This window comes from Macaca fascicularis, chromosome 18 (genome assembly GCF_037993035.2).
Source record: "Macaca fascicularis isolate 582-1 chromosome 18, T2T-MFA8v1.1".
Lineage (NCBI taxonomy): Eukaryota > Metazoa > Chordata > Mammalia > Primates > Cercopithecidae > Macaca > Macaca fascicularis.
Genome location: NC_088392.1, coordinates 35,469,542 through 35,541,630, shown reverse-complemented (window position 1 = coordinate 35,541,630; position 72,089 = coordinate 35,469,542). Strand labels below are relative to the sequence as shown.

At 40.4% G+C, this 72,089-nt stretch overlaps 1 long non-coding RNA gene across 2 annotated transcripts; it reads left to right on the top strand.

Moving 5' to 3' along the window:
- The first annotated feature begins 27,334 nt into the window (after positions 1-27,334).
- On the top strand, positions 27,335-71,816 carry LOC135968225 (uncharacterized). 2 transcript variants are annotated; one of them, XR_010582838.1, is made up of 5 exons: positions 27,335-27,457; positions 37,162-37,446; positions 69,743-69,788; positions 71,329-71,382; positions 71,696-71,816. It is a non-coding gene; the product is annotated as an uncharacterized lncRNA (long non-coding RNA). The 2 variants fall into 2 exon arrangements; XR_010582837.1 differs by lacking the exons at positions 71,329-71,382; positions 71,696-71,816 and having other exon boundaries at positions 69,743-69,982.
- The last annotated feature ends 273 nt before the right edge of the window (positions 71,817-72,089 follow it).

The window sequence follows — 72,089 nt, the reverse complement described above, 5'->3', positions numbered from 1 at the left end:
TAGCCCAGTGGCAATGGAATGTCTGGCACCTGTATCATGATTTTTAAAAATCATTCACTGCTGAAAGGAATGAAGGCTCCTTTAAGAAATGGCTGGTTCTGGAGCTGGAACAAGAAAAGCAAGAAATGAACCTGGAATGTCCTTTTGTGGAAAAAGTAAAGAAGCGCTCTAAGAATGATGGGACATTTCAAAAGGATACAAAAACCAGCTTGAAGGAGCTCCTGCTGGCCAAATCTGGGACAATTTGTAACTTGGTAATAACTTGGCCGGGTGCAGTGGCTCATGCCTGTAATCCCAGCATTTTGGGAGGCCAAGGCGGGCAGATCACCTGAAGTCAGGAGTTCAAGACCAGCCTGGCCAACATGGTGAAACCCTGTCTCCACTAAAAATACAAAAAAAAAAAAAAATAGCTGAGCATTGTGGTGTGCACCTATAGTCCCAGCTACTCAGGAGACTGAGGCAGGAGAATTGCTTGAACCAGGAGGTGGAGGTTGCAGTGAGCCAAGATCACACCACTGCACTCCAGCCTGGGTGATGGAGCAAGATTCCATCTCAAAATAAATAAATACATTAATTAATTAATTAAAATAAATAATGGAAGCAACTGATTATAACCTATTGAAAACATATTGAATAAAGTAGGAACCCATGAATATATACCGATATAGTGTAGCTTCTTAGTAGAATCCAAGGTAATATTGCTTATTTGTTAACAAATAATAAATATTAATTAACTTTATAATGAATAGACCTCAAAGATACCATCTTGTGTGTGTAAATGTGGGGGGTACAAATGCAGTTTTGTTACATGGATATATTTTATAGTGTGAAGTCTGGGCTTTTAGTGTAACCATCACTCAAATATTATATGTTTTGTACCCATTCCGTAATTTCTTATCCCTCACCCTCTCCCACCCTCCTACCATTCTAAGTCCCTGATGTCTATTATTCCACACTCTATGTCATTGTGTACACATTCTTTAGCTCTCACTTAAAAGTGAGAACATGTGTATTTGACTTTCTTTTCTGAGTTATTTCACTTAAGATAATTTCCTCCAGTTCCATCCATATTCCTGCAAAAGACATTATTTCATTCCTTTTTGTGGCTGGGTAGTATTGTATTGTATGTATATCTGTATATCACATTTTCTTTATCCAATCATCTGTTGATGAACACTTAGGTTGATTCCATACCTTTGCTATTGTGAATAGCACTGCTATAAACCTTCGGGTGTAGGTATGGAAACCATCTTAACCAAAAGATAAAAGTTAGTGTCACCAGAAATGTGATACTGTGTGTCTCCTGAAATGGTGCAGAATACAGCATTGTATTTGAAGTGTTCCTGACAAACATACATGATCTCATTCATGAGGAAATATCAGATAAAGCCAAATTGAAAAACATCATATAATGTAAAAGACCTATACTCTTCAGAAAAGTCAAAACCATGATAAGAGAAGACTGCAGGACTGTTCCAAATTGAAGAAGACCTTCTAAAGAGACATTATAACTAAATGAAATTTGTTATAACTAAATGAAACTAAACTATTTGTTATAAACTGTTAGTTATAACTAAATGAAATTTGTTATAAATGAAATTATAACTAAATGAAATTTGTAGATCCTGGACATCATTAGGACAATTGGAAAAACTTGAATGAATTCTGTGAATTAATAACAATGTATCAATGTAACTTCTGATTTTGACGTCTGCACTGTGGTTATATAGAACTGTCTTTGAATGATATATGTCCTAAAGTATTTAGAGGTAACAGGCAGCATGTCTGCAGTTGTATCAGTCAGGGTTCTCCAGAGAGACAGAACTAATAGGATTTATGTATATAGGAAAGGGAGATTATGAGGGAGAATTAACTCACATGATTACAAGGTAAAGTCCCACAATAGACCATCTGCAATCTCAGGAGGTAGTAAGCCAGTAGTGGTTCAGTCCAAGTCCAAAAGCCTGAAAAGTAGGGAAGTCAACAGTGCAGCCCTCAGTCTGTGGCCGAAGGCCCAAGAGCCCCCTGCAAACCACTGGTGTAAGTTCAAGAGTGCAAAGACCAAAGAATCTGGAGTCTGAGCATCCAGTGTGAGAGAAAGATGAAAGCCAGAAGACTCAGCAGGCCAGCTTATCTCACCTTCTTCCACCTGCTTTATTCTAGCCTCGCTGGCAGCTGATTGGATGCTGCCCACTCATATTGAAGGTGGGTCTTCCTCTCCCAGTCCACTGACTCAAATGTCAATCTCCTCTGGCAACACCCTCGCAGACACACCCAGAAACGATGCTTTACCAGCTATCCAGGAATTCTTCAATCCAATCAAGTTGACACCTAATATTAACCATCACAGCTGCTTACTCTCAAATGGTTCAAGGAAAAAAAATAGTAATAATATGTAGTGTATATGCATTTACAGAGAACCCGAATGATAAATCAAATGCAAAAATGGCAAGAGTCATGAATCTGAATGAGGGGCATAGCAGAGTTCTTTATGACCTTTCTGCAGGTTTAAAATTATTTTTAAAAATCAAAATTAGAACAGTCTACAAAATTGATATGAATAGAAATGTTAACTTCCAGTTCACTCCAAACGGACAGTTCTGTTCTTGACCAGATTGTATTGAAAAACACTTTAAGAGACAGATTAGGGTTGATGTGTGACCTTGACATTTCATAGGTGTGAGTTTTAAGCAGAATCCTAATGAAAACTTAATTTCTTTTAATCATGGGCTGATCTCTTCATACCTAGATTTATTTTCAGGCAAAACCGTAATGGTGTTATTGTCATTAACATTTAAAAGCCTACCCTTTTCAACTCTGAATCATAATTTGGAAGAACTTTTGGATTTTTTTTCCTTATTAACAGTTTAGTTTCATAGCAGAATGTGAAACATGTTGCATGCAGATGTCATTTCCACTATAAACAGAGAAAGCACCTAATTTTCTCTCATTTTTGGCAATGTTTTCATTTAGATTTGTCTTTCCCTTTTCCTTTTCTTTCCTTCTCTGAGGAGAAAATAAATATGTTGCTGAAAAACAACAAAAAAATGCACATGCTGCCAGCTCCTATGTATTCTGATGATTTGCTAGAGTTTTCTCCAAATCATGTAGACAAATTTGTTCATTCTGCTTGACAAAATACAGGTTTATTATGACTTGTAATGTAGTAACTTCCTCAAAAAAATTTTTTACAACCATACCCAACCATACATCTTTATGCACCAAGCAACAACATGAATCACTGTCTAGGGAGTCACTGCATAAATAGAGAGGCTAACATACTAGGTCACAGATAAAATTGACTCAAATGTTTCTTTGATCTGCCTTTTAAATCCTGCTCTCTTTCTTGTGCCCTTGTGTCTGTAGATCACATTTCTATAAATTTCATATCATAGCATATTTTCAGAAATAAAATGTGCAGATGTATAATTGTAATTTACTGGAATAGTATCTCAACTGGGAGTATTCTTTTGTGGTTGTTACTATTACTATCCTTAAGCTAATATCATTTAACACTTACATGGTATTTAATACATGCTGAACCATCTTTATCCCCAAGACATCCTCCTTCTCCTGTGTCCCCAGTCTCAGCAAGACTTTCTAGACAATTATCCATAAAGAAACTTCAGAGTCATATACATTTTCTTCCTCCCTCTCCATCCCTACATAATAAATGCTAACTTGGGTTGATCCTGATGATATGGTTTGGCTGTGTCCCCACCCATATCTCCTCTTGAATTGTAGTTCCTATAATCTCCACATGTCATTGTCATGGGAGGTACCAAATGGGAGGTAATTGAATCATGGGGATGGTTTCCCCCATGCTATTCTTGTGATAGTAAGTTCTCATGAGATCTGATGGTTTTATAAGGGGCTTCCCACTTTGCTTGGCTCTCATTTTTTTCTTGCATGCTGCCATATGAAGAAGGACCTGTTTGCTTCCCCTTCTGCCATAATTGTAAGTTTCCTGAGGACTCCCCAGCCCTGCGTAACTGTGAGTCAACTAAACCTCTTTACTTTATAAATTACCCAGTCAGGTACGTCCTTATAGCAGCATGAAAACAGACTAATATAGTAAATTTGTACCAGAGGATGGGTTGCTGCTCTAAACATACCAAAAAATGTGGAAGAAACTTTGGAACTGGGTAACAAGCAGAGGTTGAAACAGTTTTGATAGCTCAGAAGAAAACAGGAAAATGTAAGAAAGTCTGGAACTTCCTAGAGACTTGGAGGGCTCAGAAGGCAGGAAGACATGGGAAAGTTTGGAACTTCCTAGAGACTTGTTGAATGGCTTTGACCAAAATCCTGATAGTGATATGAACAATGAAGTCCAGGCTGAGATGGTCTCAGATGGAGATGAGGAACTTGTTGGGAACTGGAGTAAAAGTCATTCTTGCTATGCAAAGAAACCGGTGGCATTTTGCCCCCACCCTAGAGATCTGTGGAAATTTGAACTTGAGAGAGATGATTTAGAGTATCTGGTGGAAGAAATTTCTAATGAGAAAAGTGTTCAAGAAATTACTTGGGTGCTGTTAAAATTACTTGGGTGTTGTTCAGTTTTATGTATTCACAAAGATATAGTTTGGAATTGGAGCTTATGTTTAAGAGAAGCAGAGCATAAAAGTTCAGAAAATTTGCAGTCTGACGATGTGATAGAAAAGAAAAACCCATTTTCTGAGGAGAAATTCAAGCTGGCTGTAGAAATTTGCAAAAGAAATGAGGAGCCAAATGTTATTCATCAAGACAATGGGAAAAATGTCTCCTGGGCACATCAGAGGTCCTCACAGCAGCCCTTCCCATCACAGGTTCAGAGGCCTTGAAGAAAAAATGGTTTCGTGGACTGCCCAGCGCCTTGCTACTTTGTGCAGTCTTGGGATTTGGTGCCCTGTGTCCCAGCCATGGGTAAAAGGGGCCAACATAGAGCTAAGACTGTTGCTTCAAATAGTGTAAGCCCCAACCTTTGGTGGCTTACATATGGGGTTTGGCCTGCTGGTGCACAGAAGTCAAGAATTGAGGTTTGGGAATTTCCACCTAGATTTCAGAGGACATATTGGTATGCCTGGATATTCAGGCAGAAGTTTTCTGCAGCGGTGGAGCCCTCATTGAGAATCTCTACCAGTGCAGTGCAGAAGGGAAATGTGGGATTGGAGCCTCCACACTGAGTCCCCACTGGGGCACTGCCTAGTGGACTGTGAGAAGAGGGTCACCATCCTCCAGACCCCAGAATGGTAGATCCACCATTAGCTTGCACCATTTTTGTGCCCGGAAAAAGCCACACACACTCATTGCCAGCCCATGAAAGCAAACAGGAGGGGGTGGTGTACCCTGCAAAGTTACAGGGGTGGAGCTGCCCAAGGCCATGGGAGCCCACCTCTTGCATCTGCATGACTCCATGTGAGACATGGAGTCAAAGGAGAGCATTTTGGAACTTAAAGGTTTAGTGACTGCCCTATTGGGTTCCGGACTTGCATGAGGCCTGTAGCCCCTTTGTTTTGGCTAATTTTTCCCATTTGGAACAGGTGTGCCCCACGCCTACACCCCCATTGTATCTAAGAAGTAACTAACTTGCTTTTGATTCTACAGGCTCATAGGCAGAAAGAACTTGTGTCATGTAAGACTTTGGACTTGGACTCTTGAGTTAATGCTGGAATGACTTAAGACTTTGGGGGTCTCTTGGAAGGACATGATTGTGTTTTGAAACATGAGGACATGAGATTTGTGGGGGCAAGGGGTGGAATGATATGGGTGTCCTCACCCAAATCTCATCTTGAATTTCAGTTCTCATAATCCCCACACGTCATCGGAGACCTTATGGGAGGTAATTGAGTCATGGGTTGGTTTCCCCCAAACTATTCCCGTAATAGTAAGTTCTCATAAGATCTGTTGGTCATAAAAAGGGCTTCCCCCTACATTCAGCTCTCATTCTTCTGTCTCCTGCAGCCCTGTGAAAAGGTGCCTTCTACCACGATTGTAAGTTACCTGAGGCCTCCCTAGCCATGCAGAACTGTAAGTCAGGTAAACTTTTTTCTTTATAAATTACCCAGTCTTGGGCAGTTCTTTACAGCAGCATGAGAATGGACTAATACACTTACCTTCACAACAGCTCCCTTATCCACGCCTCTTTATTCCCATTGCCCTGACTTGGTTCAGACATGCAACCTCTCATTTCTGCCTTAGTCACAGGTCTCATCTCCCCTCCAGCTCTCTGCACAGCCACCCACACAGGATTCAGATTTACAATATTCTGACAATCACATCTCTCTCTTACTTAAACCTTTTAAGGAATCCCTTTCCCTACAAACTACATACACTCCTTACCTGATCTAATTTTATTTCCATCTTCCTCCCCAATCCTGGTTCTTGCTGTATGTAATCTTCGACCCTATACCCTAGACTTCAGTAATAATGAATATCTTACCTTTTCTTGAATATGTTCTAGTTCTATGCTTACATTAATCTCTTTGCAATATCTTTACCCCTTATCACCAACTCAGTCCATTTATGTAGTTCTCAGTATCTATTTTGTTTTATGGCACCTAGAAGGTAATATTGTCTTACCACCACTTTTAAGTCCCTAACACCCACAACAGTACCTGGCATATATTAGTCATTCAACACATAGATGCCAAATTACTAAATTCTGTATCTCAAAGTCCAAACTAGATGCTTTCTATATGACATGAATGCCAGTGGAAAATATAGAGAGGCCATGTCAGGATACTAGAGATGCCCAGTCAAGGAAATAACAAGAAACTTCAGCCAGGAGTCAGAACACCCAGGAAAAAAAGTTGAGAAATTTTAACTCAGGGACAGAAATTTGGAAATGATTTTACCAGGCAAGAAAAACAATGAGAAAGAAAATGAAACTAGAAAGTAAGATACATGCAAAAGACAAAGGCCAAAGGATCACACCAATCTGGAAGTATTGCCTGGACCAAGAAGAATTTGGAACATACAGGACACAGACCAAGCATGGAACAGAGCTGAGAACTGTGTGAAGTCAAGAACCAGGAAATTAATGGGAGGAGCTGGCCAGAGGCATCCAAAAGAACAGAAAGCTTAAGGAAAAAAGCTCCTTTTAGGGTGGTGGTGCAAAGCAGTCAATGCCGCCCAATACCTTGGCCAGGTGCCGTGGTATATGCCTGTAATCCCAGCACTTTGGGAGGCAAACACTGGAGGATCACTTGAGGCCAGGAGTTTCAGACTAGCCTAGGCAACCTAGGAAGACCCTTATCTCTACAAAAAAATCAAAACTTAGCCAGGCATGGCAATATGTGCCTATAGTCTCAGCTACACAGTAGGCTGAAGCAGGAGGATGGTTTGAGCCAGGGAGCTCAAGGTTACAGTGAGCTATGATTGTACCCCTACACTCCAGCTTGGCCATAGAGCAAGACACTGTCTCTAAAAAAATGAAAAATAAAAAAGCACTTCACCTTCATGCAACCAGGAAGCTAAATTACATTCAATATGAGCATCTTCACCTTCTTGGTTTTTGTAAGTATAAGGTTATTGAATGCCAATTCTAGTGAATAAGATGGGTGACCAAGTTCATAGAAATTCTTTTGGTCAGAAACAAGGTATGATCATAAAGTAGTAAGACTGATTTTCCTCTGTAGCTCTGGCTGTAAAAGAAATTCCAAAGGAATAGTTTTAAAAAACATTTAAACATCTTAAGATTTAGAACGGCATTACTGAGATGAATGAACAGCCTCTCCCACCTCCCCCAAGGTGACTTCTTCTAAAGAAGATAGAGTACACTTGGATACACGTTTCAATGTGTTTGCTTAAAAATCAATTGCATTAGGGGCTTTGCCAAGCATGCATACTACAGAGTACTAGCTCCATTGATAGGGGGCAAAAAACAATATTTCTGTGGGCATAGTCGTTTGGGAAATAATGAGTTAAGTAAATTCTCTTTCCTGGCATTCTTTTCCGGTCTTTCATATGCTGGTGCACCTGTGGCTCTTCCTATAGTACTAGAATGCTTAGTTGGTGATTTCACCATTTCACAGAGCATCTCACAGGGCCAACCATTCCATATAACACTCTTTGGTGAAGAGCTTCTAAGGAACAGACATGAACCATAATCAAATTCTGAATTTTTCCTAAGTTATTTTCCAAAATATAAGTCAAAATGTATAGCAAATTTTATAAAACTTATATAACACATTATTTCCTCATCCAGAAAAATTGGGATAATAATGCCTAATTCATATACATATTGATCTTTAAATGAGCTAATGCATTTGGAGACTCATTGAAAAAGTCAAGACTCAGGAACCAGAAAGATGAAACAGAGAGTGCACATCCATGCAAGAGGAAAAAAACACTAACACAAACATGCAAGATAAGTGGAAAGGGAAAAGGAACAGCAGCCCTTGTTGTCCCATGCCTAGACCCAAACCCACTTCCCCACAGCAAGGCCAGGAAGTTAGACTGCCTGCAATATGAGCATCTACACCCTTGGAAACTCCTTATTCAGATCAAAGGTTTTGGTACTGCTTTTTTTCAGATAGTTGTGGAGATTATAATTCTAGAATTCAACAACTTTTCTAAGCAAAGCCTGCTGAATATGAAGCTGTAGTCAGTGGCTATCTATCAAACATGAGTTGAGGAGTGTATTAGGCCATTCTTGCATTGCTACAAAGAAATGCCTGAGACCAGGTAATTTATAAGAAAAGAGGTTTAGTTGGCTCATAGTTCTACAGGCGGTACAGGAAGCATAACATCAGCAACTGCTTCTGGGGAAACCTCAGGAAGCTATAACGCTGGTGCAAGAGTAATTGCGGGTTTTGCTATTGAAAGTAAAACCACAGTTACTTTTACACCAACCTAATATACTCATGGTGGAAGGCAAAGGGGGACAAGTGAATCACGTGGTGGAAGCAGGACCAAGAGGGAGAGAGAAAGAGAGAGACAGTGGGGACAGGGGGAGGTGCCACACACTTTTAAATGACCAGATCTCTGGAGAACTCACCATCACAAAAACAGCACCAAGCCAAGCCATGAAGTTTTTACCCCCAAGATCCAAACACCTCCCACCAGGCCCCACTTCCAGAACTGGGGATTATAATTCAACATGAGATTTGGATGGGGACAAATATCCAAACTATATCAAGAGAGAATGAGGAAAGTCCCGCCCAACCAACCAGGAAGCCCCAGGAGCCTGCCACTCTACATTTAATGCCTGCCCAGCATTGCAAGTGTTCTTTAAAAGGTAATCCAGAAGAGAGGGGGAAGTGGGAGTTGTTCAATGGGTATAGAGTGTCAGTTTTGCAAGATGAAAAAGTTCCAAAGATATGTTGCCCAACAAGATGCATGTAGTTAACACTACTGTAATATATACTTCAAAAAGGTTAAAATAGTAACTTTTCTGTTACATGTGTTTTACCGCCATAAAAAAAGAAATTGACTCACAAGCATCTTCTGGCATGTTCCAGAATAAGCAGAATATGTAACCTGCATTTGAAAAGAAGGGGATTAGGTGGGGAAGAATAAGAGAGTAGAAACATGGGTAATTTTTCACCCAGAAAGAAATTTCCACGGAGGGACCTACGCAGCCAGCAAATGATAGCAGGGTACCAGGTGTGTTGGGGAAGAGAAAGTGGAGAAGATGGAAAGGAAATTGAAGAAGAGTGAGTAGGAAACCGTGGGGGTAAATAGATTGGGGCATCTGTCACCCTGTTGATCCAGCTGACCTATCTGAGTATGTCTTTACCAAGGAGGTAAAGACTAATTTTCTAATGTAGGAACATCAGTCTTTGATGAAAGATAAAGGAATAGCAATCCCCTGCTTGGACTTCCAAATAAGCTCTCAAGCCCATTTGTTGGAATCCATAGAAACCACTCACATTTTTGCTTTTATAAGTGCCTACTCTGGTTTTTTGTACACATTAGCTCGCTTAATTTAAAAAAACTATTATTATTATTATTATTATTATTTACATACGTAGGTAAGGAAACAATATCAGAGATATTAGAAAAATCTCTTCAATATCACTCAGCTAAACAACGGGCTGGGGATGGTGGCTAACACCTGTAATCCTAGCACTTTGGGAGGTCAAGGTGGGAAGATCGCTTGAACCCAGGAGTTTGAGACCAGCCTGGGCCACCTAGTGAAATCTTGTCTCTACAAAAAAAAAAAAAAAAAGTAATTAGCCAGGTGTGGTGGCACATGCCTGTAGTTCCAGCTACTGGGGGCGGGAGTGCAGGGCTGAAGTAGGAGGATCACTTGAACCCAGAAGGTTGAGGCTGTAGTGTGCCAAGATCATATCACTACACTCCAGCCTGGGCAACAGAGCAAGACTCTCTCAAAATAATTAATAATTATAATAATAGTAACAGAGCTGAAAAATAAGTCTAAATATGTTTGGCAGAAGGCCATAGTTTATCCCATTAATGGGCAAATATATTATCATTTGCTGAGAAACATTTGCTGAGTACCTACAATCACAAAGTACGATACAAAGAAGCTTGTCTTGTAGGAAAAAACAAAGAGATATAAATCTAGCTGGGAAGATAAACCATATACCCATAAGAAGATTGCTGCCACAAATTCAAACCAAGAATTGCTCATGGCTGTATCTATTATTTATTGACACAATAGGCTGCAGAACAAACCTCCACAAAATGTAGTGGCTTAAGACAGTCAGCATGTAATAGCTTCCAATTGTGCTGAGCAGTGATTTAGACCGGTCCCAGCTGGACTAAAAACTCATGCCTAGCAGTCAGCTGAAGTCCAGCTGTTCTAGGATGGCCTCTCCTGAGATGGCTGGGACAGCCTGGCCCTTCCTCATTTCATCCTCCAACCTTTCTCATGGAGGGTAGGGAAAGGAGAGAATCAACACAGAAAATGAAAACACATACACACTTTTTCAGGCCTCTGCAATGTCCCATTTGCTGATGCCAGTCACGTGACTGGACTAGGTTGGAAGAGAGGGCAATGAGCTCTAGCTCTGTAGTAAAAGCAAAAAAGAAAAGAAGGAAAGAAAGAAAGAAACTGCAAGTCACATGGCAAAGAGCAGAGACCCGGGGAGGATGAAGAATTGAGGTCAGCAGTGCCATCCATGTGCCACAACAGCCAGTGGTGGTTGTAATAGAAGACCTGAGTGCAGCGGGCAGGGCGCTCTTCTAAGCATCTCACATAGTCTTTAAATAATTCTCAAAGCTTTGCTACATGACAGTGATTACTATCCCCATTTTATAGATGAGGGAACCAAAGTATACAGAAGTTGACCATGTAGCCTCTGTCTGTAAATGGCAGAGCCTAATTTAAACACTGTCATGTCTGACTCCAATATATTTTTGTTTCCATTTGGACTTCAGAGAAAATTATTTTAAATAATGTTAAAGGGTGATTTAAAATTTAAAATCTAGTTTGAAAAACATGACATTTTATCAAAATTCCAATCATAAGCTCTATAGTTTCTAAAAAGATATTTTATAGAAATTCTTTAATATTTGACAAATGAATCAAGCCATTGAATATTTATATTAGATATAAATACATTACCTTATTTGCAAAACTCTTCAGTAGCATTCACGAAAATTATGGTAAACCTAAAATAACACCAATTCTCTTCTGGCCTAGACACCAGGGAATATTTGAGTGTTACATGCTAAACAAGTGACAAAAAACACCTGACAGAATGTGCTACCTAGTATGCTTTTACATGTACAAATTCAAGAAAGTATTATAATGTATCTTTTAAAATGAAATTAAAGCTTCTTCAGTGGTCAGAACACCATTGCGTTGAATTTAGAAAACCGTAAGCAGGACAGTCACAAGCTATGCCATTTGCCAACGCAGTCCATTACATTTTGTTCATTACTGAAGCGCGTTTACTATGAAGAGTAATAAATCATTGAGAGCTATGGAAAATCTGCCCTCTGAAACAGATGCAGTGGCAAGATTCAGCACAAGACTTGATCAAGATAATCCCCACACAACTAAGAAATTGTAGCTCACTTTTGGCAACAGTACACTTCAATTTTCTTTCCACCTTTTTGTTTCTCATAGCTCCTCATTATGATACTATCACTTAGTTTGTGTTATACTCCTCTGGTCTACCTAGCAACAGGCAAGGGAGGTGGGAAGAGAGGAAAATCCTAAGAGTCATGCATTACTTGTCTTGTAGGGAGGGCAAGAGCAAGGAAGGGGGTGGAAGGATTTTCAAGAAAGAGATTCTAACACTGGTTCCCTGCTTGGTCACTGGCTTAAGCAGCAGGCTTGTTACTATGCCCTACATTTTAAATAGCAAGATAGAGATAGGTCTGCAGCAGAGCAGCAAGCCCTCCCTAGATTTAGCCAAACAAGGATGGTGAGTGTGCCATGGGCAAAGTGGACCCTTAAGATGCTGATCAGTTTGAGCAATCTTGTCAGTACCCACCCTAGAGAGCTGTTCATCAGGACAAGACCTCACTGAAAGAGTCTTCCGCATAGACCACCAGCCTTGAGAACTAAACACGTGACTATGCATAGCAAGGGACAGTCTGCAGGTGGATCTCACAAAATCTCACAAAATCCTCCTAGGGACTCACACATATGCCCCAAAAGGGCCAGCATTTGGACACCTGCCACAGAGAGAGCATTGAACAACAACACCCAACATAGGATTGCAATTCCATTCCCAGTTAAGTTAAAAATACATATATATTTTCTCCTACCATACCCAACCCCAGAAAATCTAGAGGTGCAGTAGAGGGAAGAGAGAGAAAGCATGGAACATCGGACTATGTTCTTTCCCCATTCCAAGCCCTTCACAGCCAGGCTAGGAGGAGGGGAGACGATAACCTACATTAAGACTGACATTTTAAATTGGCCTAGGCTGAACTGGAGTTGCTAATAACTGAACGTGACTGGAAAGCCATGGGATAAACCTGAGATGTCACGGAAAAATAGAAAAAAGAGATTCAGCAGAGCATGGTAGAAGGCAATGATTGGAGAAAAATAACACAATTCCTAAATCAGACTCTACATAAGTCTGTGACTCTTTATCTAGGTCTCAATTTTCTCCTTTGAAAATTGGAATCCTTCCAGTTTTAACATTCCCTGAAAGCCAGGCTCTTTACCTACATAACTGAATATTTTATGTGACAACTGAATTCTAATTCTAATACACTTCTAATGCTGTACACAGCATGTAAAATTGCCACATTCCACCTTCAATTTCAGGTTCTGCTACAGTAAACAAAACCACCAAAATTAGTATTCAAAACCATCAGAATGAATAACGAACATTCACCAATGTTGACATCATCATCATGGACCTCACCCCCTTGGAGTGGGAGACATTAGTCCAGGTGTCAAAACATGATTAGCTTTAGTCCTGCTTCAGAATAAATTTTCTTAGTTTCTCTAGCTCTTCAACCCAATATATGCAGTCAGGCTACTGACAGTTATTTAACAGATGTAGTGAAAGTTCACAATGTTATGTTACACAGTAATAATGCTTCCTGAGTTTTTCTTTTGGGGGTGATTTCAGTTTTTCATAGAAGGCAGAAATGAACCATTGGTCTCCCATTAATAATTAACAAATCACTTGATCATTTCCCTTAGGACTATTTCTACTTTTATTAAACAGTGACAGCAGAAACTTTGTTCTGAGTTCTAATGGGATCCTTTAAGAGTGTACAGCTTTTTTGTAAGAGTGTACAGCTTTTTTGTAAAAGTCAAGCAAATTTACCAATGAATCAAGAACATATATTAATGTTTGTGATTAAAAGGAATTCTATATAAAATTATTTTATGAAGTAAGCCATCTCTGGTTTATTTCTTTCCTACAAATTATATTTCCTTTTTATTAGGCTGGCAAAAAAATTAAATTCAGCTGACATTTTAAATGTTTTGTTATTATAGGTGGAGCTAAAAATACCAGCACCTCCACTGCAGCAGGGATTGTTCTGGAAGCCGGCATCCCCCTCCCTGGGCTCTGGGGCAGATGGAACAGAGCACACTGAGAGGATGAGCCTGGATTGTATTTGTTTCCCCAAGCCTGCAACCTAAGGACTTATAAGGAGCTCATGGTAGTTTGGAAGGCAGAGGCCTTTTTTTAGCAGACCCACATGTGAACAAACGGTAACTAAAGAGGATGGCCTTATGGTGTAGGACCATTGAAGCGGATTGCCTTATGGCACAAGTGATCAGACTTATATACAGGGGAAGTATCAGAGCACTGGGAATCACGTCAAGGGGGAACCCCTAGAATATGGGGATAAATGGACCTCTGTTTTTACTCAGCTATTGGCAGGTTGTCTATTATATAGTGTAAAACAATCCAGCTTATAGGATGACCTAAGTTTTCCTTCTCTAAAATTCAAATCTAAATAATACTTGTTATATAAGTGGACCCTGGTTTAATTTCTACCATTTAAGCAAGTGATAACATATAGACCCTTGCTCTCATTCTGTCTGCCAGGCTGGAGTGCAGTGGCACAATCATGGCTCATGGCAGCCTCAACCTCCCAGACTCGCAATCCTCCCACCTCAGCCTCCCAAGTAGCTGGAACCACAGGTACACACCACCATATCCGGATAACCTTGTTATTTTTTTTTTTTTTTTTTTTTGAGAGTCTCACCCTGTTGCCCAGGCTGGACTCCAGTGGCATGATCTCGGCTCACTGCAAGCTCCACCTCCCGGGTTCATGTCATTCTCCTGCCTCAGCCTCCCAAGTAGCTGGGACTACAGGTACCCACCACCATGCCCAGCTAATTTTTTGTATTTTTAGTGGAGACGGGGTTTCATTGTGTTAGCCAGGATGGTCTGGATCTCCTGACCTCGTGATCCACCTGCCTTAGCCTCCCAAAGTGCTGGATGGATAACCTTATTATATTTTTACTGAATGAGCAGTTTGCCCAGCCCTAAACCCTGAACCCAAATGCTTATATAATAGTAACTGTGAAAGAAAATATCTGCTTCTCACCTACTGCAGCTGCTGAGAACTGAGCTCACAGGGGCTGGTGTGGCTTGAATGTGTCCTGCAAAAGTTCATGTGTTGGAAGTTTAACCTTCAACACAGCAGTGTTGGAAGGTGGGGCCTAATGTGGACAGAGTCCTTAAATATGGATTAATGTTGTTCATTATCATGGAAATGGGTTAGTAATTGAGAGAGTGGGTTGCTTTAAAGCATGTCTGTCTGTTCCAATTTTTCTAAAATATCAAAATTTTATATATTAGAAAAGCATGTCCAGCAACTGGTGTCTCTTTTCTTTGGCATGTGCTCACTTGTGGTCTCACCTTCCACCAATTGATGACACAGTCCAAAGGCCTTCATGAGACACCAGCCCCTTGATTTTCGACTTTCCTTCCTCCAGAACCATGAGCTAAATAAATTTCTGTTTCTTATAAAGTACCCAGCCTGTGATATTCTGTTATAGCAACAGAAAACAGGCTAAGACAGAGGTTTAACCCCAGCACTCTCAGGGAAGAATTCTCTTAACCATCAAAAGTCAACATAATTAAGAAATCTATAAGGGTCAATGAGTTACAAGCAAATCCCAAACATATAACTATGATAGATAAAATACTCAAAAAAATGACATAAGCATGATTCTATGTTCCTTACTGAAGAAGAGTTCAGGTGGAGTAGGGCTTTAAAAGGCATTCCAGGAGGTTCCCAGATGGCCAAATAGGAACAGCTCCAGTCTACAGCTCCCAGTGTGAGTGACACAGAAGACGGATGATTTCTGCATTTTCAACTGAGGTACCTGGTTCATCTCACTGGGGCAGGTCGGACAGTGGGTGCAGCCCATGAAGTGTGAGCCAAAGCAGGGTGGGGCAGCACCTCACCCAGGAAGGGCAAGAGGTTGGGGAACTCCCTTTCCTAGCCAAGGGAAGCCATGACAGATGGTACCGGGAAAATCAGGACACTCCTACTCTAATACTGAGTTTTTCCAGTGGTCTTAGCAAATGGCACACCAGGAGATTATATCCCGTGCCTGGCTTGGAGGGTCCCACACCCACGGAGCCTCACTCACTGCTAGCACAACAATCTGAGATCGAACTGGAAGGTGGCAGTGAGGCGTAGGGAGGGGCGTCCGCCATTGTGAGGCTTGAGTAGGTAAACAAAGCGGCCTGGAAGCTCAAACTGGGTGGAGCCCACCGCAGCTCAAGGAGGCCTGCTGCCTCTGTAGAATCCACCTCTGGGGGCAGGGCATAGCTGAACAAAAGACACCAGAAACTTCTGCAGACTTAAACATCCCTGTCTGACAACTTTGAAGAGAGTAGTTGTTCTCCCAGCACAGAGTTTGAGATCTGAGAAGGGACAGACTGCCTCCTCAAGTGGATCCCTGACCCCCGAGTAGCCTAACTGGGAGACATCTCCCAGTAGGGGCCGACTGACACCTCATATAGCTGGGTGCCCCTCTGAGACAAAGCTTCTAGAGGAAGGATGAGGCAGCAACATTTGCCATTCTGCAATATTTGCTGTTCTGCAGCCTCCGTTTGTGATACCCAGGAAAACAGGGTCTGCAGTGGACCTCCAGCAAACTCCAACAGACCTGCAGCTGAGGGTCCTGACTCATAGAAGGAAAACTAACAACCAGAAAGGACATCCACACCAAAACCCCATCTATACGTCACCATCATCAAAGACCAAAGGTCAATGAAACCACAAAGATGGGGAGAAACCAGAGCAGAAAAGCTGAAAATTCTAAAACTCAGAGTGCTTCTTCTCCTCCAAAGGAATGCAGCTCCTCGCCAGCAATGTAACAAAGCTGGATGGAGAAGGATTTTGATGAGTTGAGAGAAGAAGGCTTCAGATGATCGGTAATAACAAACTTCTCCGAGCTAAAGGAGAATATTCAAACCCATTGCAAAGAAGCTAAAAACCTTGAAAAAGATTAGATGAATGACTAACTAGAATAAACAGCATAGAGAAGATCTTAAATGACCTGATGGAGCTAAAACCATGACACGAGAACTACATAACATATGCACAAGCTTCAGTAGCCGATTCAATCAACTGGAAGAAAGGGTATCAGTGATTGAAGATCAAATGAATGAAATGAAGCGAGAAGAGAATTTAGAGAAAGAAGAGTAAAAAGAAACAAACAAAGTCTCCAAGAAATATGGGACTATATGAAAAGACCAAATCTACATTTGATTGGTGTACCTGAAAGTGACAGGAGAATGGAACCAAGCTGGAAAACACTCTGCAGGATATTAACCAGGAGAACTTCCCTAACCCAGCAATGCAGCCAACATTCAAATTCAGGAAATACAGAGAACACCACAAAGTACTCCTCAAGAAGAGCAACTCCAAGACAAATAATTGTCAGATTCACCAAAGTTGAAATGAAGGAAAAAACGTTAAAGGCAGCCAGAGAGAAAGATCAGGTTACCCATAAAGGGAAGGCCATCAGACTAACAGCAGATCTCTCGGCAGAAACTCCACAGGCCAGAAGAGAGTGGGTGCCAACATTCAACAGTCTTAAAGAAAAGAATTTTCGGCCGGGCGCGGTGGCTCAAGCCTGTAATCCCAGCACTTTGGGAGGCCGAGGCGGGCGGATCACAAGGTCAGGAGATCGAGACCACAGTGAAACCCCGTCTCTACTAAAAATACAAAAAATTAGCTGGGCGCGGTGGCGGGCGCCTGTAGTCCTAGCTACTCAGGAGGCTGAGGCAGGAGAATGGCGTGAACCCAGGAGGCGAAGCTTGCAGTGAGCCGAGATCGCGCCACTGCACTCCAGCCTGGGCAACAGCGTGAGACACCATCTCAAAAAAAAAAAAAAAAAGAAAAGAATTTTCAACCCAGAATTTGATATTGAGTCAAACTAAGCTCCATAAGTGAAGGAAAAATAAAATCCTTTACAGACAAACAAATGCTGAGAGATTTTGTCACCATGAGGCCTGCCTTACAAGAGCTCCTGAAGGATGCACTAAACATTGAAAGGAACAACCAGTACCAGCCGCTGCAAAACCATGCCAAATTGTAAAGATCATCAATGCTAGGAAGAAACTGCATCAACTAATGAGCAAAATAACCAGCTAACATCATAATGACAGGATCAAATTCACACATAATATTAACCTTAAATGTAAATGGGTTAAATGCTCCAATTAAAAGACACAGACTGGCAAACTGGATAAAGAGTCAAGACCCATCAGTGTGCTGTATTCAGGAGACCCATCTCACATGCAGAGACACACATAGGCTCAAAATAAAGGGATGGAGGAAGATCTACCAAGCAAATGGAAAACAAAAAAAAGGCAGGGGTTGCAATCCTAGTCTCTGATAAAACACACTTTAAACCAACAAAGATCAAAAGAGACAAAGAAGGCCATTATATAATGGTAAAGGGATCAATTCAACAAGAAAAGCTAACTATTCTAAATGTATATGCACCCAATACAGGACCACCCAGATTCATAAAGTGAGTCCTTAGAGACCTACAAAGAGATTTAGACCCCCACACAATAATAATGGGAGACTTTAACACCCCACTGTCAACATTAGACAGACCAATGAGACAGAAAGTTAAAAAGGATATCCAGGAATTGAACTCAGCTCTGCACCAAGCGGACATAATAGACATCTACAAAACTCTCCACCCCAAATCAACAGAATACACATTCTTCTCAGCACCACATCGCACTTATTCCAAAATTGACCACATAGTTGGAAGTAAAGCACTGCTCAGCAAATGTACAAGAACAGAAATTATAACAAACTGTCTCTCAGACCACAGTGCAATCAAACTAGAACTCAGGATTAGGAAACTCACTCAAAACCGCTCAGCTACATAGAAACTGAACAACCTGCTCCTGAATGACTACTGGGTACATAACAAAATGAAGGCAGAAATAAGGATTTCTTTGAAACCAATGAGAACAAAGATACAACATACCAGAATCTCTGGGACACATCTACAGCAGTGTGTAGAGGGAAATGTATAGCATTAAATGCCCACAAGAGAAAGCAGGAAAGATCTAAAATTGACACTCTAACATCACAACTAAAAGAACTAGAGAAGCAAGAGCAAACACATTCAAAAGCTAGCAGAAGGCAAGAGATAACTAAGATCAGAGCAGAACTGAAGAAGATAGAGACACAAAAAACCCTTCAAAAAAAAATCAATGAATCCAGGAGCTTTTTTTTTTGAAAAGATCAACAAAAATGATAGTCTGCTAGCAAGACTAATAAAGAAGAAAAGAGATAAGAATCAAATAGATGCAATAAAAAATGACACAGGGGATATCACCACCAATCCTACAGAAATACAAACTACCATCAGAGAATACTATGAACACCTCTGTGCAAATAAATTAGAAAATTTAGAAGAAACGGATAAATTCCTAGACACATACAACCTCCCAAGACTAAACCAGGAAGCGGTTGAATCCCTGAATAGATCAATAACAGACTCTGAAATTGAGGCAAAAATTGATAGCCTACTAACCAAAAAAAGTCCAGGATCAGACAAATTCACAGCCAAATTCTACCAAAGGTACAAAGAGAAGCTGATACCATTCCTTCTGAAACTATTCTAGTCAATAGAAAAAGAGGGAATCCTCCCTAACTCATTTTATGAGGCCAGCATCATCCTGATACCAAACCTGGTAGTGACACAACAGAAAAAAAAGAGAATTTTAGACCAATATCCGTGATGCATATCGATGCAAAAATCCTCAATAAAATACTGGCAAACCAAATCCAGCAGCACATCAAAAAGCTTACCCACCACAATCAAGTTGGCTTCATTCCTAGGATGCAAGGCTGGTTCAACATACACAAACCAATAAATGTAATCCATCATATAAACAGAACCAAACACAAAAACCACATGATTATCTCAATAGCTGCAGAAAAGGCCTTTGACAAGATTCAACAGCCCTTCACACTAAGAATTCTCAATAATCTAGGTATTGATGGGACATATCTCAAAATAATAAGAGCTATTTATGACAAACCCACAGCCAATATCATACTGAATGGGCAAAACCTGGAAGCATTCCCTTTGAAAACTGGCACAAGACAGGGATGCCCTCTCTCACCACTCCTATTCAACATAGTGTTGGAAGTTCTGGCCAGGGCAATCAGACAAGAGAAAGAAATAAAGGGTATTCAATTAGGAAAAGGGGAAGTTAAATTGTCCCTGTTTGCAGATGACATGATTGTATATTGAGAAAACCCCTTCATCTCAGCCCAAAGTCTCCTTAAGCTGATAAGCAACTTCAGCAAAGTCTCAGGATACAAAATCAATGTGCAAAAATCACAAGCATTCCTGTACACCAATAACAGACAAACAGCCAAATCAGGAGTGAACTCTCATTCACAAGTGCTTCAAAGAGAATAAAATACCTAGGAATCCAACTTACAAGCGATATGAAGGACCTCTTCAAGGAAAACTACAAACCACTGCTCAACAAAATAAAAGGCCACAAACAAATGGAAGAACATTCCATGCTCATGGATAGAAAGAATCAATATCGTGAAAATAGCCATACTGCCCAAGGCAATTTATAGATTCAATGCCATCCCCATCAAGCTACCAATGAGTTTCTTCACAGAATTGGAAAAAACTAAAGTTCAGATGGAACCAAAAAAGAGCCCGCATTGCCAATCCTAAGCCAAAAGAACAAAGCTGGAGGCATCATGCTACCTGACTTCAAACTATACTACAAAGCTACAATAACCAAAACAGCATGGAACTGGTACTGAAACAGAGATATAGACGAATGGAACAGAACAGAGCCCTCAGAAATAATACCACACATCTACAACCATCTGATCTTTGACAAACCATCTTTGACAGGATGGATTAAAGACTTAAATGTTAGACCTAAAACCATAAAAACCCTAGAAGAAAACCTAGGCAATACCATTCAGGACATAGGCATGAGCAAGGACTTCATGACTAAAACACCAAAAGCAATGGCAACAAAAGTCAAAATTGACAAATGAGATCTAATTATACTAAAGAGCTTCCACAAAGCAAAAGAAACTACCATCAGAGTGAACAGGCAACCTACAGAATGGGAGAAAATTTTTTCAATCTACCCATCTGACAAAGGGCTAATATCCAGAATCTACAAAGAACTTAAAGAAATTTACAAGAAAAAAATCAAACAACCCCATCAAAAAGTGGGCAAAGGATATTAACAGACACTTTTCAAAAGAAGACTTTTATGCAGCCAACAGACACATGAAAAAATGCTCATCATCACTGGCCATCAGAGAAATGCAAATCAAAACCACAATGAGATACCATTTCACACCAGTTAGAATGGCCATCATTAAAAAGTTAGGAAACAACAGGTGCTGGAGAGGATGTGGAGAAATAGGAGCACTTTTCACTGTTGGTGGGACTGTAAACTAGTTCATCCATTGTGGAAGACAGTGTGGTGATTCCTCTAGGATCTGGAACTAGAAATACCATTTGACCTAGCCATCCCATTACTGAGTATATTCCCAAAGGATTATAAGTCATGCTCCTATAAAGACACATGCACACGTACATTTATTGCGGTACTATTCACAATAGCAAAGACTTGGAACCAACCCAAACGTCCATCAATGACAGATTGGATTAAGAAAATGTGGCACATATACACCATGGAATACTATGCAGCCATAAGAAAGGATGAGTTCATGTCCTTTGTAGGGACATGGATGCAGCTGGAAACCATCATTCTCAGCAAACTATCGCAAGAACAGAAAATCAAACAGCGCATGTTCTCACTCATAGGTGGGAACTGAACAATGAGAACACTTGGCCACAGGGTGGGGAATTTCACACACCAGGTTCTGTTGTGGGGTGGGGGTAGGGGGGAGGGATAGCATTAGGAGATATACCTAATGTAAATGACGAGTTAATGGGTGCAGCACACCAACATGGCACGTGTATACATATGTAACAGACCTGCACGTTGTGCACATGTACCCTAGAACTTAAAGTTCAAAAAAAAAAAAAGAAAAAGCATTCCTATCCATATATGACTTGCTACTTAGTGCTATAAGCTCAAAGGATATATTTTCATTCAGTACCAGAGGATGTCAGCTCAAGGTTCTCTTCTGAATTTCTTTTTTTGAATGTCCCTGAGTCACACTCAAGAGACACCACACAAGTATTAGCACATCATTTAGACCATGATATTCAAGTGCTGCTTTTCAATTAGCACATGTATATTAGACTGTCCTCACATTGCTATAGAGAAATACCTAAGACTGGATAATTTATCAATAAAAGAGTTTTAATTGGCTCACAGTTCTGCAGGCTGTACAAGAAGCATGATGCTGGCATCTGCTCAGCTTATGGGGAGGTCTCAGGAAACACGATCATGGTGGAAGGCAAAGAGGAAGCAAACTCATCTTATATGGATGGAGTAGGAAGGACAGAGAGCAAGTGGGGAGGTGCTGCATACTTTTAAACAGCTTAACAACTCACTATCGTGACAGCAGCACCAAGGGGATGGTGTTGACTCATTCATGAGAACTCAACCCCTATGATCCAATCACTTCCTACCAGGTCTCACCTCCCTCACTGGGAATTACAATTCAACACGAGATTTGTTGGGGACACAGATCCAAACCATATCAGCAAGTCAGTCAGGGCAGTTGGGAATCAGGGAGACAGACAAGCAGAGAGAATGCGACATGATTCTGTGAAGCCAGAGAGGAACAAGGGGATATTGTCCTTGTAAAGGCTATCTTTTAAAAGAGCAAAGGAACCAGCAAAGGTTCTAAAAATCACTGTAGCTACCAATGTTCATTAACGGCAAATTATTGTTTCTGGGACTGTGCTAATAGATCACTAAGGCAGTAGCCATCACAGAGATTACTGTTTTGCTCTGGCCTCAAACTCCTGACCTCAGGTGATCCACCCACCTTTGCCTCCCAAAGTGCTAGGATTACAGGCATGAGCCACAGTGCCTGGCCTACCATTTTGCTCTGAATGAAGCAATAACCTCATCAGGTGGCCCTCCACCTACCCTGTTTGAGTGATGTGATTATTGCCTGTCTGGAGTGGTGACGGCTGGGCCTGCCCAAAGGCAGGGGACCAGCCAGCCTCCTGGGCTCTCTCACCACCTTAGACTGCTTCCATTGCTATGACCATCCATCTCTACCAAACCACGTGCTCGCTGTGTTATTTAAAACCAATTTTTCAAAGCTTTTCATTGATTTTTCAAAGTGAAACACAAAGAATAAGCAGTAAACCCATTGTTTATTATTGGCAAAGCATATTTAAACTGTCACATCTAATTTCAGTGAAAGCTGCACTTTAGTGGTGTTTGGTATGAGTGCAAACAAAATACAATGACATTTTAGAGGTGAGAGAACATCCTCATTTTACAGATGAGAAAGCCACTATCCACTGGGTAAAGAAGCTCAGGCAAGGAGTGTGGTACAGAACTAGAAATGAAACTTTGGTTTATGCTCCACTTACCCACAAGCCTGTGACACCATTACAGGCTGGCTCCACCTGTTCTCAGGTTAGGTCCACCACCTGCTAGGGGAGATGTTGCTCAGCCTCTTAAGCAACTCCATGTACCCTGAAGCACATGCTGAGAGCCACAGACTAGGGTCGCTCTCTCTCTCTCCATTTCCCTTACTCATGTTTCCTGAAGACTATAGATGAGTCTCTGAGCTGAGAGTTTCAAGAAGGGTCATGCTTGATCTCAGCCCTCACACCTCATCTGGCCTCACCAGATTTCTCACAACTTTGTGATTTAGTAATAGCCTCATGTATTGATCCTTTATTATATTTTCTCTTGACTCTGAAGCTCAATTAATATGAATACTCCTCCTATTAGGGCTCATATTCCATAATGGCAGTATTTCTGCAGGCTGCCTCAAGTAACACCCCTCCCAGACTGACCCTATTGCACTTTGTCTGCCTGATTTTTCCTGGTGTAATAGTTGCCATTGGCACTTGCCACCATCTAAATGTTTGTGTCCTCCCAAAATTCCTGGAGCTCTCATGAATGGGATTCATGTGCTTATAAAAGAGGCCCAAGAGAGCTCTCCTTTGCCAATTCCCTTTTTTGTGTGTGAGTCAGAGTCTTGCTCTGTTACCCAGGCTGGAGAGCAGTGGTGCAGTCATCTGACTGCAACCTCCACCTCCCAAATTCAAGTGATTCTTGTGCCTCAGCCTCCTGAGTAGCTGGGATTACAGGCATGCACCACAATGCCCAGTTAATTTTGTACTTTTAGTAGAGATGGGGTTTCTTCTAATCTATAGCACCATGTTGGCCAGGCTGCTCTGGAACTGGCCTAAAGCAATCTACCCACCTTGGCCTCTCAAAATGCTGGGATTATAGGCAGGAGCCACCGTGCCTGGCCTCCCTTGCCCTTTCTACCATGTGAGGACACAGCAAAAAGACAATGGTTCATGAACCAGAATGCAGGCCCTCACCAGACACAGAATCTTCTGGGTTCTTGATCTTGGACTTCCCAGACTCTGGAACCATGAAAAATAAATTTCTGTTGTTTATAAGCCACCCAATCTACAGCATTTTGTTATAGTAGACCAAATGGAGTCAGAGAGTACCCTACCCAGATATCTGGGCTGATATAGCCGTCCCAGCTGCTTGGAGAATTGGAAATTGCTTACTTCTCTGGATAATTGCCTCTGACTAGTAGCCACCTCACCCAGGAGGAGAAGGGGAAAGGAGAGGGAGGCAGCCCAAAGTCAATGACTGATTGAATGAGCACACAAGGCCAGTCATTTACCTGAAGGAGGGACAGCGGTGGTGTGTGTTTGATTTATTTTCTTGACTCTTTCTTCTCTCATGGACCATGGCAAGACTAAACTTTCCCTGAGACCACACCCTCACTCAGTTCCTTCCCCTTCCTCTCCTGCTCTCCTCACTCTCTTACAGGTTTTCCTGAAGGCTCTCCCTCACTTGCAGCCAAATCTTGCACTTTGCATCTAGAAAACTCTATGTAAGATATCTGGCCTTGGAGGTTAGGTGCAGCTACTCATTGAGGACACTAGCTGCTCTCAGGGTCAACACCTCAACCTAGTGATCCTTGGAGGGATTTTTTCAAATTCAAATTCGGGATTTATTAGCTGCTTGATATTGGTCACGTTATTTAACCTTTGTAAACTTCAATTTCTTCATCTCTAAAATTAGATATTAGTAGAAATTTAGGCCAGGTGAAGTGGCTCATGCCTGTAATCCCAGCACTTTGGGAGGTCAAAGCAGGCAGATCTCCTGAGGTCAGGAGTTCAAGACCAGCCTGGGCAACATAGCAAAACCCTGTCTCTACTAAAAATACAAAAATTAGCCAAGTGTGGTGGCATGTGGCTATAATCCCAGCTACTTGGCAGCCTGAGACAGGAGAATCACTTGAACCCGGGAGTCAGAGGTTGCAGTGAGCCGAGATCACACCATTACACTCCAGCCTAGGCGACAGAGCGAGACTCCATCTCAAAAAAAAAAAGAAAGAAAGAAAAAAGAAAACAAAATTATTGTGAGAATTAAAAGCTGTAACGCTGCTAAAACTTTCTAGGCTGGTGCTAAACACATTTCTTCTGATATGTCAACATTAGTAATAGCAGCAGCTAATGTTTCTTGGACGTTTACTATGTTCCAGGATCTGCGTTAAGCACGTTATACTCGTTATTGGATTTAATCCTCACATCAGCCCCTTGAAGTAGGTTCTACTATTACCCCCACTTTAAAGATAAAGAGACTGAGACTATAACTTGACTGAAGTCTCATTTTTACTAAGTGGTAGAGCTCAGATGTGAAGCCAGGCAGTTGGTGCTGCATTTTGTGTTCAGTAGCATTACATCTGCTTTCTCAGAGCCACATCTTCCCTCTTACCTTCATTCTAAGCCCCTAAACTCCTGCTTCCCTTAAGATGCCCACTTATTTGTAGCACTTCACAATTAAACGCCCACATGCTCTTGGTCTCTATCTCCCAACAAAACTTTCCCCTGTGTTCTAAACCCTGTGTCTCATTCTGCATTAGTTGACTCTGATGATCCCAAACTTGCACAGGTATTATACGACTGAAGACAATGATTGTATGTGGATCAAGCACAGATAACCTTTATGTTTTAAACTTGTCCTTCAATGATGTCTCTCCAAAATGTACTGTCATAATTTCAGGCATTTTGGTGGGAAAAATATATTTGTTGCCAGGGTGTTTATTCCCAATATTTCACAAATCCTTTCACATTGGTGATTACGACTTTCCCTCTGCAAAACATTCCTAGCCAAACCTCTGTCTCGGAGGGAACACACCTGATCACTGGAGGATCAATTTTCCATTAGCTCAGCTGGACATCTCCCATTCGGTTATCCCTGCCATCATAAACATTATGTATTCCTCTCTTTTAAGGCAGAAAACATGTTTTTATTTCTGAAAAGCACCAGGGTCAGTTTTAGCATCTTCCTTATAAATAGGAGAAAAGAGAGAGAAAGAAAAATGGAAAATAAAAATGAGCTAATATCCTCTCTTTTCTAATATGTCTCATTTTATTTTAGTTCACTTGCGCAAGTATCTAGATTATGCTTAAACAACAAAGCTTTCTTCTTTTGCAGCCCCTTGCAGACATTTGCATTAGGTAGAGAAAAAAAAAAAAAAGGTTAAAAAAAAGTTCCTCTGAACAAATGAGCCTTTAGATGGGGACTTTCATTAGGCACACAGCTCATTGAATCTAATCAGAAAGATTCAAAGAGGGTCACACTTGACCTCAGCCCTCTTCCGCTGGGGTAGATAGTAGGTGTTCAGCTTGGTCCTCGATCTCTGAATGTCAATTAGAGAGGAAATGTCCGTAAGACATGCTCAGATGGATTATGCATAATGAAATGGCGACTTTAAATCTGTTTTTTTTTTTTCTTTCTTATCCCCACAGGGAACCCAGCAAGTTCCTTAATAATCAGAAAATATGCTTCACAATTCAAAAAAGCACTACAGGTTCACATTTCAGATATAATGGCTAAAAATCACAGCAAATAAGCCAGAAAACAAGACTTAAAAAGTGAAACAAAAGAAATCAGATAACAAAAGTTAATCACCTTAGATTGCTAACTAAAGAAGAAAAAGCACAGTAGTCTTACACAACAGTATATATAGTTCATGTTGGTTAAAAAAATACACATATATATATACATATGCATTTTTTAAAAGATCTAGAAAAATATTCAATAAAGTGTTACCAGTGGTTATCTCTGAGTGGCAGGAACCTATCTATTATGGTTTGAACTGTGTCTCCCAAAAATCTATGTTGAAATTCTTATCCCTAGTACCTCGGAATGTCACCTTATTGAAAACAGGGTCAATGCACACGTGATTAGCTAAGATGAGGTCACACTGGAATCATCCTTTAAGCCAAGATGAATGCTGTCCTTATAAGAGGAGGAGAAAGCCATGCAGGGGAGGGGACCATATGATGACAAACACAGGATGAGAGGACCACATGCTGAGAAGCAGGGATTGGGATGATGCAGCTGCCAGCCAAGGAATTCCAAATCTTGACGGCCCCAGGAGAAGCGAGAAAGAGGTAAGGAAGGATTCTCCCTTGCGTGTTCCAGACAGCTACCCTGTCGAGGCCTCAATGTGGGATTCCTGGCCTCCAGGCTGCGAGAAAAGAAATGTCTGTGGTTTTAAGCCACCCAGTTTGTAGCTCTTTGTTATGGAAATCCTGATAAATGAATACCATAATTATTTTCAAAATTTTGCTTGTCTGTAAGTTTCTACTGTCAATGCACATATACTAATTTTGCATATATACTAATGCATATATACTAATTTTGAAAAGGTTGTTATAATAAAAGAAAGGAGAGAGGGAAAGGAAGGAAAGAAAAAAGAATGAAGCAAGGAAGAAAAGATGGTGAGAATAAATTCTCTTATTGTTAAGTGAACCATTTTGGATGATTCCACAGGAGGTATTTACTAGAAGAACAATAAAAATCTTGTCTGGCTAGGCATGGTGGCTCACGCCTGTAATACCAGCACTTTGGGAGGCTGAGGTGGGCGGATCATGAGGTCAAGATATGGAGACCATGCTGGCCAACATGGTGAAATCCCATCTCTACTAAAAATACAAGAATTAGCTGGGTGTGGTGGCATGCACCTGCAGTCCCAGCTGCTCGGGGGGATGAGGCAGAAGAATTGCTTGAACCCGGGAGGTGGAGGTTGAAGTGAACCAAGATTGCACCACTGCACTCCAGCCTGGCAACAGAGCGAGACTCCATCTCTAAAAAGAAAAAAAAATCACAGCTGACAGGAGCCCTGAGATACCAGCAGCACAGTTCCTAGGGGCCTCTCTGTATATCCCTTGGTCACTCCATTTGCTGATAAGTAACTATGTTGTACCCTCTGCTAAGTTCCTCCAAACACTAGCAAAGTGCCCCTGAGCTGCTGCTCCTAAGCCCTCTCCATTCCAATTCTCAGTCCTGTCGTCCCAGAGTCCTGCTCTCTGTATGACAGCCTTTTATTCATTCACTCATCAATCATTTGCTGAGCACTACTCTGGTCCAGGCAATGGGCTAGAGATATAAAAATAAACAAGAACAGTCCTTGTCTGCACGCAGCTCACAGTCTAGTGGAGCAGCAAGGCAAGAAACAGAAAGTTCATTAGAGCAGCAGTCCTCAACCTTTTCGGCACCAGGGACCAGTTTCATGGAAGACAATTTTTCCACTGACCAGCATGGGGGCTGATTTCAGGATGATTCAAGCACATTACACTTATTGTGCACTTTATTTCTATTATTATTACATTGTAATATACAATGGAATAATTATACAACTCTTCATAATGTAGAATCAGTGGGAGCCCTGAGCTTGTTTTACCGCAGCTAAATGGTCTTATCTGGCGGTGATGGGAGACAGTGACAGATCATTAGGCATTAGATTCTCATAAGGAGCGTGCAATCTAGATCCCTCACATGTACAGTTCACAACAGGGTTCATGCTCCTGTGAGAATCTAAAGCCACTGCTGATCTGACAGGAGACAGAGCTCAGATGGTAATGTTTGCTTGCCCACCACTTACTTCCTGCTGTGTGGCCTGGTACCTAACAGGTCACAGACTGATACTGGTCTGCCAGCCCTGGGGTTGGGGACCCTTGTATTAGAGGTTTGTAAGTGACTCAATATGGAAAGTCTTGCTGGAATCAGGGGAGAGGGTGCTAGGGGGCATGGAGTGAAGCCTTTCACCAGATTTGAAGGATGTGATGGTTACTATTAGGTATCAACTTGACTGGGCAGAGGGATGCCTGGATGGCAGGGGAAGCACTGTTCCTGGGTTTGTCTGTGAGGCTGTTGCCAGAGGAGATTGACATTTGAGTGGGTGGACTGGGAGAAGAACCCTACCCTCAGTGTGGGTGTGCACCATCTAACCAGCTGCCAGTGTGGTTGGGACAAAGCAGCGGATGAAGGGGGACAAGTAGCCTGCAGAGTCCGCTCCCACTTTTTCTTCCATGGCTGGATGCTTCGCTTCCTCTCCTCCTGCCTTGGACCTCAGAATCCGGGTTCTTCAGCCTTTGGACTTAGGGACTTGTACTGGCGGCTTCTCTGGGTTTCTTGGGCCCGTGGCCTCAGACTGAGGGTTGCCCTGTTAGTTTCCCTGGTTTTGAGGTTTTCACACTTGGACTGAGCCGCTACCAGCTTCTCTTTTTCCTCAGCTTGCAGATGGCCCATCGTGGAACTTCATCTTATAACCATAGGAGCCAGTTCTCTATGAAAATCTCCCTTTTATATTCACATACATTTTATTGGTCAGTCCCTCTGGAGAACCCTGGCTCATACAGAAGGGCCGTGGGCTAGGGATGGAACTAAATATTGAAGCTCATGTAAGCACCAGTCCAACAAAAAGAAGAAAGGGATTTGCAAATAAAGGAGGAGGCAACACTGTGCAGATCCAGAAATGCAAGAGACCCATGGTAAATGCAGAGAAACCTTGGGAAGCAACCAGGGAATGGTGAGCAATTCTGTCAGAGTGGGAGTCAGGGGGCTGTTTCCCACGGAGGGTCAGAGATGGTGAGATAAGATGGGAGATAACATGACTCTGCTGGCTGGAGAAAACATTGGCAAACATTAGGCAGGGAGGGGTGACATGATTAGAGTCGTATTTTGTAAACTACCAAACATTACCAGTGTGAGTGATTGCTTGGAAGTGGCAAGAACGGGGACAAATGGAATCACTGGGAGGCCAGGCAAGAGAGAATGAGCTGGAGGGGTTGTAGGCAGCAGAGTGGCTGAGAATGGTAATACTCTGACACATTCCAAATGTGAATCCTAGTTCTGCTATCTACTTTTTGCATAAAGTTGGGCAAAGTTACTCATATTTTTGTGCTTCAGTTTTCTCTCCTCTAAAGTGAAAACAATTATAGGACTTACCAGGTTGTGGTGAAGATTAAATGAGATAATATGCATCAAATGCTTTACAACTATCTGTCAAGTATTATGTATTCAACAAACATTACTGTTATTATTAATACTCACTGGCCAGGTGTGGTGGCTCACACCTGTGATCTCAGTACTTTGGGAGGCCGAGGCAGGAGGCTCGCTTAAGCCCAGGAGTTCAAGACCAGACTGGGCAGCATAGAGAGATCCCTGTCTGTACAAAATAACAAAAAGTTTGCTGGGTGTGGTGGTGGCACATGCCTCTGATCCTAGCTACTTGGGAGGCTGAGGTAGGAGGATGGCTTGAGCCCAGAATGTCAAGGCTGCAGTGAGCCATAATTGTGCCATTGCACTCCAGCCTGGGTGACCAAGCAAGACCCTCTCTCAAAAAAAAAAAAAATTCACCACTCATATATAAAGATGAGTCGAGAGGCCTTTGTGAATGTTGTGGAGAGTGAGAATAAGAAACAAATTCCAATGCAATTCTAAGTTTTAACCCGCACACTGGTGTCTACCTACCCTACTTCCTTTTTCCTGGCTAACTTCATTGAGATCTTTTCTTACACATGACTTTCTTCAGAAAGTCCTCCTGATTGCTTAAGTCTGAATTAACTAATTGGTGTATGAGCCCCATGCACTGTCCCATTGCAGCATTGACTATATGACCCTATGATTGTTCTTTCCATATCCAAACTAAGCCTCTCCCTGGACTGCAAGCTCCATAAGGAAAGGGCCAAGTCCACGGTATTCATCACTGTGTTCCCAGTACCTAGCTTGGCACTGGAGTTTCACACATTTATCATGAGTGCACAAATGAGTGAATAATTTCATTAATTAATCCAGATGAAGGGGAGAAGATAGTGAGTTCAGGTTTGAACATGATCAGATTAAGGTATCTGTAAAATATTCAAATGAAGTTACCTCACAGACAACTGGAAACAGGTTTATAGAGCTCAAGAGAGTATGTTTGGGCTAAAAATAGACAGTCAGCATTAGCAGCCTCTATAAGATAACAGAACCATGAAGAGACCTGGAAGGAAGCAGAAATATGAGAAGAGATTGAGTGAGTGAGTCACAGTAGGTTGGCTGACGTCTCTGTGCTCTGAGGTATTGCCCTGCTATTTAACAAAACCAATAATAAATCTCTTATGGATGATGACAGTTTTCAGAAATTCTTTTTATAGATGGAACTCTCTTGGAACTCCTCAGAAAACACCATGTGGGCAGCCATATGGTGAACTAGTCCATCTCTCTTAGTTTCAACTGCTGTAACAAAGTACAGATGATCCCCTACTTACGATGCTTGGACTTACAATTTTTTGACTTTGCATAACCCTACTGTAAGGCTACGAGCATCTGTACCATAGGCTGAATGGCTTACAAACAACAGAAATTTATTTTTCACAGTTCTGGAAGCTAGAAGTTCAAGATCAGGGTACCAACATGGTCAGGTTCTGGTGAGGCTGTGCTTCCAGATTGTAAACTGCCATCTTGTGTCCTCACATGATGAAAAGTGGGCGAGAGCTCCCTGGGGTTCTCTGTATAAGGATACTGATCCCGTTCATGAGGGGATCTACCTTCATCACCTAATTACCTTCCAAAAGTCCCACCTCCTAAAACCATCACATTGGAAGTTGGGATTTCAACATACATATTTTGTGAGGACACATTTAGTTCATTGCACTACCACCTGTACATTAGTGTATCTCTAGTAGATAATACTGACTGAGTGCTTATCATGTGACAGGTGCTATTCTAAATGCTTCGCATGGATTCTCTCATTTAATCCTCACAATACTGTCAGGCAGGTCTTATCATCCCATTTCACAGACATGGAAACTGAGGCCCTGAGATACAGCCTATTGTGACTCCCTCTTAAACCATAATGATAGCACTCTAGATATATTAGAAAATGAAATTGTTTGGTTGCTAAAACCAACTGTCCAGAGAATGAGGAGAGTCTCCAAGTCAATAAGCTCCATGTGATTCGCCTGTAAGATCTGGAGGTTTTATCCATTAAGAGCAAAGCAAAATCCTTCCTAAGTAGAAATGTTCCTTCTAGACTTTGTTCACTGGCAGTGCTTCCTGGGCACCCATTCCTGACAGCTGATTGAACACGTTAAATCAGCCCACAGGAATAAGTCAAACGCTATTAGTAACTCTGTAGAAATGCTAAGTCTATTTATTTATTATGAGCTATTCATAAACATCAAGACTAGACTTTATAATTTAACACCACCTGCAATGATTCCTGAAAGTGGCAGTATTTTACCACTACGATCTGATTAATTGACCTGTTCAAACAGAGCTCCAAGTCAAGCACAACTTCCCTTTGACAGAAGTGTATTCATCTTCATCTCAAAGCTAGCCTTCTTGACTCATCAGGGAAGAAAAAAACAGTCCTCTAAGGGAACCAATTAAAATCATCTGAAATAATATGGATATTCTACTAAAGAAATATTTATAAGCTCTTAATATTTTCTTTTCTAAAAATATACAAAGGAGTACACACTTTATTATTTCAATCATGTATGTTCAAAAACACACAAATGTAATGGTGCTGTCAGAAGGCAGGACAAGGGTTTTCCTTGGCAGCAGAGGCTGGGAAGGCCTAATCCCTGGGGTAGGGCATGAGAGGGGCCTCTGAAGGAATGGACAGGCTCTGAGTGCTGGTTTCATGAGTATGTTCACCTTGTGAAAATTCATCATATGCACACCTTTCTTTATATTTGTCATATTTCAATTAAATGTTTACCAAAAATTAAGGGGGAAAAAAAGCAATAATTCATACTCCAGCAGCAACACCAGTCAGAGGCTTAACTGAAGGCAATACTTCAGTTAAACTCCTCCAACTCCTAGATGTAATTGCTAGATGGGCAAATCACATTAAATAACCCTCAGTTTCCTCATTTGTAAAATAAGAATATTGTCACTTCATAAGTGGATGAAAAATGACTATAAAAATTTTTATATATGTTTATATGTATATTACTATCTGCCAGTTTGTAACTTGCTATGAAAATTCAGTATTATGCTACTATTATTGTTATAATTATTATATAATCCTTCATTTCTTTTCTTGGTTTTTGAGACACGGTCTCACTCTATCACCCAGGCTGGAGCGCAGTGGCACGATCTCGGCTCACTGCAACCTCCGCCTCCCAGGCTCAAGCAATTCTCATGCCGCAGCCTCCAGAGTAGCTGGGTCTGCAGGCGCGCAACACCACACCCGGCTTTTTGTAGTTTTAGTAGAGATGGGGTTTTGCCATGTTGCCCAAGCTGGTCTCGAACTCCTGAGCTCAGGCAATCCGCCTACCTCAGCCTCTCAAAGTGCTAGGATTACAGGCGTGAGCCATCACGCCCAACCTATAACCCTTAATTTCTTCTTTCTTTTTTTTTTTTTTTTTTTTTTTTTTTTTCTGAGATGGAGTCTCACTCTGTCGCACAGGCTGGAGTGCAGTGGTGCGATCTCTGCTCACTGCAAGCTCCGTCTCCTGGGTTCACGCCATTCTCCTGACTCAGCCTCCAGGTAGCTGGGACTACAGGCGCCCGCCATCACGCCCAGCTAATTTTGTGTGTGTGTGTGTGTGTGTATTTAGTAGAGACAGGGTTTCACTATGTTAGCTGGGATGGTCTCGATCTCCTGACCTCGTGATCTGCCCATCTCAGCCTCCCAAAGTGCTGGGATTACAGGCATGAGCCACCGTGCCCGGCCATAACCCTTAATTTCAACAGAGGTGCATACTACTCTTCCTGACTGCACCTAAGCAGAGAAGTTAATACGTTGACTCTAAAATCACGATCTGGATTGGCCCTGAAATAATGAAAGGATTAAACTAACTAAAGGTCAATATTTTGCCATGTCTATGAGTCTTGAAATCCCCTTGTTCATGACAGTCACAGGCAGGGCCAGCTTTTTACCAGGAAGAGTTAGCAGCCCCTTGCACAGGACTCTTCCAGACCTTTTCCTCAAACCCTAACCTAAAATTCAAACACCAGGGATTCCTTTGATTGACAATAGAGAATACACAATTTGGAAGAGAGAATACAGTAGACCATTCTCAACCTTTTTTTAAATTACTAAATTTTCCAGCCACTCGTTAGGGAAGCAGGACGCTGGGTGGAGGAATAAAGGAAAGGGAGATTTTCAGCACTAGAAGATCAGGTGCTCCACCACTATAGACTGGATGTGTGGGGGCCAATATCTTGTTCCTTTTTTTCTTAGGTCAATTGTCAGAGACAACTTCAGATGAACTCATTCTTTTAATGATGTCAATACAGGCAAATGGTCTACATTCAACATCATTCATTCCACAAATGATTATGAATATGTGTCAGGTGCTGAGGACGCTGTTGGGGAAAACTAATAAGCTCCTGCTCCCACTGGGCGTACAGTCTAGCAGAGGCTATAGAAGGCTTTCACAGTCAGGCAGGTATAGTCAATACTGCATTCGAGGTTCCCTCAGCAAGGAGTCACAGTATTCATTAGGAGTAAATGAACTGAACTCTCTTTTACCACCATGTTTCAATCTCAATTAATGCTTTCATCACAGAACACCCATTAATTCTAGAACTCTAAGAAACAGTGATGTAGATTAAAATCACTCCAAGAATTCAGGAAAATAAGAGAGCAATAAAAACTGGAGTAATTAGAAAGGCTTAAATAGAGGAAATGAGGCTGGCCGTGAATAGCTTGATTCTTGTTTTAAGACAGTTTGCCCTCAAGCATTAAGGATGAGTTTCAGCCTCTGTTCTACGAAAACATCCAATGTAAACAAGCTTAGCATTTAGCTGGTTCCCCAAGGACGCACTAGACGTGAGGCCACTTGCTTGGTAGCCTGGTCATGTCTATCACTTGACCTTTCTAGAATGCAACAGGAATCTTGAGGACTTGCAAAGGAGTTTTTCTACCTACAAGGGACCTTAAAACTATCTAGCCCAGTGTTTCTAAAGCTGTGATTGTAACCTATGAGTGAAATTCAATTCAGTGAGTCTCAACCAGCATTTTTCTTTCAGTAAGATTGAATGGAGGCCAGGCACAGTAGCTCATGCCTGTAATCCTACCACTTTGGGAGGCCAAAGTGGGAGGATCACTCGGGGTCAGGAATTTGAGAACAACCTGGCCAACATGGAGAAACCCCATCTCTACTGAAAATACAAAAATTAGCTGGTTGTGGTGGTACACATCTATAATACCAGCTACTCAGGATGGTGAGGCACAAGAATTGCTTGAATCTGAGAGGTGGAGGTTTCAGTGAGCTGAGATTGTGCCACTGCACTCCAGCCTGGGTGACACAGTGAGACTGTCTCAAAACAACAAAGAAAAAGATAGATAGATAGATAGATAGATAGATAGATAGATAGATAGATAGATAGATAGAATGGAATCAAATGTACTAGAAAATATCACAGCACCATACATAGAAAAAGTAACACTATTTTTTCATGAAACTTTATGTATCTATTCATATATGTGTGCATGTATACTAGGTTATAATATAAAATTTATTTCTTACTGCGAGTTGTAACCAAAATGTTTAAATGCCCTTGTTACAACTTAACACCCTCATTTTATATATGAAGATACTGAAGAGAAGTAGAGTCAGTTGCCTAAAGACACAGAGCTACAGGCCAGGCACGTTGGCTCATGCCTGTAATCCTGGCACTTTGGGAGGCCAAGGTGGGCGGATCACCTGAGGTCCAGAGTTCGAGATCATCCTGACCAACATGGAGAAACCCCATCTCTACTAAAAATACAAAATTAGCTGGGTGTGGTGGTGCGTGCCTGTAATCCCAGCTACTCGGGAGACTAAGGCAGGAGAATCACTTGAACCCAGGAGGCAGAGGTTGTGGTGAGCCAAGATTGAGCCATTGCACTCCAGCCTGGGCAACAAGAGCAAAACCCCATCTCAAAAAAAAGACACAGAGCTAGTTAGTGACAAAGCCATAATTAGAATCCAGCTCCTGGGACTCCCTGTTCAGTGCTCTTGCCACTACACCAGCTATTCAAAAACAAAATTACACCTCATTGCTGCCTTTTAATATAGCACTTTCCTGCCTATAAAACTTGTTTAAAGATGTATTTACAGTAACTCTCTGTTCATTGCCTTAAAACTCTAAACAAGATAATAATATTGACCTTTGTTGAGATCTATACCAGACAGACATGGTGCCTGAGGCAAACCTAAAGGTGTTTAATTTTTTGCCTTGTAAATTTTCTCACTAAATATGACAGAAGGGAACATAGCTGGAAGCACTATAAAACTCCTATTAAAGAAATTATCTCTTAAATAGGTACTGTTTACAAAATAAACCATAGAGTCCCATTTTCTCCTTTATGATCTAATTTTCTTGTCAGCAGAGCTTAGATTTTTTTTTCCTAAGAAGCAAAAAAAAACCAAAAACAAAAACAAAAACAAAAAAAAGAGAGCGATTTCAGCTGCAGTGGACACCACAGTGAATATCTCCCTATCAACCAGAGCTAGTTATAAACAATAATAATATGATCCTACCTTTACAGTAGATTTTAAATTGCAAAGAATTCTCTCAAGGGATTTGAGTCAAGGGGAAAACAAACCTAAAATATAGCATTTTCAATTAATCTGCTTACTGGCAAAAACTGCTAAAGAAGAGAATGAAAATGAATATTGTTTTTGTTTCTTCTTCTTTAAATCTTTTACAAATAATTACACAGGAACTTCAAGCTATTTAAGTTGAACTTCAAGCCTGCAAAAAAAAAATTTGTGCTCATGTTTCTGAAGAGAAATTCTCTAAAACAATAACTGGCACATGGGAAAATACATGCTGACAAGTGTTTCAAAGGCAAGAACTTTTATTTTTGTTTTGTTTTTTCCTCCAGGGCAACTTTGTGAGCCATCATTTTTCTTGCAAGATTTCCTTCCCCTGAGATGTTCCACATATTCGCTGTAATAATAAATGAAACAGGTGCAATTCAAAATGTATGGAAAGGGGACATGGACAGAATAGATTTGATTCAGATCCCATGGTACTAGCCTGAGTGGTAGGAATTTCATGGAAATGCCCCAGACTGCTGAGTTTATGTTAGACCCATTCACCTCACTCTCCATCCTGCACCTGGTTTGTGAGTCCACAGAGCAATTGCCCTGACACAGCTCCAATAAAGGTAAGTCCTAACTTAGCAACATTTGTCTTTCAAATATTTGCTTTTAATGTGGTTATTTGTAGCTAGACTCTCACATTAAAAAACAATGCCATGCTGTCTATAACAATGATAACAATAACAATAATAGTTCATATTTATGAAGTATATTCCTTGTGCTAATTTTTGTTCTAATTGCTTAACATGATTTAACTCTTGTCTATAATCCCAGCACTTTGGGAAGCCAAGGCAGGAGTATCACTTAAGCCCAAGAGGTTGAGGCTGTAGTGAGCTATGATGACTCCACTGTACTTAAGCCTCAGTAACAGAGTGAGACCCTGTCTCTAAAAGAAAAAGAAGAAGAAATTGGATGGCCAAATAACTGGATTCAAGTTGTCAGAAAATCAGGTCATTATCAAGATATGCACAGAAATAAAGAAAATGCATGAGGATGGCCTGAGACATAATTAGACCTGTGACCTCCAATTTCCTCCTATCTTTCACTAGTATCAGGAAAATATTTTTAAGTATACACTTCTAATATAGGTATTTTTCTTTTAACATAAAAACATGTGTCACTGTATTACTATATAATAAACATTATAAACCACATGCATGAAATAGATGTTTTTAATGAGATGAAAATAGTTAAATGTCACTGCTTGCCTATAACACATCATTTTTTCTCAGAAGTAGATTTGATTGTGGAAGGAAAAGGAGGGGATGAGCCCTTGATACACAAATGAAAGATGTTCTAAAAGCCCAGCGAAGGCTCCTCAAAGAGAGAATACTGTAAACAGTGAGAATGATGTCCTGTTGGTAAAGGTAACGTATTTCAAAAGATGGAAATTTCAAGAATGTCAAATTCCCCAAAGTAATCTTGTATCATGGTGCCGCCTTATTGGTCCACATCAAAGAGCTATGCTTGACTTGAGAGCATCATATTCATTTTGCTCTTGATAATTCTTCCACTATATTTGTATGTGTTTCCTACATATTACATATAAAAATATTGTGATCAAGTCCAGGTGTGGTGGCTCATGCCTATAATCCCAGTGCTTTGAAAGGCCAAGGTGAGAGGATCTCTTGAGACCAAGAGTTCAAAACAAGCCTGGACAACACAACAAGACCCTATTTCTACAACAAATTTGAAAAATAGCCAAGTGTGGTCATGCATATGCCTGTGGTCCCAGCTACTCAGGGGGCTGAGGCAAATAGATCCTTGACCCAGGAGTTTCAGGCTACAGTGAGCCATGATCACACTACTGCACTTCACCTCAGGCGACAGAGTAAGACTTTAGAGAGAGAGAGAGACACACACACACACAGAGAGAGAGAGAGAGAGAGAGAGAGAGAGATCTTGTGATTACAGTCATTTTACAGAAGAGGAAACTTATGGTTATATAATCAGTACATTATGGCTCTGAGATTCAAATGCTGAACAACTCATTCTGAGTTCATGGGTTTTCTTATTGTAATCAACTATCTTTTACTTACAGAGTTTAATTTGCCTTTAATTATCATTTAAAAAACAACTTTTAATAATTTTTCCACACACCAATGAATCATTGCACATTGTGGCATACATTCACTTTCCTATTTGGAAACCACTGACGAGCTGACTGAGGCTGTCTGTTTTTAACAACTGTGCTCGCTTTTCTTAAATTCATTTCATCTTTGTCTTAAGGTGGTCTTGCTCATGGCAGTAATAAAGTTAAATTTTTTTCTGATCACAATCTTGCCTAATCTAGATATTTTTCATACAAAAATCAATAAAAGACAAATAACAGCTAAAACACTGTACTGAATCCCACATCACATGCTCATTTTATGTCATTCCCCAAAGCCATGAGATATTAGGAGAAATTTCTCCTTTCACAAATCAAATCAATAAGTAATTTGCTGCAGGCGTAAATAGGCAATTCAAAAGATAAATAGAAATAGCCAAATCATGGAAAGAATAGCCAAAACAATCTTGAAAACTAACAAAGTTGGAAGACTCAGACTTCCCAATTTCAAAACTTATTTCAAAGCTACACTCATCAAGACAGTGTCATACTGGTATAAAATAGACATACAGTAGTCCCCACTTATGCCTGGGGGATGTGTTCCAAGATCCCCCAGTGGATGCCTGAAACCATGGATACTACCAAACCAGATTGTCATAATCACAACACACTTCTGTGCTCACGTCTTCTACCCACAAATTTAATGCCTTTTCTATCTTAACTAAATATGTATCATGCACTTTGACTGTAATTTTGCGGTATGAGGTATGACAGCAAAACCAGATTTCTTTTTCTGTCTTCACAATTTCATAGATATATTTGTTCTTTCCACAGATCTTAGCAACCTCAGCATACAGGGATTTTTTTCTTTCCTTATTAAGTAGAGAACTTTCACCTTTTCACCTAAAGGAAGCACTTGAAAGCTTCTCTTTGGCATATGCAAATTGCTACCATCACTACTCTTGTGCTTTGAGGCCATTATTAAGTAAAGTAAGAGTGACTTGAACTCAAGCACTGCATGAGAGTCTATCTGATAACCTAGATGGTTCCTAAGTGACTAACTTAGGGTGGGGAGCTTAGACAGCAGGGATCTGCTGGACAAATGGATGATTCATATCCCAGGCAGGACAGAGCAGGATGGCACAAGATTTCATTATGCAACTCAGAACAGCATGCAATTTAAAACTGAGGAATTATTTATTTGTGGAATTTTTCATTTAATATTTATGGATCATGGTTGACCACAGGTAACTGAAACCTCAGAAAGCAAAACCACGGATAAATGAGGAGGTATCAATGGGATAGGATTGAGTGTTCAATAAATAAATTCATACCTTTATGGTCAATTGATTTTTGCAAGGGTGCTAAGACAACTCAGTAGGGAAAGAACAGTCCTTTCAATAAAGACTGTTGTTACAACTGGATGTGCCCATCTCAAAAGATGAAGTTGGACCCATCCCTCGTGCCACATATGAAAATTAACTCAAAATGAACTAAAGACTTAAATGTAAGAGCTAAAATGATAGGACTCTTAGAAATCATGAAAAGATGTTTAAAATCACTAATAATCAAAAAAAATACAAATTGAAATAAGAAACTGTGCTTTATTTCTCCAACTGAGGAAAGAAATTCTAAAGACCAGTACAGGTTCAGTTTGGAAGAAACAGAACATGGATACACATTTTATGGTTATGTGTATTGGCCCCTTCTGGAAAGCAGCTTGGCAACCTGAATCAGTGTTAAACTGTTTAACTCAGTAATTTCATTGAAAAGGGATTATCCTAAAGACATATTGGGTAAGGATACAAAGTTGCACATGCAAGGATGCTCATCTAAGTATTTTAAAGAAGAGTAAGAAATTGAGAGTAAAGTAAATGCTCATTAGTTAGGGTTTGGTTTTAAACAGATATACAATAAAGTAATAAGCAATCATTAAAATCATTGATTAATAGGTATATTTTATTGACATAGAAAAAATGTTGAGAATTTATTAAGATAAAACAATTAGGCAACAAAATATAGTATATTTTTTCTTTTCTTTTCCTTTCTTTCCAACTTTTATTTTAGGTTCAGGGGTACATATGCACATGTGCAGGTTTTACATGGCTAAACTCTGTGTCATGGGGGCTCGGTATACGATTTATTTTGTCACCCAGGTAATAAGCATCATAGCTAATAGGTAACCTTTTGATCCTCACCCTCCTCCCACCCTTCACCCTCAAGTTAAGCCCTGGCCTATGTCATTCCCTTCTTTCCGTCCATGTGTACTGAATATCTGCCTCCCACTTATAAGGAAGAACATGCCATATTTGGTTTTCTTTCTGTGTTAATTTACTTAAGATAACAGCCTCTAGCTCCATCTATATTGCTGCAAAGGACATTTCCTTTTATGACTGTGTAGTATTCCATGGTATATATGTACCACATTTTCTTTTTCCAGTCCACTGTTGAGGGGCATTTAGGTTGGTTCCATGTCGTTGCTATTGTGAATAGCACTGCAGTGAACATACACGTGCATGTGTGTTTATGATAGAATGATTTATATTCTTTTGGGTATACACTAAGTAATAGGATTGCTTAGCTCAATGGTAGTTCTGCTGTAATTTATTTGAGAAAACTCCAAACTGCTTTCCACAGTGGCTGAACTAATTTACATTCCTACCAACAGTGTATAAATGTTTCCTTTTCTCTGAAACCTCACCATCATCTGTTATTTTTTGACTTTTTATAATAGCCATTCTGACTGGTATGAGCTGGTATCTCATTGTGGTTTTGATTTCATTTTTCTAATGATTAGTGATGTTGAGCATTTTTTCATATGCTTATTGGCTACGTGTATGTCTTCTTTTGAAAAGTGTCTGTTCATATCCTTTGCTTATTTTTTAATGGGGTTGTTTATTTTTGTTTATTAATTTAAGTTGCTTATAGAGTCTAGATATTAGACTTTTGTCAGATGCATACTTTGCAAATATTTTCTCCCATTCTGTAGGTTGTCTGTTTACTCTGTTGATAACTTCTTTTGCTGTGCAGAAGCTCTTTAGTTTAATTAGATCCCACTTGTGAATTTTTGCTTTTCTTGCAGTTGCTTTTGGAGTATGTCATGAATTCTTTGGCAGGTCCAAGTCCAGATTGGTATTTCCTAGGTATTCTTCTAAGGCTTTTATAGTTTTAAGTTTTACACTTAAGTCTTAATCCATCTTGAGTTGATTTTTGTATATGGTTAAAGGAGGGGGTCCAGTTTAAATCTTCTGCATATGGCTAGCCAGTTATCCTAGCACCATTTCTTGAATAGGGAGTCCTTTCCTCATTGTTTATTTTTGTCTACTTTGTCAAAGGTCAGATGGTTGCAAGTGTGTGGCCTTATTTCTGGGTTCTCTCTTCTGTTCCATTGGACTATGTGTCTGTTTTGTGCCAGCACCATGCTATTTTGGTTACTGTAGCCTTGTCATATAGTTTGAAGTCCAGTAGTGTGATGTCTTCAGCTTTGTTCTTCTTGCTTAGGATTACTTTAGCTATTCAGGCTCATTTTGATTCCATATGAATTTTATAATCTTTTTTTCTAATTCTGTGAAAAATGTCCTTAGTAGCTTTATAGGAATAGCATTGAATCTGTACATTGCTTTAGGCTGTATGGTCATTTTAATGATATTGAGTCTTCCTAACCACGAGCATGGAATGTTTCTCCATTTGTCTGTGTCAGTTCTGATTTCTTTGAGCAATGTTTTGTAATTCTCATTGAAGAGACCCTGGTTAGCTGTATTCCAAGGTAGCATGTGTGTGTGTGTGTGTGTGTGTGTGTGTGTGTGTGTGTGTGTGTGTCTATTGTGAGTGGCATTACATTCTTGATTTGGCACTTGATTTGACATTATTGGTGTATAGAAATTTTACTAATTTTTATACATTTATTTTGTATTCCGAAACTGTGCTAAAGTTACTTATCAGATCTAGGAACTTTTGGGCAGAGACTATAGGGTTTTCAAGGTATAAAATCATATCATTTGTGAAGAAAGATAGTTTGACTTCCTCTCTTCCTATTTGAATGCCTTTTCTTTCTTTCTTTTCTCTCTCTTTTTTTTTTTTTTTTTTTTTTTTTTTCCTGATTCCTCTGGCTAGGACTTTCAGTATCATGTTGTTAAATAGGAGTGATAAGGGCATCCTTATCTTGTTCTGGTTCTCAAGGTGAATGCTTCCAGCTTTTGCCCATTCAGTATGATATTGGCTATGAGTTTGTCATAGATGGTTCTTATTATTTTGAGGTATGTTCCTTCAATGCCTAGCTTATTGGAAGTTTTATCATGAAGGGATGTTTAATTTTGTACAAAGCTTTCTCTGCATCTATTGAGATGATCATGTGCTTTTTGTTTTTAGTTCTGTGTATGTGATGAATCACTCTTACTGATTTGCCTATGTTGAACCAACCTTGCATCCTAAGGATAAAGCCTATTTGAGTGTGGCGGGTTCACTTTTTGATGTGCTGCTGGATTAAGTTTGCTAAGATTTCCTTGAGGATGTTTGCAAATACGTTCATCAGAGATATTGGCCTGAAGTTTTCTTTTTTTGTTGTGTCTCCACCAAGTTTTGGCATCAGGATGAGGCTGGCCTCATAGAATGATTTACAGAGGAGTCTCTTCTCATTTTTTTTTTTTTTTCTGGTTGGTAGGCTATTTGTTACTGATTCCATTTTGAAACTTGTTATTGGTCTGTCCAAGGTTTCTATTTCTTTCTGGTTCAATCTTGGTGGGGTAGTATGTTTCCAGGAATTTATCCATTTCTTCTAGGTTTTCTAGTTTGTATGCATAGAGGTGTTTGTAATAGTCCCTGAGGGTTTTTTATATTCCTGTGGCTCGATGGTAATGCCCTCTTTGTCTTTTCTGAGTGTGTTTATTTGGATCATCCCTATTTTTTTATTAGTCTAGCTAGTGGTCTATCAATCTTATTTATTCTTTCAAACAACCAACTTTTGGTTTTGTTGATCTTTTGTATGGTTTTTCATGTCTCACTTTCATTCGACTCAGCTCTAATTTTGATTATTTCTTTTCTTCTGATAGCTTTGGAGTTGTTTTGTTCTTGTTTTCCTAGTTCCTCCAAGTTTTATGTCAGTTTGTTAATTTGAGGTATTTCTTTTTGATGTGGGCATTTAGCACTATAATCTTCTTTTAATACTGCTATTGCTGTGTCTCAGAGATTCTGCCTTTTTATAAAAATGAGAAGATCTATAATCTCATTTTGTAAAAAGGCATAATCAATTTCAAAACGTTAAAAATATGTATCTCTGGATGTCGCAATTAGAGCTGATCTTCATGCTCTTCTTTTATAGCTGTGTGTGGGTTTTTTTTAGTTTTCTGCAATGAGTTTCCATTCTATTTGTAATTTTTAAAATATATGGATGGCATTTGGGGGAAAAAAAGCCCCTTTCTTAACAAATAAGTATGCAGCTATGTATCTATTCTATTAACTCTCATGTAGTAGCCTCACTTGCAAAATAACATGTGATTGGAAAAGCCCCTCTACTCCCACAAGTCTACCCTTTCCCTATAACTGAGGCTGAAATTCATTTAAGAGAAAACAAGACCATGGAGCCATATTTGACAATTAAATTACATTTTTCTCAGAAAAGTAGCACACAACTCAAGCACTGAGGGTATCTTATCTTATTCCTATCCATTCCTCTTAATACCTTTTTCTTTTGCCTCTATTCCTTCCTCAACACCAGTATACTTTGCTCAACAATTGTCTGTTGAATGAATTAACAAGCTCTGATTACAAATTAATCAGAGAATTTTCTTAAAGCTGATTTTGATAGGAAGATATGGAGAACCCATGAACACTGCATACCTAAGACAAGGAAGAGAAAATGCACAATAGAATAATAGATATCCATTTAAATTGTTAATGAATATGTATATTGTATGGACCTGCCAAGTATCCAAATCTTATTGTTAAGGTTAAAAAGAAAACAACTATGCATTCCTGCCTCAGCCGGGGAGTACGGAAAAGGGAAATTAACATCCGGTGGGAATATTTGAGTTGCTGAAGTTGAACTTTGTCTCCCCCTCTGCTTTTTCTTGGGTCAAATCTGGCTGTATACTTCCTTTAGTATGCTATAGTTTGATTTTTTCTCTTATAAATGTGTCTGAGAAGTACATAATGTACTCCAGCTTCTGGGCTGAAAACAATCTGAACATTTAGACCAACAATTATATGCTAATCCAATAATTTTAGATTGGTTGGTAGATGTCAAGGAGCATTATTAGACAGTTTTCTCCTATTACTCTAGCCTATGGAAAGAGGTTCTAATCTTTGTATAATTGGGATTGATGACCCTGAGTTACTGGATAATCCCAAAGACTCTAAATCTTTTAATGTAAAACAAATCATAACAACCAGCATTCTCAGCTAACTGGTGGTAATCCTTTGTAGTATAAAACACAAGCCTGAGAAATCCTTCCATGCTCACTTTTAGTTGGAACCCTCTGGAGAATATGCCTGTCTGACCCAGGGAAGAGATAGATGTATTTTTTCCTCCTGACAAACTCCCTGAAGACATGCATCCGTCAATACAACTAAAGCCTACCCCGCCCCAAACGGAGCAAAAATCAATAGCTTTGCTTCCTATCTCCTTCAAGAGAGTGCTTAGAGCATTAAAACAGCACACAAAAGATAAGAGATCAACTGCTTTTATCACTTGTCAACTGCTTGAGCTACATTTCATAACAATTTTGGACACACTTCCGACAGCCACAGAAGAAGGTCCCTAGATGTACTACATCACGCAGGTTTCCAAGAAACAAGGCAGCTTGCAAAGCCCCAGAGAGAGAATGCCAAGGACTGAGGCACCTGTCTCAAAAGCTCCTCCTTCCCTTCCAGGTGTTAAACTAAAGCACACACATTTTCATACACTATCCGTGTGTCACCCAGGCACAAAGGAGATTGACATTGCAAGGAATCAGTCAAGCGTCTGTTTAGTTTCACTTCTGAAATGCTCAATTAAATGTGGCTGTAAGTTCATAATTTTTTTAAAAAAAGCTGGGCACACATCTGTAACCTCAGCTGCTTGGGAAGCTGAGGCAGGAGACTACATGAGCCCAAGAGTTTGAGACCAGCTTGGGCAATGTAGCAAAATCCCATCTCTAAAAAAAAAAAAAAAGGTCATTAAAAAAACTTTTTAAAAACTTGAGTAAAGTTAATGTTCCGTACAAGTTTCACATCTCCAAGTGTAAGCTATTTCCCAAGATGGAAGAAGAAGGAGGATTGCTTGTCATGTAATTCCAAGAATCACTAATGAGACAGCCTTAACTTTCTATTCTATCCCTTTCATGAGAAATCTGTGCCCCTGGACCATTGCCTATGCCAGCTCAATTATCCTCAAAGATTTAACCTCATGATATTTTATCTTGTTCTGAATGTGCCCTTTGAAATTATTCTTGCCACCAACTCTATTTTTGAAACCCCATGAGATATAGGGTATGGAATTTTTTAAAGAGAAGCACTACTTGACTGTTGGAATGGGAGAGAGATGTCTTTAATAGTGGCACATGTAAAGCACCTGGTACCCATATGTCTACCTAACAGGGGATCCATTTTTAGTTCAAACACTGGTCAGAAAGTGACTTTTCTGTCAATAGTAATGACAGTTAAGGGTAGATCATGGAAAATACAAAAGAAGATGGCCAAAGCCCTGAAAGCAATTGGATTGAGGATCAAAAAGCTATCAGAACAAACAGCTGGCATCCCATTCTTGGGATAATAATAACAACAGTTTTCAGAGCCTTCTGGAGGTAATAAGCTTCATTAGGCAAACAGTATAAATAAAAGAATATCTTGCTTCTTCTTAAAAACAAAATCTTTTGTTTTTCTGCCACTGGGTTTCATGATGGAAGCAAATGAAATCTCTGGATACATGAGTATGGGGGAAAAATGTATAAGAAATTCTTCAGAGAATAATCACATTTTATATAATGGAAAAAGAGATGCCCAGAGTAGACAAGAACAGGGCCTCTTCTCTTTACATTCACTCATCATTTTCTTACTGAGAAACTTTCTACCAGAATCCTACTTTTGATTTGTGTGTATATTTAGGTGCATAGAAAACTTGTGTGACTTTCATTCCGAAGTATGAGTTCCATCACTATGAACTAATATATCCTCACAAATTTCTGAAGTAACAGCTACCTCCAGATATCATGGGGGACAGATATCTGAACACAGGGGACCCAAATGACTACAGCATTTAGGATTCTAGCACCAGGAGGGAACTGTTCCAACTGCAAAAAGAATGTTACTCCAGAAAATCACCCACCTCCTAATACGTTACTTTGGCAGGATTTTTAATCTGTCTGGGAAGACTCATTGCATTTAGTTCAGTACTTAGGTGACAAAGATGTGATTCTTTCTAAGCAAAGCCTAGAAAAGAAGACCTGTTTTTAAAAACCTTATCTGCCTATGTGAACAAGCAAGGTTTCCAGCAGAGCTGAGTTCTTTGTATTGACCTGAGAAGTGACTCCATGCATAAGCATAGCCAGCCTCTGAGATAAACAACAGTTTGAGATGTAACTAGTTAGTCAAAGCTTTTCAGTGAAGCAGCCATCGTTTTCTTCTTCTTCTTTAGTGTTTCATAGTTATTAACATTCAAATATAGTCGCAATTTCCAAGCCAAATACTAATTTTTATTTTCTGATATTTTAGATGAACTGCATTATTCCTGCCTCTGTGGGAAGAGATAACAGATCAGTGTTTCACCAGGTTTTTGTAGCTGCTTTGCTCAGAGGTGAAATTGTTGCTCCTTTCTAAAAGTATCAGTAATTGTGCAATAGATTGCAAAGACTTTCATCCAACAAGCTTGTGTGAAGTACTATTACATGCTAGACACTAGATGCATAACAGTGAGAAAAACAATGTCCTTGACCTCCAAATACTCTAGAAGAAATGGTCAAAAACACAGATTGCACTATAGAAATATGCATACCATATTAGACATATGAACAAGACCCATGTGAATCTAGGAGAGCTGGTGATCAGAGTAGCTATTTCAATGTGGTTTAGCAGTTATAGATAATATTTTGGAGCCCAAGAAACATTTTTGTGCTGTTGCTCAGTGTTCTGCTGGAATCTATCTGCTTTCCCTAGGCAGGGTTTTACTGCCAGAGAGGACTTTACAAGCTCAAATCAAGTGTTAATACCACTATTACTATTCATTAGGCTGAAGGGTCATTTTTCTTGAATTCATCTTTAGGTGTCTCCTCTGATAATTCAATCTCAGTGAGGTCTTTGGCTTCATAAGGTTGTGAAGCAATAGAGTTATATAGGTTGGTAGATGAATAAAAAGAAATGAATCCAGATTGTAGACTTAGAGAAATTAGGATGAAATGGAAAAAAGAAATGAGAAGCTGGTTAAGAGCTCCTTCAGAAATTTATTAATAACGAATGTGCACAAAACTACTATCTGTACAATCATGTCTCAATTTATGTGTTATGCGCCATCTTAAAAACTGGACTGTGAAGTAATATTTGAGTCAAATTCTATTTCAAATGTACTTCAAGGCAATTTTAAAAAATAATTTGGAAAATGTCTCTGTAAAACAGAGACTCTCTCATAATGTGAATAATCACTTCCCTATCGTATGTCTTGTAAGTTGGAGTTTTGTTAGGTTTCCTTAATGAAAGACAAACTGCACCTTCTATTTATGTTAAAAAAAAAAAAGTAAGTAATATTGAAGAGTATGCTGGAAGACTTTCTCTTTCTGTGCAGTCTAGTCATTAGGTGCATGAGATCAGTTGCTCCAGTTCAGAATCACAAGCACCAAATAGACCAGTATCCCAGAAAACAGTCAGAATAGGAGGGGCAGTCTCTACTCCAGGAAACCTTAGGTCAAAAACAAAACAGAAAGTGTTATCTAAGCCAGCATTTTTCAAACTTTGACTCATACATAAAGCACCTGGATTCTGTTAAAATGCAGATTCTAATTCAGGCGGTCTGGGGTGAGGCACAAGGTTCTGCATTTCTAACAAGTTCCCGGGTGCTGATGCCAATGCAGCTGGTCCATGCACCATGCACGCTTTAAGCAGCAAGGATATAAGCTAAGCTGATGATATAAATGGCAAGAAACATGTGTTGTGCTGTGCAGTTTATCAGCAATTTGACCATCCAGGCAAAATATATTTGAGGTTTCCAAACCATATCAGTGATGAAACAGGCAGAGAAAAAGGGGGACTCATTGAGACAATGTTTTCTGTTTCCTCCTGTTTTCTCCTATTGCATTCCCAACCCCATCCTCAATTCTGTAGGAGGTGGCACTCTGTTTAGTGCAGGGAGTCGGCTACCATAACATTTCCAGCAGCATCTTCCTATTTCACAACAGCAGTGAAAAAGCAGGGTAACTGGGGAACGGTCAAAGGTTTAGCTTTGATCTCACGCAATATCATTCCTCTGAGCCTCCTATGCTCACTCTTTCAAAAAAAATTAACGCAATGCCTTTTACTCTGGCTTCTTCCTCTCTTGAGATATCTCTGGAACAATAGAGAGGTGCTGGATATGCTAAGTTTTTCCTTTGAACTAAGACAAAAGGAGTACCTAAGCCCCAGAATACCTTTGGGCTCTAAGCACTGTATCAACTTTGAAACTAACTATGAGATTACAGTTCTATATTTTTAGAAACACATCTTTAACTGAAAAATTGTGGATAAGACATTGCGCCAGTTTTTTAAAATCCATGGCCCCAAAACAGGCACATAAAGAACTTCACCCTCTCTGGGCCTCAGAATAATTTCTGTACCTTGGTTTTCTCAGTAGTCAAAGAGTAATCCATAAGAGGACATATCTTATATTGCCATTGTAAGGCTTCCATTTCTATGTGGTTTAGAGAACTCCTTAAAACCACAAATCAATCATGACACTCAGAAGGATTTAACTTCCAATCAGTAGAAGTAAATTGACAGAAAGAATAGTCAAAATCAAAATATTGCCACTTAGAAATTGAAGATAGCTATTCTACAAGCTGAAAAAAAAAATCAGCATATTAGAATTGTTTTTTCAAAGATACATCAGACAAAAGTAGGATATAAGAGCAAAAATTCTTGCAAATGGTATGCCATGCCAATTAATTCTACATTTATTTCTTCTTAAAATCTCTTTTTGGTATGGTGCCTATTTTATGCTTCAAAAGAAAACCAGGGTATACAAAACAATTTCTATTGCTAAATACCCTTTCTGTGTCCATAAAACGACTATAAGAATATACATTCACTTAGGATATCAATATTATATATATTAATATACTCTAGATGCTCGTAAATATTAAAGATATGCAGAGAAGGATACAGGAACATAATTTTTAGGTTACATTTTTCACTAATGTGGTTTTTATTGTAAAACATAACCTGTGTGTGTTTCGATAGCTATGCCGTATCTGCCCTCTAGTGGAAAGATGGGATTAGCACTTCAAGCTTGCTATTCTGGTTTCCACAACAGAAATTTGCCTGCAACTAGAGGAACATCGTTACTGAGCTACCAGAAGAGTACGGATTCCATCCTGACTGTCATGTTATGCTAGGAAAAAGACACATCTGGGTATGTCTTTTGGTTAGTTGGGTAGGCTCTGCAGAAGTATGAAATATGAGAGACCAGAGAAATGCAGAGCCCTTGGGTGAGAGCTCAAGCGGAAACCGTCATGCCCATCCACTTGGTCACATGACAATTTTCTAGATGCCAAGGGATAATTTTGGGCACAGTATGTATCCTTCACTCAGACTGTCCTCTGGCCCAAGAAGCTCTGGTCTTCTGCTAGAATTTTAGAAAGTTGAGAGCTGCTCATAAAAATCTATTTATTTTCAGGGTTATCATGGAAGCAGAAGGTAGCACTGCCCTGGAACAAAGAGGGTGTGACACAAAGCTAGGGGAATGATATCCCTTCACTTCCTCTGTCAGCACAGCATGGCACCATCACATCAAGGGCACTGGACATGAAATAGCCTCAGCAGTGTCAGTGTTTTAGCACAGGACAATAACTACAGGACCCTTTAAGGATGGCACAGCACAACTTCAGGGGCCAAGAGCAAATATTGGTAACCAAGAGCTGCTTAAGAAGCAGCAGCACCAGAACCAAAAACAACAAGGCATCATTCACTGCAGGGATCCACATCACCAATGACCTTGGCAGAACAGGTCAGGATATGTTGTCAAAGAGAAGGAAAATGGAAATGCCTTTTGGTGGCTGACAGGATTATATTCGTGAGCAGCATGAGATATTCTCTGAAGATGGTTAGAAATAACTGGCTGTTGGAGATCCTAAAATTGCAGGACAGGAAAGAGCCAGACAAGTAGTATTTACCCTACTATTGTGAGCAAGCTAATGTGGCTGATAAAGAAAGTCCCATCAGTCCTGTGCACCATCTGGAACATTGTCTTGACTTACCAATATGCAACATAAATTTTCTTGCTGATAAGGCAGCAACAGTTCTGATGAATGAACACACATCAAGAACAAAGGAAACAGAGGAAGGCTGGAAGAAACTAAATAGTTTGGTTAGGACTGGAACAACCCAGGCTCCACAGAGAATAAACCCCAGAGAATCTTCAATTGTCTAAACCTCAAACATACAAGGAACCTGTCAGCATCTTCACTGTGTTAATTATTCCCACCATGGGAGTTCATGTTTTCTAGGTTTCAACTGGGCTTTTCATTTGGGTATCTGAACTCCTTATCATCATTCATATCAAACTTGTCCCACAGGTTTTCACCTCTGGGTTTTTCCGTGCCACTTTTAAAATCTTTTTCCTCCGCAATGTCTGGTACAAAGTAAGGGACCAATACATTTTAAATAAACATATTTTATAAGTTAAATATCTTCCCCAACACAGAAGGAAACCCATTCTTAAAACTTACATGGAAATCAGGCTTCACTTCACTCCACCTACTTTTTATATCTATTCCTTCAGAATTAGTTAGACATTAGGAATATCCTAGGAATAAGGCATATCAAAATCATCAGATGCTAAAATTCTCATCCATAATTTCTGCACTATCCAAGTTTCCTAAAATCAGTGTGTATTACTTTTAATATCAAAGTTAAAAAACAAAATTTTAAAAATCCTTTCAGCTTCACTATCTTCTCATAAACCATTTTTACCTACATTTTTACTCCCTGTTAATGGTAGGGCCACACCTCCCAGTCACCCAGTATCAAACCTCAGGTGTTTCTGGATTCTTCCTTTCCCTGTTGCTCACCTCCCAGATGCAAACAGTCTCCAGATTACATTTGGGCTTTATTCCCACCCTCACAAAGTATCTTGCAAACATCTTTTTTTTTTTTCCATTTTCTCTGCCACAACCCCACTGAAGATTCTATGACCTTATGGCTAGATAGCTACAATCTCCTGCTGCACTTCTAGCTTTTCCCTGCTACATCCTGAAAATATTGCAAGGTTAACCTTAGCTAAAACTATATAGGCTGGGTGTGGTTGTTCATGCCTGTAATTCCAGCACTTTAGGAAACTGAAGTGGGAGGATCCCTTTAGCCCAGGAGTTCGAGACCAGCTGGGCAAAATAGCAAGACCCCATGTTTATAAAAAAATAATCTGACTTGCTGGCATGCACCTGTAGTCCCAGCTGCTTGGGAGGCTGAGGTGAGAGGATTGCTGAAGGTGAGGAGGTAGAGGCTGCAGTGAGCCATCACTGCATCACTGCATCTCACCCTGGGCAAGAGAGACCCTGTCTCAAAAAAATAAATAAATAAAAGATAAATAAATAAATACACACACACACATACACACACGTATAATTTCTTTGGTTTTGAACAAATCACTCCAGTCAAAACTGTCATTGGTCCCTGTATTAGTCTATTCTCACACTGCTAATAAAGACATAACTGAGACTGGGTAATTTATAGAGAAGAGGAGATTTGATGGACTCACAGTTCCATGTGACTGAGGAGGTCTCACAATCATGGTGAAAGGTGAAGAAGGAGCAAAGGCACGTCTTACTCTTACATGGCAGCAGGCAAGAGAGTATGTGCAGGCGAATTGCCCTTTAAAAAACCATCAGATCTCATGAGACTTATTCACTATCATGAGAACAGGATGGGGGAAACCACTGCCGCGATTCAGTTATCTCCACCTGGTCCCTCCCATGACACACAGGAATTATGGGAACTACAATTCAAGATGAGATTTGGGTGGGGACCAAAAGCCTAACCATATCAGTCCCTCATTGCCTTGAATAAAAAAATCCCAATGTTCTAGTTTGACAAAGTTCTTTCCTGCTCCCACTTGGCATTCGGCTACCCTCCTAACTTCTAGTTCCTCTTCTACCCCCCTCATCATCATCTTCTATGAATTCTCTGCTCCAAATAAATGGGCCTGCTCTCTGTTATTCATACAGACCATCTTATTTCCCCCAGTGAATTTATATCACTGACTTTTCCACACGTTAACATTTTCTCCCACTTTCTCTCACTAAAAAAATCTTCCTCTTTCTGACTGGGTGTGGTGGCTCTCGCCTGTAATCTCAGCACTTTTGGAGGCCTAGGTGGACAGATCACCTGAGGTTGGGAGTTCGAGACCAACTCGACCAACATGGAGAAACCCCATCTCTACTAAAAATACAAAATTAGCCGGGCTTGGTGGCACATGCCTGTAATCCCAGCTACTCGGGAGGCTGAGGCAGGAGAATCACTTGAACTCGGGAAGTGGAGGTTGTGGTGAGCCAAGATCGTGCCAGCCGAGATCGTGCCATTGCACTCCAGCCTGAGCAACAAGAGCAAAACTCCACCTCAAAAAAAGAAAAAAAAAGAAAAAGAAAAAGAGAGAAAAAGAAAGAAAGTCTTCCTCTTTCTTCAAGGCCTGGGTCAAGGCACCCCTCTTCAGAGATTCTGTGAACTCCCAGTCTTGTAGTGATTGCCTTTTCCTCTGAACCTAGAACATGTATGGTCCACATTACACATCTGACAGTCTTCCTTAATGGGACCAGTTATCCCCAGTTTGTGTGGAACAATCCTGGTTTGCACCTGTGTCGCTGGTGAAGTACTTAATAGCATTTAAAAATGCTCAAAAATGTCCCAGTCTGGATGATAAAATGCAACCATCTACCTTATCAAACCTATCTTTGCAAAAATCTAATCCCCCTGGCTGAGCTACAAAGGATTCAATGATGGAACTGTGTCCCATTCCTCTGTACCCCTCCGCACACACTACGCTGTGCTTTGCCTAAAGGAACAGCTCAAACAGTGCTTGAAAATCAAGTCTTATTATCCTTGACAGTGGGGGATTCTCGTTTTGCTTATAAACAGATAATTCCATGGGGAATTACCTATCCCTTCATCCTCCCCTACACACACACACATACACACACACAGAGAGAGAGAGAGAGAGAGAGAGAGAGAGAGAGAGAGAGAGAGGGAGAGACTGACCAGAGTACAAAAAGTCTAAACTTCCACCAATACCATATTATTCTCTTCCTCATCCCAGCTCAGGGTGGGGAAGGGATTCCTTTGTGCCTTGCAGAGCACAGAACTACACTTTCAGATTTTAAATGTCCTTGTCCTTACTAGGGATTGGCCTGAAGCAAAATTCTAACATTTTGTCATCAATAACACTCATTTTCTCTTTTAGCACACCCACTGCCTCCTTCATTCACAAAACAATGAATGAATATCTGCTTGTGCTAGACATGAAGCAAGATACTGTGGACTCAAAAACTCAGCAGCAGTCTTTCCCTCTAGGAGCTTAGAATCTGGCATCAGACAATCAGGACTCTACAGGATACACACTATTGAGAAATGGATCCTGTGCTGGGGGAGCATAGTGGAGAAAGCACCTAATTCTTATTGGTCTGCTTGGATGAGCTGAGGAAGATTTCCCAGAAATGACATTAAAGTTCAGTGACCAAATAGAGAATTAGTAGGAAAAGGCACATCAAATAGAATTGCAAGGAAATTGTCCTGGAAAATGTCAATTAATTAAGTATGTAAGAAACATGCCAGGCATGGGGGCTAGATGTGGGGAAAGGAATGGGCAGAAAACATGGTTGGACAGGGAGCGTGGAGCCAGATAGAGCCTTGGATAACATGCTAAGAGGTTTAGGATTTATGTTATAAGCAAAGATACACACATACACATACAGAGAGAGAGAGAGAGAGAGATTTGTTAAGTTGGGAAAATGACTAGATTTATGCTTTAGATAGCTCTCCCATGGAGAAAGCCCCAAAACTCACACACAAAAGTTTAAGGGCAGCTTTCCTCAAATGAGAGGTTGCATAAAGAAGCTGTGTTTGCAGAGAAACTACATCATTATACTTACAATGTATGTTTACATAGGATGGCTGGATGGGAAGGGTGGTTTAATGGAGATTGTGAAAAAGCATCTGGGTTCGTTGGCTCAGGCCTGTAATCCCACACTTTTGTAGGCCAAGGCAGGCAGGCCACTTGATGTCAGGAGTTTGAGACCAGCCTGGCCAACATGGTGAAACTCCATCTCTACCAAAAATAGAAAAATTAGCCAGGTGTGGCGGTACATGCTTGTAATCCCAGCTACTTGGGAGGCTGAGACAGGAGAATTGCTTGAACCTGGGAGGTGGAGGTTGCAGTGAGCAGAGATTGGGCCACTGCACTCTAGCTTGGGTGACACAGTGAGACTCTGTCTCAAAAAAAAAAACAAAAAACAAAAAACAAAAAAAAAAAACTACAGCCCTCTCCACAAAATAATTACCTATTTTACTCATTCGGCACTTCATATATACCCTTTATTATGGTTGGTTTTTGAGGGAAAGGAAGCAGCCATGATGGATCAGGAGTGTAAGGAATTGAAAGAGAAGAAGAGAAGCACCTTGCTTGGGCTACTGGATGGATAATGATGGCATTAATAAAGGTGGAGAATATAGGCTACTGAGATTTGGGGGTGTATGATGAGCTTGGTTTTGAACATACTAAATTGGAAATGTTTGTAGGAGTTCCAGATGGAGTAATTCAATTGGTTATAGAACTATGTTAGAAGGAAAACTTAAGACAAATTAAATTTAACAGAGTTTAATTGAACAAAGAACAATTTGTGAATCAGGCAGCCACACACACCAGAATAGATTCAGAGTGACTCTGGGCCTGCCGTATGGTAGGATAAGATTTATGAACAGAAAAAAGGAGTGAGGTCCAGAAAACAGAAACGAGGTGCAGAAACAGCTGGATTGATTACGGCTCAGCATTTCCCTTATTCGAACACTTCAATAGTCAGCCTCCTGTAATTGGCAGTTTCTCCATGATTGTCACAAGAGTAGATGACAGTCTGTTTACACATCCAGTTGGGTTACAGTTCACTATACAGGAAGAAACCTTTAGGCTGAACTTAAAATATGTAAGGAGGTAACTTTGACTTAACAATTGTCAGTGTTAGAGATCAGGGGAAAGAGTTGTTCTCAAGCTAGAAATCGGCATGTTTTTTGCACCTGAGTACTAATTGAAATAGCAAGAAGAGTTGATGTCATCCATGGAAAGGATGGAGATCAAAATGAAATGGAATCAAGGATTGTAGGAGAAGCACAATTAAGGGAGGCTGGAAAGGAGGTTTCGTTTACCATGTTGACATTGATCAATTGGTAGTGTCTGCAGGGAGTCCCCAAGGAAGACTCTAGGGCCACATTCAGGGTATGAGGATGGATTCACAGGGCTGTTAGCGGCAGGGAAGGTGGAAGTGGTGGCACCCCAGATTTAGGAGGCTGACAGAGGAAAAGGAGGCAGCAAGAGGTGACACTGCAAAAGAATGATAAGAAAACACATCAGAAAGACATGTTTAGTGGAGGCAGGTGCATCAGGAGATCATATAGAATTACAGGCTGAAGCAGGGAGGCTGGAAATTAGACAGTTGTGATTTCATGGGGAGCTGTCTCATTGATTTCGAGGGGGCAGAACTGAGGAGAGTTGAAGAGCAAAGGGGAAGAATTTAAATGACCTTGGTGAGGAAAGACGATGCCCTCAAGAAATTCCCAGGGTCTTACCCACACTGTGAAGTGGCCCAGTTCTACCTAAAGGAGACTTGCCCTTCTAAGACAGCATCTCTAGTTTTAAACTGGCTTTGTTTGCACCTGGTCTAGCTAGATCAGGACTCAGAGCCACCTGATCACCACTGAGTGGACGATGCTCCCCAACCGCCCTGGAGAGTTCACTGGGGTCAATGGGAGAAGCTGCATGGTGTCTGGGATCCTCATTGCCAGACTGTCTTTGAGCATGCAAGAGTTCCTGTGAGAGTCCTAATCGATTTTCCTCTGAGTAATTGCACTCCAGCTTGGGCGACGTAGTCTCCAATGTCTGCCCAGGAATCTCAGCAGAATTCTCCATCCCAGCCTACCACTTTGGTGTGTCCTGCGCTTTTAGGGGTTTGTTTTTGTTTTTGTTTTGAGACAGAGTCTCACTCTGTCACCCAGGCTGAAGTGTGGTGCTGTGGTCCTAGCTCACTGCAGCCTTCACCTCCCAGACTCAAGCAATCTCCCGCCTCAGCCTCCAAAGTAGCTGGGACCACAGTCAACCACCACCACACCCAGCAAAATTTTTAGTTATTTGTAGAGATGGAGTCTCACTCTGTTACCCATGTCCTGTGTTTTTTTTTTTAATCATCTCTCCCACCAAACCCCACACTACCCACAACATGCCCCAAACTTAACTATTCTTTGATAATACAACAAAAGAAGTTAGGAAGTTTCTAATTTAAAAGACAGGCTGGGTATGGTGGCTAATGCCTGTAATCCCAGCACTTTGGGAGGCCGAGGCAGGCAGATCATTTGAGGTCAGGAATTTGAGACCAGCCTGGCCAACATGGTGAAACCCTGTGTCTACTAAAAATACAAAAATTAGCCAGACGTGGTGGCACATGCCTGTAATCCCAGCTACTCGGGAAGCTGAGGCAGGAGAATCACTTGAACCCAGGAGGTGGAGGTTGCAGTGAGCAGAGATTGCGCCATTGCACTCCAGCCTGGGTGACAGACTGAGACTCTGTCTCATAAAAAAAATAAAAGACAAAGGCCAAAGGGGCACATACATACAAAAGGAAAAGGACACACACACACACACACACACACACACACACAAGCCAAGACTCTTTCACTAAAAGAAATAGAAGTTGGGGGCAGCTAAAGGGAAGTAAAAGAACAGCAGGCCCTGCCCACCCTGGCAAGAACCCATGAAAGGACAGTGGGAGGGGAGAACCTTCTAGGTTCAAACAGAAAAGGTGAATAGCATCATTTTTGAAAATAGCATTCCCAATCCTAAATTTCAAATTAGAACTGCCTTTGATTGCAAATGTTTAAACTTATATTAAAGGAAAATGACCATCAAGGGGATTGTTTCTGGAGTCAGGCTTAGCGTGATGTAATGGGACAGTTACCTCATTAGAATGAAATAGGAACAAAGCTATCCTTGAAACCTTAAAGACCCGGCTCCAGGGCCCGAGCTTTGGCCATTTTTTACGCTGCACTGACCCCTAGAGGTTCTTCCTTTTCATTCACAATGTGCTATGTACTTGGCCCAGGGGAAAAAAATAAAATAAGAGAAAATGTTGCTTTTCTTTCTTACAATCAAAAGGGGTATGAAAAGTCAGAAAAAGAAGGAAAGCATGGTCTCACTGCCAAGGGCTGTCAATTAAAACCACCTTAATAAGAGGAGCAAATCTCGTCAGTGAATTTCTCATGCCCCAAGCACCAGCAGTTAAGCTTGCTACAATATTAGTAAAACAGATTGGGAACAAGAGCTTGCATTTTAAATGTGCATCTTTGATTCCCTGCCCCACGTGGCAACTGAGACCCTAGACCAGCTGCCAACCCCATCCAGTCCCTTCCCAATACAAGGACGGTGGGAAGTTGTGGCCCTATCTGAAGACCCAGTTGCTTGGATTGCCTTATCACTGCCACCTTGCTTAATTTCTCACCCACAGGAGAAGGTTGAGTCCCCAGAGTGCCCACATGCATGTTAGGTTGAAACACACCTCTGTTTGGGGAAGCAAGCTGCATCATTGTTACAGGGTAGGGGGAAAAAGAGCGTGGCATGTCAAGTCCTCACAATCTTAATGACGCCTTATGGCAATAGAAAATTTGATTTTTAACCCACAGGCCATCCAGAGATCTGTCCTCTTATGGAGAAGAAAGGGAGGAAATCAGAAATATTGAGGGAGCTGGGATTCCCAGTCCACAAGTGTGACTTGTGGGAAATTTTAAGAGTGCATGTCCCTCAAATTAAGGAATTAATCCCTCTTCACGGCAGACAGTCCAGAGGAATAAGAGATCCAAGAGGGGCTGAGACATGTGCTCTAAAATTCAAATAATCCACAAGTGTGCATCCATCATTATAGTTATATAGATTATATTATATAGTCATATATAATTACATCATCCATAGTCTCACTGAAAGGGAAGAAGGAAAAATATAAGGCCCTTTGGAAACAACAGTTCGAAAACAATAGCTTGGTTACTCTCTAAACATCATGTACAGAATTTCTCACATGTGAAGCTGCCCAGTTCTACCTAAAAGAGCCTTGCCCTTCCAAGACAGCATCTCCGGTTTTAAAGTGGCTTCATTTGCACCCGACCTAGCATCAGGACTCAGGGCCACCTGATCGCCACTGAGTGGATGATGCTCCCCAGCTGCCCTGGAGAGTTCACTGAGGTCAGTGGGAGAAGCTGCATGGTGTCCGGGATCCTCATTACCAGACTGTCTGTCTGAGCATGCAAGAGTTCCTGGGAGAGTCCTAATCGATTTTCCTCTGGGTAATAATGGTCTTACCTGCACGACAGCTACCTGAAAACTCCTTTCCTCAGTGGTGGTGATCGTTACCACCTCAAACAAAGCTGGCCTCTCCAGAGCACGCACCTGGGAAGAGGCTGAATGTATTGAAAACTGGTGAGCCTGAAAAAGGTAATCTTAGGTAAATCTCTTTATCTCTACGAACTGTGGGGGAAGCATTTTTAAACCTGTATATATATGGGTGAATCTTATTTTTTTGAAAAATCAATCTGAGAAAAGAACTTTTATCTGAGGAAGGCAAGTCCTTTTAACTGATCAGGCCCAGAGAGACATGACAATGAAACAGCAATCATGCATGACTCCCCACTTTGAGCTATGTATTCATCTCTTGAAATTGCTTGCTAGTGCCACAAACAGCCATAGATTCATCTAAGAATGCTGCACCAGACACGATTACCCACACCCTGTAGCTTAACAATGTATAACCAATCACTAATCAGTGTCATTTCTATAAACCCACGAGGATTCCTGGGTTTATACAAAGGAATTTTGAACCAGCCCACTCCCTTTCCCTCTTTTTTGCCTTTAAGAACATGCTTATAATAAAGGCCAAAAGAAGCTCGTATCCAAGATTACTAGGGCTTGAGTCTTACGAGCAGCTGTCTTCACTTTGGCTCAGTTAAACTCTTTACATTGTATGTTGTGCTTCAGCCTCTTCCTTTTAGGTCTACAAAGCTTACGAGAGGAGGGAGTTATTTCTAGTCTAGACATTTGATTGGACACCAAAAATAAAAACATGGAAAGTAATTAAACAACTCATGTCCTATTGCTTAACCACTTGCCTTTTTCATGAAATTACAGTTGTGCCTTAGACACTGGCCCAAGCATTATGCATCTGGAATTTCAGGCTGTCTTTACCGCTGATCATCTAGGAATTGATTGGGCAGTGATCTGATTTAATGGGTGAGCTAGCTGAAATAATTGGATTGACAGTTTCCATAGATGAGGTGTTCACTCACCACACCATCTTTCACCCATTAGGATGTTATGCATTTACTCCAATAGATTCAAAGAGAATCATAATTATTCACAAAATTTTCCAATTTCCCACTGCAGTTGTCACTCAGAAAGTATGCCAAGAAGCTCAGCAGAAGAAATGCATAAATATGTAAGCCCTTATTAAATGATTCACCTCACTGTTGGCAACCTTCAGTCTAGGAGCTCCCATTTTCATTTACTTAAGGAACCTTGACACAGTCCTAAGGCGTATAGGACTACGAATGCCTTAAAAATGTATCCTGTTTCCTTACACATATATTGAGTTTCCAAAAAGTATCAGAACAAACACCAGTTGCAAAATAACAAGGTTTCATGGTTGCAGCTATAATTTCTGAAAAACTGGGAGCATACAAATATTTCCCAATTACAGAAAGATGTCACTAATATTTACTTTCCCTGTCAGTTGTGTTTTGTTAATTAAGCATCTTTTACCTGAGGGAATAAGGCACTTCTTGTTCTCCCTGGGGTTGGAAGGTAAAAGTAAGTAGAGATTAGGCAGCGACTGGAATCACAAAAGCAAGTGCTGCCTGGCTAACTCCCCGTCCCCACCCCAGCCCAAGGCAAATGATAGAACGTTCTATTTAAAGAAGTCCATTGACAATACTATTGTTCTTTCAAAGCCTAGGAGAAAGTAAAAATTGTATGAGAATCTCCTTTTTATCCTCCCTTCAAAATGCTGGGTATACATAAAGTGATTGAGAAAGGAAAAATAACTCAGAGAAGTCTGAGCTATGTGAGCTATGCAAAATGCATCAGTCCCAGAAAGGCATGAGTATGGGACTTCAGTCTTTTATCAGGCCCAGAAAGATATGAGCATGGGACTTCCACTCCCACCAACCACTGCCTGAGGGCAATTATTTAAAGGCATTTTGTTCCTGATTTGCTGTTTCACTCGTAGTCTTTATGTTTCTGGAATTTGTGATACGAAGAACAATGTAGAGCCAATCATAGCTTATTATTTTAATGTAGATTTTTGGTTAACAATTTAGGAACTCTCTCTTTTCCTTTAAAAGCCTACTTGTGGCTGGGCGCAGTGACTCACACCTGTAATCCCAGCATTTAGGGAGGCCAAGGTGGGTGGATCACCTGAGGTCAGGAGTTCAAGATCTGCCTGGCCAACACGGGGAAACCTCATCTCTACTAAAAATACAAAATTAGCTTGTAATCCCAGCTACTCGGGAGGCTGAGGCAGGAAAATCACTTGAACCCAGGAGGCAAAGGTTGTAGTTGGCTGAGATCACGCCATTGCACTCCAGCCTGGGCAACAAGAGTGAAACTCTGTCTCAAAAAAAAAAAAAAACCCTACTTGTAACACCTGCTAACAGGAGTATATATTCAGGGCAACTTGAGTCTATATTTGCAATCCTCAATAACGACCCAAATAAACTCTCTACTTTTATTAATTTTGCTTCTGCTTCTTCCTTGTAGGTCAACATACTATGACATTCTAGAAAGTTGGATAAAGTTTTAAAGATTGTTATTTGTATTATTAAAGTGATTTCTGATTATTTTTGAGTTTACATGCAGTTATCATTGTCCATACATCCCAGGCAAATAGAAGAGTTTAATGTAGGAGGTTTGGATGTTGCTTGAATGCATGATTGTAGAAACACAAAATAATTGACTAAGTGGAGGTAGAGAGCTCTAATACTAGCAGTTACCAAAGTTAGATGCATACACAGCAAGGGCTTTCACAGAACTTTCAAATTCCTTCTCATTGTAAGTTTTGGGGAAAAAAAAGTAAGTTATGCCAATAGTTATTGGTATAGTTTGGATATTTTTGCCCACCCAAATGTCATGTTGAAATGTAATCCCCAGTGTTGGAGGTGGGGCCTGGTGGGAGATGATTGGATCATGGAGGAAGATTTCTCATGAATGGTTTAGCACCATCCTCTTGGTGCTGTTCTCAGGATAGTGAGTGAGTTTTTGCAAGATCTAGTCGTTTAAAAGTGTGTGACACCTCCCCACTCTCTAGCTCCTGGTCTGGCCCCATGACCTGCCTACTCCCCCTTCATCTTCTACCATGATTATAAGTTTCCAAAGGCCTTCCAAGAAGCCAAGCAGATGCCAACACCATACTTCCTGTACAGCCTGCAGACCTGTGAGCCAATTAAACCTATTTTCTTTAAAATTACCCAATCTCAAGTATTTCTTTTCTTTTTTTTTTTTCAGTTTCTTTCTTTTATTATTATTATTATTATTATACTTTAAGTTCTAGGGTACATGTGCATAACGTGCAGGTTTGTTACATATGTACACTTGTGCCATGTTGCTGTACTGCACCCATCAACTCGTCATTTACATCAGGTATAAATCCTATGCAATCCCTTCCCCCTCCCCCCTCCCCATAATAGGCCCCGGTGTGTGATGTCCCCCTTCCCGAGTCCAGGTGATCTCATTGTTCAGTTCCCACCTATGAGTGAGAACATGCGGTGTTTGGTTTTCTGTTCTTGTGATAGTTTGCTAAGAATGATGGTTTCCAGCTGCATCCATGTCCCTACAAAGGACACAAACTCATCCTTTTTTATGGCTGCATAGTATTCCATGGTGTATATGTGCCACATTTTCTTAATCCAGTCTGTCACTGATGGACATTTGGGTTGATTCCAAGTCTTTGCTATTGTGAATAGTGCCGCAATGAACATACGTGTGCATGTGTCTTTATAGCAGCATGATTTATAATCCTTTGGGTATATCCCCAGTAATGGGATGGCTGGGTCATATGGTACATCTAGTTCTAGATCCTTGAGGAATCGCCATACTGTTTTCCATAATAGTTGAACTAGTTTACAATCCCACCAATAGTATAAAAGTGTTCCTATTTCTCCACATCCTCTCCAGCACCTGTTGTTTCCTGACCTTTTAATGATTGCCATTCTAACTGGTGTGAGATGGTATCTCATTGTGGTTTTGATTTGCATTTCTCTGATGGCCAGTGATGATGAGCATTTTTTCATGTGTCTGTTGGCTGTATGAATGTCTTCTTTTGAGAAATGTCTGTTCATATCCTTTGCCCACTTTTTGATGGGGTTGTTTGTTTTTTTCTTGTAAATTTGTTTGAGTTCTTTGTAGGTTCTGGATATTAGCCCTTTGTCAGATGAGTAGATTGCAAAAATTTTCTCCCATTCTGTAGGTTGCCTGTTCACTCTGATGGTAGTTTCTTTTGCCGTGCAGAAGCTTTTTAGTTTAATTAGATCCCATTTGTCAATTTTGGCTTTTGCTGCCGTTGCTTTTGGTGTTTTAGACATGAAGTCTTTGCCCATGCCTATGTCCTGAATGGTACTACCTAGGTTTTCCTCTAGGGTTTTTATGGTATTAGGTCTAACATTTAAGTCTCTAATCCATCTTGAATTAATTTTCGTATAAGGAGTAAGGAAAGGATCCAGTTTCAGCTTTCTACTTATGGCTAGCCAATTTTCCCAGCACCATTTATTAAATAGGGAATCCTTTCCCCATTTCTTGTTTCTCTCAGGTTTGTCAAAGATCAGATGGCTGTACATGTGTGGTATTTCTTTATATTAATAGCAATGCAAGAACAGACTAACACAGTAATGAAGATCATTGATTCTGTGGATGCAAATAACATGGCTTGGAATTCTCATGCACATTATGATGAGAAAGGAGAAGTAGTCCAAAGTCGTGGTTAACACTCTTGACCCAGGTACCTAGTTTTGAATCCTGGCTCTGCCATTTGCTAATTCTGTGACCTAAGTTACTTAACCTTTGTGTACCTCAGTTCCCCATCTGTAAATATTACCTCCCTCAAGTGTCTCTGTGAGGATTAAATGAGATCCTATTTGGGAAGCACTTAAAACAGAGTCTGGCACATTGTCAGAGCTATACAATGCTATATATGTGTTTGTTGAATACAGAAACAAAATGTGGAGTGTTTGTTATTGATTGAAAAGATATTGTGAGATGAACAAGACAAAATCCGTTTATGTCAGTCATTAGATCATTTTTTTGCATGACAAACATTTTAAGAGTCTGACAGAAAAGTGTTCATAATGTATAACATAATAAATTTTGGCATATGATTTCAGCATGCTTATGGACCCCTACCCCAAGTAACCCATGGGCTGTCTAGATCAGAAGCCTTGCATTAAACCAAAATCATATTTATAGTGAGAATATGCTGGTACAATGAACATTAATCTAAATTTAACAACTATAAACATCTGAGATGTTGTATGAGGTATTTAGGATGTTAAGTGCAGAGCTGTGTCCCCACACCCCCAACCCCTGCCAAATTCATACGTTGAGTTTCTAACCCCCAGTAGCTTAGAATGGGACCATATTTAGAGATAGGTTCTTTAAAGAGGTGGTTAAGTTCAAATGAGACCATTAGGCTGGGCCCTAACCTAATACAACGGGTGTACTTATAGAAGCAGAAATTTGGATACAGACAGGCACAGAGTGAAAATTCAGGGAAGAGAAGATGGTCACCCACCAGCCAAGGAGAGAGGCCTCAGAAGAAACCAACCCTGCTGACATCTTTATCTTGAACTTCTAGCCTTCGGAACTATAAGAAAGTACATTTCTGTTGCTTAAACAACTCCGTCTGTCATACTTTCTTATGGAAGCACTAGCAAACCAATAGCCAGGGTAATAGAAACAGTGGGAGCAATGAAGTACCCTACACCAAAAAGTGGAAAGGGTGGCAAAAAAGAGGAAGGACATTTATTTCTTTATACTTTGATGTGTTGATATTGAAAAAAGATGAAGAAAAATAGTAAATTCTACTGGAATTGCTATTATGAATTTTATTGGGACCTTGTTTTGAAATACTACTACATGCTTTGAAATTCCTAGAATATTACAAGATGATACTATATAAGATACAATTTATTACTCCCAATGAGTCAGCAATAAATACAAAGCTTTTCATATCCACATAAATTCAATTACATGGTAAGAGGAAAAGAATTCATAGGCAAGTACTCACAAGCATGAAAGATGTAGATGTAGGTATTTATGTTTGGGGGAAAACTGTGGCTATCCCTTGTTAAAAGCACTCATTGGGTTTGTCCAGAAGGCAAAGATTGTATCTCCCTGTATAGTACCTAGACTATCACCACACATAATTGAGGGTAATGGTAGGGCTGTGTTTCATGTACATGGGAAGTGAATGTTAACACCAAATGTAGGTTCAAGGGAAACAATTGCTCAATTCTGTGAGCCAACCCCAATTGCTTTTCCTCTCCTAAAACAGATTCTGAAATGAAGCTATGCATACTGTGGTGCTAATGAGAGAAAAGAAAGAAGAGGAGAGGAGGATGGGTGGGGTGGCTCATGCCTTTCATCTCAGCACCTTTGGAGGCCAAGATAGGAGGGTCACTTGAGGCCAAGAGTTTGAGATCGGCCTGGGCAATATAACAAGACTCTTTCTCTAAAAAAAAAAAAAAAAAAAAAAAAAAAATTAGCTAGGGGATGGTGGTACATGTAAGCCTGTAGTCCCAGCTACTCAGGAGGCTAAGGCAGGGGGATTCCTTGAGCCCAGAATTCAAGGCTGCAGTGAGCTATGATCAGGCCACTGCACTCCAGCCTGGGTGACAGAGTGAGACCCTGTTTCAAAAAGAAAGAAAGAAAGGAGAGGAAAGAAAGGAAAGCCTCTCCATCCTAGAAATGGTTCTCTTTGATGTAGCCTGGGCAATCATTACATACCAGCTCTGTAAAGGAATCACGACAAAATGTCTGAGTATGGTAAACTTGAATAGGACCTCAGTAGAGTTATTTTAGAAATTTAGCAGCAGTGACTTTTTAACGCCTGCTTCATGGAACACATTTCATTTTAAGTATTTCACTGACATTGATGAATGAGCTTGCAATGTTCATCTTAAATTTTATTGAATAAAAACTATTCAGAAACTGGTTTGCACACATTTTTTATATTATTTTTAGAAAGAATGTAGCATTCGGGAAAGACATTAAATTGATGACCTATTCCCAAGAGTACAGAAAGTTTCCCATTTACCCTGCCTGGCTCATTAACTCTGCCTGGCCCATCTGAACCTGAGTTATCTGGACAGCTAGGAAAAAAATGAAGGTAATGAAGCTGCCTCCCCAACCAAAGGCTAGAAAAAGTGAAGCATTAAAGAAGCACAGTAAAGATGCAAAATGCTAAAGAAGCAATATTTTCTAAACTATCTAAATGTGGCTTCTTCCACCATGGGACTAGCAAAGATGCAAAATGCTAAAGAAGCAATATTTTCTAACATATCTAAATGTGGCTTGTCTCACCATGGGACTATTGCCTTTATTTTCTTTCAATCTTTGACACAAGGTTTTGTTTTTGTTTGTTTGTTTTAAATAATCATTTTTCCTTATCATTTCCTGTATATATGAGTATGGTCCCAAATATACATTTTAAAATAGGGAATGATAAGGAATATATATGTATGTATTTCTATCATAAGCCACATTTTCTCACCTTTCTCATTCTTTCCTCATTCCCAATTCTCCTACTGCTCTCAAACTCTCCATTCACCACTTGACAGAAGTTATTTTACTTCTCTCAATTCTGGAGTTTTTACAATAATTGTTGCCAAAAAGGTTGCTCTCTCCCTTTAACACAGTCCATCTTGCTCTAGGATCATGGTGGCTCCCCAATGCCATTATTTCTCCAAATATACTAACCTGACCCACACAGAGAGAATCGAGAGGTGAAGATGGTGTCCTGTGTGGAGCCTGGCACCACGCTGCTGGGGTTCAAGCTCTGTCTGCGGCCCACCAGCTGAGTGGCCCTGCTGAAGGTCCTCCAGGACTCTGTTCTTTCATCTGCAAAATGGGGATAGTAGTATCTCTCTTGTAGGGTTACTGTGAGTTTAAATTGAGGTCATTTATATCTAGTGTTATTGTTATTATAGTTGACCCTTGAACAACATGGGTTTGAACAGTGCTGGTCCACTTACGTGCAGGTTTTCTTCTGCCTCTACCACCCCTGAGATGGCAAGACCAACCCTTCCTCTTCCCCCTCCTCCTCAGCCTACCCAATGTGAAAACAATGAAGAAGAAGACCTTTATAATGATGCACTTCCACTTAATGAATAGTAAATGTTTTCTCTTCCTTATGATTTTAATAACATTTTATTTTCTCTATTAATCACAAGAATACAGTATATAATACATATAACATACATCATATGCATTAACTGATGGTTTATGTTATTCACAAGGGTTCCAGTCAACAGCAGGATATTAGTAGTTGAGTTTTGGGGAAGCTGAGAGTGATGTGCAGATTTTTGGCTGTGCACATTATTCCAGGGTCAACTATATTTCATGAGCTAGGCTCTGGAAGTTCACCATATCAGTAAGGACTGATTAACGTTTTCTATGGAAGCAAAAATGGATTGTGGTAAGAAACAACAAAGTAATATTTATCCTGGATGTGTTTGACCTGTGTAATTTCCCAGGCAGGAGGGGCAGTCATTGCAGGACGTTCTCTCCCTTTTCCAGTGTGGCCCCCTAATTGATCACAAGAGTGACTCTGGGTTCTTGCCTCCTATATCTCTTCCCCTTCTCGTCTGTTTCTTCACATAGGGTTCTGAAAGTAGTTGCATCTTTTGATAGCACATCACTGAATCAAACAGAGTTATTTCCTATGCTCACTAGTTCAACCTACCAATGTTTCATTATTTAGGATTACTACAGATAACGAAATCAGATTTCACCTTTTCTTCTTCAGGAATTAACCAAAAATTGTCCCCCAACTATCCAAGAAAACAAAGAAACTAGTCTGCCATCAAGAAAGGAAAGAAAGAAATTAAAACTGAAATGTATGTAGTAAGGAAGATGCTATTATGATTTATAAGTTCCATGTTTGGACTACCATGGCCAAGATCTACCCGGAAAGTCTGCCTTTTCTCAGAGCTTGAGGAGGGTCATATTACCATATTACTTTTATAATATGGTAAAATATACATAACATAGAATTAAGTGCATTCACATCGTTATACAACCATCACCACCATTCATCTCGAGAATGTTTTCATCTTCCCCAACTGAAACTTAGCACTCATTAAACACTAACTTTTTTAATATCCCTTTCCCTAAGCCCCTGGCAATCACCATTCTATTTTCTCTGATAAATGATAAATGAGAAAGGCAACACACCCTTTTCTGGCCAGATATGCTGAATCTATCCTGCAGATTTGTGGTATGGCAGATGTTGCACCCAGATATGTAGTCTCCTATCCACATTTGTTTAATAGTATGATAGCCAAAGAAATTCTGATCTCTAAGGATGAAAGTCACTAATATAAGAAAAAGGTCACTCAAAAATACTTACTGGAGAAATGTGGAAATAAATATCAGAATTAAGTTATAGTTCCTTAAGAATATCATTAGCATTATACTATATTGTTTCCTTTTCTCTTTAGCCCCACAAAGTTTGTGATTACCAGGCAAATCATATCCCCATATTATCTTCGGTTAGGCCAGAGGATAAAAATGATGTCTAACTCCTTATCTAACACAACTATTTTATTTTTATTTTTATAATATGGTAAAATATACATAATATAGAATTCACAGTTTTAACAATTTTTAAGTGTACAGTTCAGTGGCATTAAATACACTCACATTGTTGTACAACCATCTCCACCATTCATCTCGAGAATGTTTTCATCTTCCCCAACTGAAACTTAGTACTCAGTAAACACTTTCTTAATATCCCTTTTCCTAAGCCCCTGGAAATCACCATTCTATTTTCTCTCTCTATGAATGTAACTATTCTTGTTATCTCAAGCAAGTAGAATTATACATTATTTGTCTTATAGTGACTGACAGATATGGTTTGTCTCTGTGTCCCCACCCAAATCTCATGTTGAATTGTAATCCCCAATATTGGGGGAGGGACCTGGTGGAAGGTGATTGGACCACAAGGGTGGATTTCCCCCTTGCTATTCTCATGATAGTGAGTTCTCATGAGATCTGGTTGTTTAAAAGTGTGTACCACTTCCTTATTTACTCACTGTCTTTCCTGCTGCCATGTGAAAATGTGCTTACTCTCCCTTTGCCCTTCTGCTGCCATGATCGTAAGTTTCCTGAGACTTCCCAGCCATGCCTTCTATACAGCCTGCAGAACAGTGAGTCTATTAAATCTCTTTTCTTTATAAATTACCCAGTCTCAGATAGTTCTTTACAGAAGTGTGAGAACGGACTAATACAAAAAAAAAAAAAATGGTACCAGAAAAGTAGGGTATTGCTATAAAAATACCTGAAAATGTGGAAACAACTTTGGAACTGGGTAGTGGGCAGAGATTGGAACAGTTTGTAGGGCTTATAAGAAGAGAGAAAGATAAGAGAAAGTTTGGAACTCTCTAGAGACTTGTTGAATGGTTGTGACCAAAATGCTCATAGTGATAGGGACAATGAAGTTCAGGTTGAGGTCTCAGATGAAGATGAGAAACTTATTGAGAGCTGAAGTAAAAGTCACTCTTGGTATGCCTTAGCAAAGAGACTGGTGACATTGTGCCCCTGCTCTAGAGATCTGTGGAACTTTGAACTTGAGAGAGGTGATTTAGGATTTCTGGCAGAAGAATATTCTAAGCAGCAAAGCATTCAAGGTGTTACGGGGCTGCTTCTGATAGTCTATGCTCATATGTGTGAACAAAGAGATTATCTGAAACTGGAACTTATGTTTAAAAGGGAAGCAGAGCATAAAGATTTAGAAAATTTGCTGCCTGATCATGTGCAAGAAAAGTAAAACCCATTTTCCAGGGAGAAATTCAAGCCAGCTGTAGAAATTTGCATAAGTAAAGAGGAGCCAAATGTTAATAGCCAAGATAATGAGGAAAACAACTCCAAGGAATTTCAGAGACCTTTGTGGCAGCCCCACCCATCACAGGCCCAGAGGCTTAGGAGGGAATAATTGTTTCATGGGCCATGCCCAGGGCCCTGCTGGTCTGTCGCCTGGGCACGGCACCCTGTGTTCCAGCTCCTCCAGCTCCAGCCATGGCTAAAAGAGGCAGCTTTGGCTGTTGTTTCAGAAGGTGCAAGCCTCAAGCCTCAGCAGCTTCCACATGGTGTTATGCATGCAGGTACATAGAAGGCAAGAGTTGAGGTTTGAAAACTGCCTAGATTTCAGAGTATGTATGGAAATGCCTGGATGTCCTGGCAGAAGTCTGCTGCAGGGGCAGAACCCTCATGGAGAACCTTTACTAGAGCAGTACAGAGGGGAATTATGGTGTAGGAACCCCTACACAGAGTCTCCACTGGGACACTGCCTAATGGAGCTGTGAGAAGAGGGCCACTGTCCTCCAGACCCTAAAACACTGTCCTCCCACCAACCATCTGCACCATGTGCCTGGAAAGCCACAGGCATTCAATGCCAGCCCATTAAAGCAGCCACAGGGGCTGTACCCTGCAGAGTCACAAGGACAGAGCTTCCCCAGGCCTTAGGAGCCCACCCATTGCATCAGTGTGCCCTGGATGTGATGCATTGAGTCAAAGGAGATTATTTTAAATCTTTAAGATTTAGTGACTTCCCTGCTGGGTTTCAGACTTGCACTGGGCCTGTAGCTCCTTTGTTTTGGCCAATTTCTCCCTTTTGGAAAGGGAGCATTTACCAAATGCCTGTATCTCCATTGTATCTTGGAAGTATCTAACTTATTTTCTATTTTACAGGCTCATAGGCAAAAGGAACTTGTCTCAAATGAGACTTTGGACTTGAACTTTTGGGTTAGTGCTGGAATGAGTTAAGACTTTGGGAGACTATTGGGAAGACATGATTGTGTTTTGAAATGTGAGAAAGACATGAGATTTGGGAAGGGCCAGGGTCAGAATAAGATGATTTGGCTCTGTGTCCCCATACAAATCTCATGTTGAATTGTAATTCCCAATGTTGGGGAAGGGACCTGGCGGGAGGTAATTGGATCGTGGGGGTGAATTTTCCCCTGGCTGTTCTCATGATAGTTAGTGATTTATCATGAGATATGGTTGTTTAAAAGTGTTTACCACTTCCCTCTTCATGCTCTCTCTCACCTGCCACCAGGTGAAGATGTGCTTGCTTCCTCTTTGCCCTTCCACCATGATTGTAAGTTTCCTGAGGACTCCCAGCCACGCTTCCTGTAGTGCCTGCAGAACCATGAATCAATTAAACCTCTTTTCTCTTACTAGTGTCAGGTGGTTCTTTATAGCAGTGTGAGAACAGACAAATACGCCGGCTCTGTTCCATCTAACAGTTATTAAAATACCACCTAAAAGTAAGCAATAAATGTTTTCTGGTGATATAGACTTGCCATTCATTCAAAAAATATCTGGTTTCCTCTATGCCAAGAACTGTGGGGAATAAAAAAACATTGTTTAGTCACTACAATCTGGTTATGAAGATGAGACAAAGCAATAGGATTGGTTAGGAATAAAACTGCATAGAATAACAACCCCAA